A 72,089-nucleotide genomic window follows, 5' to 3' on the forward strand; every position below is an offset into this window, starting at 1 on the left:
GAAAATGATGCAAACTTTGGAAGAAAACAAGAAATTAATTGGGATGTGAAGATCTTCAAGAATGTTTTGAAGATGAGACAAGTGGCTTTTAGAGACGGTTCAAAGGTCCTTGGGCCATTGTTTAAAGATGGTGATCTGAGAGAGGGTTCAAAGGTCCTTGAGTTATTGTTGAAAGATGGTGATGCCAGCATGAAACACACAAGGAAAATGGGACCCTTTGTCCCTCTCTCTCTCTCTCTCTCTAAAGGATTTGCTATTGAAGGTGCAAAATTTATAATCATAAATATATTTAATTATGCTAAGAGCAATAAAGCAAATGTTGTGGAGAGGTTGTGGGTGAGGTTCATGGTGGTGGTAATGATGATGAACTATCTTGCATAATGGGTGATGATGACAATGTAATTCTTGTGGAAATGAGAGATGCATACATGACTGTGCATTAGGCCATTACATTTTTGTATTACTAATGTAGTGGATTTTATAGAGATAAAGTAATGGGCTAATGCACATGCACAATTTTGATTAGGGCAGCTTGTGAAGTACTTATAATGTGGCGCCCTTTATAAGGATTAAATAATTGCCTAATCATGATGATGAGAGATGTAAGCATACATGGCCATGGCATGGCCTGATGCATGCATTAATGGCCATGCCATGGCCCAATGCATGAAGGGTGATGATCATGTATGGTACCTACATACATACATGGCCACAATGGATGCATGCATGTATGAATGATTGTGGCCATGTATGAATGATGCAAACATCCTGTTCCGCCTGCTCTGCCTCTTCTTTAGATAGAGTAGCAGCTACCTGCAGTGGAGCTTGCCGGCTGTGCGATCTCTCTCTGTCTCTGTCTCTGTCTCTCTCTCTCTCTTTTTCCAGGAAAAGCTGCAAGCCCACTCATCCATCTTTCTGCCTTTCTCAAATTCCCTCTCTCTCTCTCTCTCTCTCGCTCTGTTTTGTGCTTTATTATCCACCAATTCAGTGAATTGGTCCCCTCACATCATCATCCTCTTTCGTTTTCTTCTCTTTCCCCCTTTTCTTTTTTCCCCTCATCTCCTCTCCTCATCATTTCGAATAACTACATTGTCGTTCCTCCTATCAGAAGAGGAGGAGGAGGGGGAGGACACATTTTAACCGCAGGCTTTACTGATGAGGTACAGGAAACACACTCCATAGCTTGATAGCTCGACTGTCCTCAACTTCTAGCATGTTTTTTCCTTGTCCATCTTGGTCTGTGGAAGTGTGTCATCTCTCTGCAAGTGTGCCATGTGTGCTGTCAAGCCTGGGGGGCAAATGGGGATGTTAGATTTGAGAGAGAGAGAGAGAGAGAGACGAAGTACAGAGGAGGATAAGGGGGAGAGAGAGAGAGAGAGAGAGAGACAGAGAGAGAGAGACAGAGAGTGTGTGTGTGTCGTCCTTTCCTTCTTTTTTCCCCTCAAAATTTGTCTTTTTATTTACTTCAAAAGCGTGTAAAACTGAAGCCTGCATGCACTTTGTGTGTTGTGGGTGTGTGGCAGGTTTGAGCTGTTAGAACGAGGATGATGATGACGACGATGACTGTACTGGCCGCAAGAAGAAGGAGGCACTCTCTCTCGTCCCTCTCATTCCCTTGATCTCTCCTACACACACACACCCACACACTGCCCAACCTCTGTTCAAGGAACTCCGCCAGTTGGAACCGCCTGCCCATCAGCAACTCGGTGGCTCGCCTGAGTCCACGAAGCTGCGCCGCAAACCTCTTCTCTTCGTCCTGTGCTGGGTCAGCAGAGCGTGGTTCTAAGCACTGACAGAATGGGGGACAAACAAGCCAGTCTCGATGCCATCAACAAGGAAACTGTTGATCTAGTAAGCAAATTCTGTTCTCTTTATGAAATCTTTGTGGGATGTCTAGCGGGATTTAAGAGGGTTGCATCGATCTTCATCCAAAATTGTGTAATCTCTTGCTTTTTGCTGCTTTATGATACACACGAAGTAGCACTATTTTTGCAGCTCTGGTTCATTGTTCTCATTGAGCCTGCTGATCTACGATACACATGAATTAGCACTTTGCAGATTTCTGCGCTTGCATATTTGTTGTACATATAGTGATTGTTCTGTAGCTTAGCTGTCTGATCCTTGATCACATTCACCCCACAACTTGAGCTTGCAGAAAAGATGTCCTAATTCCTTCTTGAGTTGTTTCATCTCCAGTTTTGGAATTGTATTGATTGTTACTTTTTTCTGTTTTCTACATGATCTCTCTCACGAAGAGTGTTTGCCAATAATGCTGCATAAGTCCATAGGATTGTACTTGATTCATTGTAACGCATGAATTGAATCATTGGTGGATACATGCCAAACACCGAGTTCATGAAGATTGGTCATGTTTTTGTAAGTGACAAAGTTTATCTTAATAGTGCTCTGATGGTTTGGTGTCCTCCTCTCACTCTCTTGCTGTCTCTCACTCATATTCTCCTCTTTTGCCTGCTGCCCCTTAGTCTAGCGTTCAATTACAGTATCATAGATTGCTACATAATCAAAACTTTCTTGGTATGAATGTTTAGGAGCAAAAGTCATTTTGCTCCACATTAGCAATACTGAGAAGTGATGAGACTGATGCGCATATATATATAGAAAAAGCCTTAAAAAATTGTTGTACTAGAAGCTTGGGCAGGTGGTTATCATAAATTGTGAATTAAGCTGCTGTAAAGTTTCATTCAGGGAATTGAAGGCAAGTAGAGGCGTTCTTAGCTCACCAAATATCCTTTGTACTTTCAGGAGAACATTCCAGTAGAAGAAGTCTTCGACCAACTTCGATGTACCAGGGGGGGGCTTATGGCTAGCGAAGTACAAGAACGGCTAACCATTTTTGGGTACAATAAACTGGAGGAGAAAAAGGTAAGCTCAATTCCTGTAAAGTGGAAGTGTGTAGTCTTACACTGAATGATACAACTTTTGAGTTTTATGTACAGTGATGTCAGCCAAGTGTGTAGCTGATTCACAGATGGTTGCTTGCTTTGCAGGAAAGCAAGCTTCTGAAGTTTTTAGGATTTATGTGGAATCCCTTGTCATGGGTCATGGAAGCTGCTGCCATCATGGCCATTGCTTTAGCAAATGGTGATGTGAGTATATCGTTTTCTTTGCTTTTCTTAAAGAAGTTCTTGGTTGGGAAACTGTTAGTAGCTCTACACAAATGAATGGTTAGCTGATGTAGCAACTTTTGGTTCAAACTCTGCAGAATCGTCCACCAGATTGGCAGGACTTTGTAGGAATTCTCACACTACTTGTGATCAACTCTACCATCAGTTTTATAGAAGAAAACAATGCTGGAAATGCTGCAGCTGCTCTTATGGCAAGATTGGCTCCAAGGGCAAAGGTAAAAGGCCTGCCAAAATTTCTTACTTTCCAATGCGTGTTTCAAGTTTACTAGTGCGCATACTTTTACTTTGGGTATGTTGGGTATTGATTTTTGCATTTATATATGATGTTGATCCTACAATAAACTGACTGTTGTCAGAGGTAGTAGGTTTGAAATCATTTATCTTTATGATACACTGTTTTAAAGCTCATGTTAGTTTAGTACTTAGGAGAGGTCTCAAGATTCTGTGAACCGTTTGTGTCTTGATGGCTTTCATGTCTTAGGTGCTTCGTGATGGACAATGGACAGAAGAAGATGCATCAAATCTGGTTCCAGGTGACATCATTAGCATCAAACTTGGTGACATTGTTCCTGCAGATGCACGTCTTCTGGAAGGAGATCCTTTGAAAATTGATCAGGTGCAAGCCCTTTTGGAGTGAATCCCATTGGGAGCATGTTTAAATTTAGGAACAAGATTTAAAGAAGACACTGTCTGAATCTTGTGCAGTCAGCTCTTACTGGGGAATCATTGCCAGTCACCAAAAACCCGGGTGATGGTGTCTACTCAGGCTCTACTTGCAAACAGGGTGAGATTGAAGCAGTTGTTATTGCAACTGGAGTTCACACTTTCTTTGGGAAAGCTGCTCACCTTGTGGATACCACAAATCAAGTTGGTCATTTTCAAAAGGTATTAAGAACCTACAAACAATATTTCTGGTTTTGTACTCCATAGTAACTCACTACATATGGTCCTTATTGTTTTCTTTTTAACTTGACCACAGGTTCTCACAGCCATTGGAAATTTCTGTATCTGTTCCATTGCTATTGGGATGGTTGTGGAGATTATAGTTATGTATCCTATACAAGACCGGACCTACAGGCAAGGTATAGATAATCTGCTGGTGCTTTTGATTGGAGGGATCCCAATTGCTATGCCCACCGTCTTGTCTGTTACGATGGCTATTGGCTCTCACAGGCTCTCACAACAGGTAGGGTGATATAATAAATACATGTATAAAATATCCTTTGTGTTTTTACTTAAACTGATGCTTGGGAACAATGCTAAATTCACTATCTTGCTTACTACGTGAGGAATGAAATTACTTTCTTACCTGACTTGCAAGCTCTATCCTGTTTTAGGCCAGTAGTTTTTTGCCAGTTGGGTCCATCTTTTGTTAATGTTCAGAAGGATCAGCTAAATTTGCTGTACATTATGTTTCCTGTGGTTGGTAGAATCTTGACTGTCAGGCTTCAGCCATTTGCAGGGATGTTTCATGCAGCACAATGGCATTTGTTTATAGAAAACAATGTGACTGCAACTTCGGTGGCTCAAAATTTAGCTTCTCATTCCTTTATATATAGTCTATGTTTTGTAAAGGTTCTCCCTGTGTGGAACATGACAGGGTGCTATCACAAAGCGAATGACTGCCATTGAGGAAATGGCTGGAATGGATGTACTATGCAGTGACAAAACTGGAACTTTGACCTTGAACAAGCTTACTGTTGACAAGAATCTAATTGAGGTAAGAGTGATCAGCAGTATACTATTGTGACTGGATCTTCAACTCCAGTTTTTCTAATATACATGCAAATGGTCTCTGGCAGGTGTTTGCTAAAGGTATTGAGAAAGATACTGTAGTCTTAATGGCTGCTAGGGCTTCTCGTACAGAAAATCAAGATGCCATTGATGCTGCAATAGTTGGGATGTTGGCTGATCCTAAAGAGGTAATTTTGTGTGGCTTTAATTTAATAGGATGCTTTTTTTTAATACCTTTGATAACAGAATGCTCAATCTGACTGCTTGATGCTGCTGCCTTTACACTTCAGGCTCGTGCAGGAATACGAGAAATTCATTTTCTTCCTTTCAATCCTACTGATAAGCGAACGGCTCTTACCTATTTTGATGCGGAGGGGAAAATGCACAGGGTCAGCAAGGGTGCTCCAGAACAGGTATTTGTGCTAAAAACCACTGTATCTTACACTTATTTGCCAGGCATGTGGGCCTTCTTACAAGAAAAAGGCTGCTGTAATTTTTCCTGCTAGGAGGAGCTCATGTGAATGTTCTGTGTACATCTGTGTCTCTCTAACAGGAATAACTTGCTACAGGTTCTTATGCTAGCATTTACTGACTGTTTTTTTGTGGCATATGGGTCTCTCTAACACAAATAACTTGCTGCAGATTCTCGCGTTAGCACATAACAAAGTGGAAATTGAGTCTAGAGTTCATGCAATCATAGACAAATTTGCTGAACGGGGCCTCCGTTCATTGGCAGTTGCACGGCAGGCAAGCCCATTTCTTATTTCTTACTAGCCTTTGTTCTGAGCTGTTTAGGAGAAGCTTACACAGTTGCCTTGCTCAGGAAGTTCCGGAGGGCACCAAGGAGAGTGCTGGAGGACCATGGCAATTTGTTGGCCTGATGCCACTGTTTGATCCACCCCGACATGACAGTGCAGAGACCATCCGGCGAGCATTAAACCTTGGTGTAAACGTTAAGATGATTACAGGTCCTCATAATAGGCCTTTGTGGTGACTTATTAGTACATGTGCAGATCAATCAAGCTCATTAGGTGGTGCAATTTTGCAGGTGATCAATTAGCCATTGCTAAAGAAACAGGTCGACGCCTTGGAATGGGGACTAACATGTACCCTTCATCTTCTTTACTTGGCCAAAACAAGGATGAATCTATTGCAGCTTTGCCTGTAGATGAACTTATTGAGAAAGCTGATGGGTTTGCTGGGGTCTTCCCAGGTAGGAGTTTGAATGCAAACATCCTGTGTAGCTGGACCCAGTATCGTACATTGTTTTCTCATTGGGCCATCTATTTTCTCCTCAGAGCACAAGTATGAAATTGTGAAGCGTCTTCAAGCCAAGAAGCACATCTGCGGAATGACTGGTGATGGTGTTAATGATGCACCTGCTTTGAAGAAGGCAGATATTGGGATTGCAGTTGCTGATGCCACTGATGCTGCCAGAAGTGCATCAGACATAGTCTTGACTGAGCCTGGACTGAGTGTTATCATAAGTGCTGTCCTCACTAGTCGGTCAATATTTCAAAGAATGAAGAATTATACAGTTGGGTTTCTCTTATCATCTTTTATGAAAGTGACCAGCTCTTCTGGCCTGTACAATTGCTCTAGAAACTGAATTTAAAGTTTGCTTACTGTGCAGATTTATGCTGTCTCCATCACCATTCGTATTGTGGTATGCAGTTGAATACAGCCCATTTGCCGGTTTAGTTTACCTACATGGTTTTGATATATTGACCTTAGTTTCTTAAGTGGTAGATGTAAGCAAATCTTTCACACAAGGATTTCATGTATGTAAGGAAAGGCTTAAATAGAGATAATGGATACTTGTGACGCGTGAATCCACATTCATGAACTTAACAGAGATAATGCTATGCATCTTCCCCTAATGATGTCCTCCTCTTTTCACTGTTACCCTGTGCTGAAGTAGTTTGATGAATAGTAATCTTAATGCCTTTGAAAAGATAGCTTACACTGGTGATATGACAGCTGGGATTCATGCTTCTTGCACTTATTTGGAGGTTCGATTTTCCACCCTTCATGGTGCTTATCATTGCTATCTTGAATGATGGTAAGCTCTTGCTTTTGATTCTACTTTGGCTGACAACCACTGGGTTCTTTTAGAGCCATGAATTCACCTGAGATTTCCCCGAATTTGAAGGTACTATCATGACCATCTCAAAAGACAGAGTCAAACCATCACCATCTCCAGATAGTTGGAAGCTTTCTGAGATCTTTGCCACTGGTGTTGTCATTGGAAGCTACCTGGCTTTGATGACTGTTATATTCTACTGGTTAGCTGACAAGACGGACTTTTTCCCGGTTTGCTTACCTAACCTTTTTCATCTTACATAAACCTTCTGAAGGATCCATATTAATATTCGTGTCTGATATGTGGCATTTCTTCAAAATGTAGAACACATTTGGTGTCAGGCACCTCAATGGTAACCATGATGAGATGGCTGCCGCAATCTATTTGCAAGTGAGCACAATAAGTCAAGCTCTCATCTTTGTGACTCGTTCAAGGGGTTGGTCATTTTTGGAGCGACCGGGTCTTCTGCTTGTTACGGCCTTCATAATTGCACAACTGGTATTTAGAGCCTCCTCTTTCCAGGTTTCTTTATTCAACTCAAATAACTCGTTTTTGAAACTTGAACTTACCAATGGATACTTGCAGATCGCAACATTTATCGCAGTATATGCGAACTGGGGTTTTGCAATGATCAAAGGAATGGGGTGGGGCTGGGCTGGTGTAGTTTGGCTCTACAATCTAATCTTCTACTTCCCTCTTGACATCATTAAATTCATCATTAGATACACCCTCAGTGGAAGAGCTTGGGATCTTATTATTGAACAGAGGGTCTCTCTCTCTCTCTCTCTCTCTCTCTCTCTCTCTGTGTCTCTGTGTGCATGGATGCACACACGCTTGCATGCTTCAGTTACTGGTGGGGAACTACCCCCCCCCCCCCCCCCCCCCCCAACAAACACAACAAAACACACGCGCATATACACAGTTTGTATGGTTAACATCACGCTTTGTTCGTGTGTATGCAACATTCATGCATATGCAGATACACAATTTGCTTGGTTAAGTCATCTTTTGTTAACGTGTCTGGGACTGCTAAGACTGCTGTAGTATTTTTGTTTGTGCTTATTGGTGTCTGTCTATTCAGATTGCTTTCACAAGGCAGAAAGATTTTGGTAAGGAAGCTCGAGAGGTCAAATGGGCCCATGCACAACGAACATTGCATGGTTTACACCCCAAAGATACAAAGCTTTTTGCAGAAAGGAGCAGCTATAATGAACTGAGTGAGATGGCAGAGCAAGCCAAAAGACGTGCTGAGATTGCTCGGTGAGTTGGTTATAACTTGCCATGTTGAAGTTAGTTAACACAGACTGGATGTAAGATCTGTAGTGCTGCTATTATCTTATTGGGATTTTGGATTAACCTACTAATCGGCTTTTCCATGAAAACAGGCTAAGGGAATTACACACCTTAAAGGGACATGTTGAGTCTGTTGTGAGGCTGAAGGGTCTGGATATTGACACCATACAGCAAGCATACACTGTTTGAGGGCATGGCAGGCTTTGAATTAGCAAATCAGTTGGTCCTTTCAGCTCATGCTGTGCTGAATGCTTACTAAAAGGCATATGCTCTGCTGCGCTGGACTTGGAAGAGGTGAAAGAGACTCAATGAATGGTTCAGTCACATCTAAGATGTTCAAATCCTAATAATATCCTGACCCTTCTTTTTGGAAACTAGAGACAAGGGTCTCTCCTTTTTCTTCCCTGTAATTTAGCCACAGCTTGAATTGATTGGCAAGCTATTTTGTCGTTGCCAATCTACACCAACCGATCATGAATTGCCGGAGCAGTTGCCTCTTTGCCCCCCCCCGTCTGGGGGACAAGAATACGGAGGGCTGTCTCCACCTTGATATTTTTTTGCCATTGTATTGAGTGGGCTTTAAATTGTCAGTAAACTTGTTCTCTACAGATCGTAAATAAGTTAGGCAGGGTTTAAACACTCTCCTCATCAAAGGACCATATAAGGCTTGATGGGTGGATAAAATGCATTAAGCTTTTGGTTCAAACATCATCCCTCATCCATGGACCATACAAGGCCGATAGGTGGATGAAATGCATTAAGCTTTCTTATCTTGCATGCTGGGCTTTGCTTTTGGTTTGGAGAACACCCACTATGGGGTTAGGTTGTATGTGCTGCCTTTAGCTTACCAATGGGTTAGCCTAGCCTTCATGGCAATGCATGTTAAGTAATCGGTTTAAACATGAGTAGACTTGGGTTTAGTGTTCCTTGTGTACTGGCTGTGATTGTAACACCCAGCTTGTTAAAAAGCTTGTGCTAGATGTGGCTGGTCTAGGATGCCTTTGATGAGGCCTCATCTAAGCACATGTAGAGAAACTGAGCATGTGTCCATTAATGATATCCATAAAAGCTCACAAACTGAACTTATGGCACTATGTGCATCTAGCAGGTTGTAGTAAGGGTTTCCTCTCCACAGATCCGGATGACACATCAAGATTACCCAACAAAGGGATGCGAGGCCTACCATGTTGGCCAACAACCTACAAGACTTCAGACATTTTAGTCATGCGTTAGAGATAAACCATGATCTCATTCTAATAGCATTTGATGCACACATGCATTGTACATTACAACAAAATGACCTTCATCCTAGAGCATTTATCCCAGCAATGTGCTCTTGCAATTTGATGAAAGAATGATAGGTGAACGTTGATATAGTTGATTGGGTTTTGTTCTACAAGCTGGCTATAATGTTTACACTTAATCCTTCGTTTCAAAGAAGGAAACCTACTCAAATAAAATTCACTGCCTTAGGTATTTTAGAAAGTTAATGCAACACCTCTGTGGCATGTCTTGTAAGCATATTAATGTAGTTCAAGTAAAATTTGCTACCTTAATTATTTTAGATAGTTAATGCAACATCTTTGTGACATGTTAATTAACAACTTTGATGCATCTTCTGTGCCTTATGCAACTTTTGCTCCACTTTATGTTAATTCATTGTTTGGAAAGTGTGCCATAAAATTTCAACAAAAATCATTTGACTCTATTTGCTTTTCTTTTAGTGATTTTTGATGTGACATACCATTGGCAAATTATAATAAGCACCTTGTCTCTTAGGCAATTTTTCGTATTTAATAGGATTTTTTTTAAAAAAGTGTTGATTTTAATATTAAGATTACATCTTTTTTGTGTCTTTATTTGAATCAAGAGGGCAAGTGTAATCTTACTTGTTTATATAAGGGGCACATGAATTGTCTTTCTTTACATAAGAAGAAATACAACCATGGCTAGTTGGACAAGAACATGGCCCTTCGAAGTAGACCTTTACGCCAAACTAGTAATGCAAAGATGAGTATGATTAGGAATTCAAAAATGATTTCTTTCATGCTTTGGGTGGAGATTTGCTTCACCATTGTTTTCTAATGTTCCATCTTATGTCTCATTGGCCAAGTTACAAGAGAATTCTAGAGTGGTTGAATCATTTTCATTCTATTGTCCATAAAACTTTGGGACAAGTTATTTAACCTACAATGGATGGTTATAATTTCTTTTAACCAATCAATTTGAGTCTATGCTTCAAGTAGCCATAGTTGCATAATAGCAATGGGTAAGGGATGCCATAGAGATTTGGTTTGATGACTTCATGAGAGACCCAATGAACCTTTCTAGCTAGTATGGTTTTCAAAGTGGGAGAATGCTGATATTTTTCATTGAAGAATTGGCCATCATGTTATGAAAAACATCAATGCCCAAAATAACATCCTAAATTGATCATGACATCTTTGCACCTCACCTTTATAGTCTTGTTGATATTCATACCCATGATATATATTGGGGCCTATGAAAGAGAGACACTAGCTTAGATTTATTTTATTCCTATATTTATTTTTGTATCCATCAATAAAGAGAGAGCCTCCCTACACATGCTTGCACATAGTAACACATCTTAGCACATACTAAAAGCATACATTTAGGAGAGTTACCAAAATACCACTTAAAGTGAATTTACACCTACCAAATTCACTTGCATGAACCATTATTGTAATGCCATTATAAAGGCTTAGTCTTTTTTAATAAACAAGGAATTGTGCTCTCTTTTGATTCTTTTTTGATGTGTGATGCTCTTCTCTCGCACTTGGACATGATATCATTGAGCATGTGAAGGTATGGATCCTTGGGGAGCCAAGTTGGGTTGCCTTAACTATTGGCATGGATGCTCTTGTGCTACCCTACCTTACCATTCTCAGTTCTTAAGAATGATCCACACTTCAATGCTCATGTTGATAAGTCCATTTATTAGCTGAAATAGACAACAATTCCTTGGAGTGCAATGCTCATTATCACTCTCTCTAAAGCCATCTATGGTTGCTATATTTTTGAGATGGAAAAAGTAATCTCTACTATTCACAATTTCTTTACCATTCTTGTGCTATTGAAATGTAAAAAAGAAGCCACATTTCCGTTTGTTATAACAATGCATCGTCTATCCCATGTGCCACTTACATTGTTGATGGTAAGTAATGAGATCCTTGCTAAAGTATAGTGCCGTTGTTGTTAGTTTCAAATCACATTGAGGTCTTTTGCATTGTTGAAAATATACCCCATTTGTGTTGCTAGTAATCCATGCTATCATTGCTAAAAATGTAGTGACTATGAGAGGACTTCTTTTAAGTATCTTTGTGCTATTTACTACATCACTATTATTGAAACAAGCTACCATGTCTTTATTAATGTTTGAGCATCATATTCTTCCACATCCTACTCTATATTGTAGCTATAATTCAACTTCAAATCAAGAATTAATCTCAACAATACTACTCATGTACTAGTCAAGTGTACTCGGACAACCTTACTAGTTGTTGAGCACCACTAATAACTCTCAAGAGCTTTTGTCTTAAAGTAGCTTTTGAACAAGTTTCTTATTCCAAATGCATCCACTAGTCAACAAACCAAGACAAGCTTAAGGCTAAAGAAGACAAAGAGGTAACTTCCAATAAGCTTATTGTCAAGAAGACTACCTCAAGAGAAAAACGCCCTAACTAGTTAAGAAGGTTCCTAGTTATATATATAAGGTGACCCATATTTTAGTAAATGTACCTAGATCATTGATTGATATTTCTTCAAAACAAGTAGTCCTTTTAAATCAACAAGCTATTCATCAAGTAAAGAGTGAAGGGGAAACAATCAATTGTAAGGGTCATGCATTCCATACTTTGCAAACTACTACTCATGAGGAAAGGAACGTAGAACATTGCAAATGGAAAAGAGACGAGCCATGGTATGTAATGCAAGTAGCTACATGGGAGGTTAGAGATGGTAAGGCCCAAGATATCATTAAGCTTGGTCTAGTTGAAGGTTATATCCATCATGTAGATAGGTGTAAAACAACAAAGAATATGTGGGATAAGTTGAATGAACTACTTGTGGCTTAATGCGAAAGCTCCAATTTTGGATTGTATATTGAGTTTCTTGAATTGGAAAGACATTATTCCACTAGCATCTCATGTAGACCTCATGAAAGGTTTGCCAAAACTTGCATGTATAAATCTCAAGGTAAAAGAAGAAATAGGTACGGGTGTCTATCTTACTCAACTCTTTTCTTGAAGATTGTAACCATGTGGTTGTTACTCTTATCAACATGCCTTCTCCCTAGTTGGTAGAAGTGTGCCAACTAGGGAATGTCTCATAGTAATGTAACTTGTTTGTTTGTAGAGCCTACATAGTAATGTAACCTATTTATACATTGCTATAATGTAATGTCTCATTAGTAGGCTCTTGATAAAATGGGATTTATATAAAGCAAGCATTAATTAGTCTTTTTATCTCAAGCACAAACATGAAGGAATAGTTGTGGTGATGATCTATGTCGACATTAAGATTTGGGACAACTAAGGTCCTTTTTGGATGTTGACAATCTTATTGACATTAGATCTATCTCAAACACCTAAGGTCCTTTTTGGACATTGAAGTGATTGATAATCCTAGTGATATATTATAGCTTTTGCAAAGACAATATGCATTGGAGATTTTGGAGAACTATGGCATGATAGCTTATAAGAAAGTTGATATTGTTGGAATATCAGAGCGAGAGTAAGAGAAAGTGTGCACAAGAGTGAGAGAGAGCTCAAGTACAAGAAGAAGATCTTGATTAATGAGTCGCTTAGAAGTACAATTGATACACTCTCCTCAACTTTGAGAGTGACCTCTAGGATGTTTCAATAGCCTCTAGATGGCTAGGGTTAGTTCCCCCTGCCATCCAGTTCATTCACACCTAGCTACCCTTATTCACCCTTCCATACATAGGATTCACATGCCTATCTCTCAACACCCCCCCTCAATGCCAGTGGCATTGGACTACAAGACATGTTAACGCCCCCCCTCCCCAAAACAAAATGGGATGCCTTTATAAATCAAGCTACAAGAGTGCTTATAAGTAGAGGATTTATAGATTTAGAAAAGTCGATCATTAGGTGGTTTGGAAACAAAGTTGGCCTCCAATTCTTTTGGTACTTTAGCGATGGTAGGACATTTACTAGTAATATGCCTTGTCTTCTTACATTTGTTGCACTTCATTTTGTCAGGATATTTTTTTCAACAGTTGCTGATAAGATGTTCCTTCTTATTGCGGAATGAGCATTTAGATCTTAAGGATAATGTTAGAGTTCTTTTCTTTAGCCCCATAAAGCTTTTCAAGCTCATCCCATTTCTCCTTGGCAATGGACAGTTGGCCAATGTGATAAATCAAGGATTCATCTAGATGAAGTATGATTACAACTTGGGCTCTTTCATCATCTTCTACATCAAGTGGTTTTGATGGATTAATAACCTTGGTTCCTTTGATGAAGGGCCAATAGCCCCGTTCCATCATTCTATATTTCACATGGATGAAATTCTTTTCCATCAAACTTACAGATTTGAGGTCTAACATTGGCATAAGCCATGGCCATAATAGGAAGGTCTTACCAATTGCTTTAGGCAATGGCAATGTCTAGTCTTTTACATAGTGGCTAATAAGTACAGAAGCAAAATAGATTATTAATACATAGTATGCTCAAATGTGATGTGTTACAAGATGAGATGAGGGATGAGGACAATGGTCTATGTGTTTATAACCTACAGATGGCGTCACAATGATAGCTAAGCACTCAATACATATTCTTAAGATAGAGACTAATCTCCTCAAGACTGAGATTTAGTGTAAAGCATTTTCTACATACTAATTAGAAATAGGATCATGACTATGAGATGTAGCATTAGTGCTTACAAGCACTCATCTCATAGTATATGTCTACAAGTCGGCTTTCTTTCGAGCTTAATGATGTTCACCAAGTACCTTTGAACCTGAGATAGAGCTTCTAGATCTGTAAGAGACTCCACATGACTTAAATCAATGATTAGAATCACTATTAATGTCAACCAAGGTGATTAATGTTGAAAAAAGAAAGCTTGAAGCTTTCTGACTATGGTTGCCACAAAGATCCACAATTAGGGTTTTGTTTATTGTGAGCAATAGAGGGAATTTCTTTGAACCCTCTTAGGTATAGATAGCTTACTTATGAAGCTACAAATGCCCCACGGAGTCCTCCCACATTGTGCCTTCGACAGTGCATGGCAGCCTATGGAACATTACGCTGTCAGGAATGGCACCTTTTTTACGTTTGTTGCAATGCCAGCCTGCTGCGCCTCCAACGTCCAGGTTTGACATGCCAAGATGCTGCGCCACGAGTTAGGGAATAAATCTCCATAAGGAAGCTTGAGTTGAAATCCTCTCTTTTGATCTCCCCAGGCAGATAGCTATGGAGGTGAAGAGGTATGGTGAGAAAATAACATGCTCATGTGCACTTAGTGGGTAATGGAGTTGAAGGAAGCTTGTTGGATCAGAGACAGCTTTGATACCATGTTGGAATATTAGAGTGAGAGCAAGAGAAAGTGTGCACAAGGGGGAGAGAGAGCTTAAGTGCAGGAAGAAAATCTTGCTTAATGAGTTGTTTACAAGTACAACTGGTACACTCTCCTCAACTTTGAGAGTGACCTCTAGGTTGTTTAAATAGCCTCTGGATGGCTAGGGTTAGGGTTTCCCCTTGCCCTCCAGCTCATTCACACCCAACTACCCTTATTCACCCTTGCATGTATAGGGTTCACATGCCTATCTCTCAATAGATACATTGTCAATTCAAACATCAAGCCTATGGATGATGAGATCCATATTCAAGATGTTACTATATGAAGCGAAAGATGGTTGAAAGCTTGATCTAGTTGACAATCATAGACCTAACTTAAGCTATGTAGTTGGGATGATGAGTCAATTCATGCAATACATACGAGAAATTCATTAGGATGCAAGTAGAAGGATTATGTGTTGTGCAAATATTTCTACAAATTTGGTCTTCAATATGGAAACTGAAGTACACCTACTTGATATGTATATACAAATATAGGTTTGGCTAGCAACCTTATGTATAGAAGATCTATGTGGTTATGGTCTCTTTAGATACAACAACAATGATTTGGAGTAGGGAGTCTGTTGTAGCATTCTCAAGGATAGAGGGAAGATTTAGGACAACGTTGTCCCTATAGTTGGGTATCTCTCTGAGGGTAGGTATACATCAACAACCCAACCACACACCCAAAGCACTATTAGAAGCAGATGTGAGTCCAAGGCATATCTCAAGTACTTCCATCCTACCACCCCTAGTACATCAATGAACATTAAGTTGAGGAGCACCAAATCGATTTTTGAGGATCTATGAGCGTGAATACTCAATATGGGATATGATGGACCCAATTTTCATCATCTCATCAAAATAAATGTTTGGCTCTCCCTTTGCAACACACCTAATATGGGAATCTTCTACAAGAGGTACCAATGAATAGCAAGAGAAGAAAGAAACTTAGAAAGGACATTAGTGAACTCCACTACTCTCTCTCTCTCTCTCTCTCTCTCTCTCTCTCTCTCTCTCTCTCTCTCTCGTGTGCCTACAAATTAGAAAGTTTGACCTTCAATGCATTCAAATGGCTCATGATGCATGCACAATTGGTATGTTGCCCTTTCACATACTTGCATTTCTTATGTTACTTACCATGTTCACCATGCTCCTTAGTCCATATAATAGTCTCGTAAAGCCTCCCTCCATAACACAATAACACTCCCTTGGCCCAAACATAGGAACATCCAAAATGTTGGGCAAATAGTGCAACTCTTCCTCAAAGGCAATGGGGAAATTTGGCTCATCATACCCCAATTTCTTGCACTACCACATTTGACAAACCAGCATTCAGAGATTTCCCACAACCATTCCACCCACATCTAGAACATGCAACATCGAGGCATTGTTTGGTGGATTCATGCCCATCCTCATCACAAGGACGATAGTAGGGACACATCAATTACCTATGCCCATCATCTTTGCACTTGTCGTACACCCTCAACACCACAAGGAAATTCAAAGCCCATTACTACTATCTTAATGTGTCCACTACTGCTACATCATTGGACTATCATTACAACACCTTGTCAAATCATTTGCATGTTTATTGTTGAAGGAAACTCCTCTAAGATTAGCTCAATTGAAATTCTCAATGCCTTGTTGTTGCTCCTTGAAACCAAGTCCTTTTAATACAATCACATTATATTTCAGATTATTCTTTCTTACATAGGTCACACTAATATAGTTATAACTCTATATAGGTGAATGCACAAGAGTTTCTATCAATAGCTCACAACAACGATATAAGTATATGTTGATTACTACTTAGGATAAGTTGGATGGGACAAATACCCATTGTGAGCTTATTTGATGTGCCATTATTGGTCGAAGGATTGTTTGGAGTGCTACTAGAAGTATTAAGTTGCAACCTATGCATGCACCATTTCTAAGCCCCAATTTGGCCCCAATATGAATATCGACCAAGCACATTTTTGACTTGCCTCTCTCACTGGGACTAGCTGATACAATACCCCACATATCTGTCAAATAGAGTAAACAAATACATATATATACATTAATAACCCTTGTGCACCTGCCATAGCTTACTAGTATATCGAGAATCTAGAAGTCGTCTGATAGGGGATAGACTCTATCCCCAATGAAGAATAGTTTGATAAGCAAGGGTGTAGTTTTCGGTGAGAAGGTTAGAATCACAGAGCAATTAATGCACAGGCCTGTGGTCACAGTTTGTGTGCGAAACCCCTCTAAGTTGTTTCCCTCGTGTTGTGCACACCATTTCATTGAGGTGGTGTCGACCCATATCTAGAAGGCAACAGCAAGGAGCCCATTCTAAAGGCAATGGTCCAAAAACTCACATGGGTATTGCTATCCTACTTTGTCAGGTCCACAATATTGAACATGGCATCCACAGAGGTAAAATTCTTTCGAGAAATAAGGGACAGAGAGAGAAACGTATATGGAGCACTGGTGAAAACTTTGCATAAAGACCCATACTTGCTCATTAAACTAACACTGCTGTAAGCCACTTGATGCGTTAGATGTAGATGACTGGCTCACACACAAGTACGCACTTACACAGACTAACCAATCCAACCATTATGTCGCCTGTTCATAGTTCAATACCCAAAATAAAGAGCCAATAGGACCTTGCAAGGATTATCTCCCAAGCACATAGATTTATTCCAAGTGCATTGCATAGCCTTCCCAATTCATTCACATTTCTATTCTTAAAGAGTACCATCTGTATGTTACATTGTAGACCGACACGCGCAAGTTCACATGCGTTCAAGCTTTGAAAGGCTACCATACTTGGGTGACATCATGTGTATGCAAGTTCATGAATCAAAGATGGAATTTTGAACTTCAAATGTGAGTTATATCTAGCAGTGTATGCATGTATGGGTACTCTTCCATCAGTTCTAGACCTCAAATGTATGTGTGTGTGTGTGTGTGTGTGTGTGTGGGCATCAGATCATCTGAAAAGCTATACACATCCAATCCATGTTCCACCATACATGCACATACACACTTTGTACATTTGACATAAAGACGAAAGAAAAACACCATTTTAGAAATGATTTGCAACAGCCATGATTGACAATCGAAGGGTTTCCACATGAAACGCTTGTCGTCTTCCAAAAACTGGCTGCTATGATTTCACGCCTGTCAAGAAATTTGAATAGCCTAGGAATTACTGAAGGAAAGCTCAATCCCATGATGCCAATGAATTTGAACAACAATAGCATGCTTGAAGGAAAGCCCAAACCCTTTCTGATATATGTTGTATTTATATGACTGTTCTGACATTCCTCATACATAATCTTTATAATTTGGTCCCCAAGCAAAACATTGGCAGACTCAAATCCCAATGCCTTTGTTTAGCAACACTGGGGGTTGAGATGGAAATGAGTCATTAATCTGCCTGGATATACAATAGCACTTGATGCATTCCTCAAATAAATGGTCTATATTTGCATAGCCTTGAAGTGAGGTTCAAAGAATAGTGTTGAAATATGTACACAATAAAGCAAATCTACAAGGCCCATATTTAACCGAATACTCAACAAAAGTTATGCACAGATTCACTCTTTTAAACACTGTAAGGGCTTGATTTGCCCTCGAGACCTTTGAACTTGGCCACTGCCTCTGCATGCCCCTTCAGATTGTAAACACCTGCCAGCCTGAAATAAAAGAAGAGGGTTTGAAATTCTCAGTAATACTGCTTAATGAAATTCCATTGACAAGCAGAGCCGGCTCCTTTAGGTAGGGCCATTTGAACCACTAGGCTAAATATTCGAGCTTTTTATTTGATTTTAAGCCTGCCTTAGTTTTCAAGCATTGGATTGTGCGATGCTGCACAGCCCAGCAAGCAATGGCCCTTCAAACTGGCTATGACACACTTGGGTTCTAACAATACCAAATGCCAAAGATGCCACAGAAAAAGGAGGATTTTTCTTCTTTCACTAATGGTCATGTTTGAATCATAACCGACCTTTCCAAAGAAGTGGGAAGTCATGAACATATTCATTCTCTCCCTGTTCAGTACACACTAGGATTGCTCATTTTACTTAAATGAATGTTCTAAAAGGACCTCTGTTTTCAGGTCTCTACTTGGGAGGATGTGAGGAGTCAACTGAGATTGGCAAACAGTAACACGCACTTCACTTGATGCTTGATCATGAATGCATAAATGGCTAAACCAAGTCCAAAAACAGCATCTGATGCAATGTATCATACAACTGAAGCGGATGTATCTAAAGATATACAGTCATCAACCTCTGCTTTGATGTCTTCCCCCTTTGGCTGGTCATCAGAGCTGAGTTGTAAATTGCTCCCACAATGGCTGGTCACTAGAGCTGCATGACACCACCACCTGCTTCCTTCTAACTTAAAACAGACCTCTGCTAGGTAGCAAAAAGTTGCCTGTGTAAAGCATAGCTTCCACTCACAGAATCTATGTGAGTGGAAACCGAATGAGTCTGCTGCAACTGAGGCTTAAACAGGCCTCAGAGGACCACTGCTAGCCATAGAGGTGGACATACAAGTTCCAAGAAACAGTATTAGTGTGCACTGATGTAATGGGGGGTCTACATGGAAAGGGGTTTGTAGAGCTGCAGTGTGAAAGCATGTGCTGCTTTCAGTAGGTTCTCTTTTCGTTGAGCTTAAAAAATTTACTGATTGGAAGCACAATATTGGCACTTTCGACTCCTGCCTCACACATACTGACAAAGTGTACATGCTTTAGGCCCTTCATGCCTGCACATGCTGTTGTCCCTGTTCTGGTTCAGCTATGGGTGAGGGATGCTTGGATGTTTGCCTAATCTATCACTGTGGCCCTGTGACAGACTCTATACATATAAGCATGAGCATGAAGACTAGAATGTGTCTTCCAGCTTCCAGAGCTGTTTTTCTACTGAGGAGACATTTTGTCAACTGTAGCCTTTGGGCGCCAGAGGACAAAGGTGAATCACCAAGACGGGGTAACTAAACTGGTGTCTACAATTTTCAAAAACAGGAATCTTATAAGGTTAAGATCTAGCAGGAAAAACAAGTAATAAGAGGGATGAGATATTACCTGGCTATTTCAGCCCTTCTTTGAGCACCTTTAGCAGCCTCAGGTCTAGGACTCGATGCAAGCTGCGAGCTGGAAGAAAGTGAAGAAGCAGTACCTCCATCATCGGATCTGACTAGATATGCCCATTGTGCTTGCCTTGCCTCCCGGCCATAGTTCTTCTGACGTGTGAATGCAGTCTTCCTCTCCATGAAGAAGTCCCATGGTCTTCCACTTTGCATATGACGTGCAACGATTTTGAGTATGTCTAATGGTGGATATGTGACGACACTACAAGTCGTTGCAAACCCACATGTACAGTTAGTTTCAATCTTTTAAGCAACATCATTACATCTATTAAGTACAGCTTTTTTCTCAACACATACCAGAAACCATGTAAAATGTTGATTAGAAACAGGCAATAATGATTTGGGCGATGTTCTAGTAGACCTGTCATCACTTACTTGAATAACCATGTGACACCAGCCCATCCCCAACCACATCCCTTGATGTTTGCAAATCCCCAATTACCATACACTGCTATGATCGTAGCTGTAAGCTGAGCTATCACAAAAGCAAGCACCAGGAGTGCTCCGGGCCTCTCCATAAAGGAAAAGCTTTGTGATCTAGTGACAAAAATAAGTGCTTGGCTAATTATACTGATTTGAAGATAAACAACGGACGTCTCTCTGGCAGCATCCCCAGCTATTCGCTCCACATGGAAGTAATCCTCAAAAAAGTTGGTTTCATGGACAAGCCAATAAAAGAGAACAGTAGCCACAGCAAGGTAGATTCCAAAGCATATGCCCAAAGCAAAAAGTTCTGGCAACTTCCAGCTATCTGGACTCTCAGACGGCTTAACCATGTCCTGGAGAGAAAAGCATATGGCATATGTCACTTGGAAAGGGACTGCTAAATGAGCTTGTTCAATCAACACAACTGAAGAAAGCCTATAGAAATCTTCTGTATTTGGAATGATAAGATATCTTCTAGCATACACATCTAAGCATTGAACATTGGCAATAACTGAATTAAATGAGTATCGCAACGGCTTCATTCATAATGCTAGCCTCTTACCTTTGAGATGGTCATAATTGTTCCATCATTTAAAATGGCCATCACTAGCACCATGAATGGTGAAAAATTATATTTCCAGATGAAGAGCAGCATGAAAAAGCCTAAGACTATGCGAACTGTTATAGAAAGGGCATATATCGTGTAATTCTTCATACGTTGAAATATCTCCCGGCTTGTAATTATTGCAAGAATTATTACACTCAAGCCTGTCAAAAAAGAAAAATCACAAGGACACATATGCATAGACTTAATTGTTGAAGGAGTCCTTCGCTTTAAAATATTATCTCTGCATGTTTAGTTCCTAGCTTGAGCGCATGAGTGTGTTGGTGTAAAGTTGTATAGAAATTTATCCAGATTTTGGCATGCAACTTCTAAATAACAGCGCTCAACTGGAACACATCTAGGTAGCACTGTAACAATCTTTCAATGTCATGCCTATAAATTTAGTTGCATTCACTAACACACAGGTGCACACCTTACAAATATGAAAACACATTCATATGTACAATAATTTGGAAGCAATGCCTGAGAAGCCAATAAGTGGAAGCTGACATACTGCACAATAGGCCATGTTATTAAAAATATAAAGAGAATAGTGTAAATGCTCATTAAAATTTAATGTACCTGCAGCATTCAGTACAATGTCTGCTGCACTTCGAGCAGCTTCAGTGCTGTTATGAACTGCAATGCCAATGTCTGCTTTTTTCAGAGCAGGTGCATCATTTACACCATCCCCAGTCATGCCACAGATATGCTTTCTCTCTTGAAGTTTACTAACGATTGCATGCTTGTGTTCAGGTAGTACTCCAGCAAAGCCATCTGCTTGTTCAACCAGCTCACCCTCATCTACACCCATTAATTGTTTTGGGTTACCGTGGCTACCAAAGAGCACTGATGCAGGATAAATGTTTGTGCCCATCCCAAGACGACGTGCAGTTTCCTTTGCAATAGCTAACTGGTCACCAGTTATCATTTTCACAGCCACACCCAACTCCAAAGCTCGTTTTACTGTCTCGCCTGTGTCAAGCCGAGGTGGATCGAATAAAGACAGCAAACCGTAGAACTCCCATGGTCCTCCTTCGCTTTCCTTGGTACCCTCAGGAACTTCCTAAAGAAAAGGTTACAATACAGCTTCCCACAAAAGAAGTTCAAGGCAAAGGATGAATCTCAATTACCAAGAAGCATGATTTACCTGATATGCTACTGCCAGGGCACGCAAACCTCTTTCAGCATATTGGTTGATGATTGCGTGCACCTTGTCCTTTATCTCATTTTTGTTATGTGCTAGCGCCAAAATGTGTTCTGGGGCTCCCTTTGAGGCACGGTGCATTTTACCATCAGGAGTTAAATAAGTGATGGCAGTACGCTTGTCTGTGGGATTGAAAGGAAGGAAATGGACTTCTTGTATGCCTTCCCTTGCGTCTTTTGGGTCCGCAAGCATGCTCACAATGGCTTTATCTATAGCATCCTGTAGTTTAGAGCAAAGAATCCAGTTAGTCCCACAGTCTTGTATCAGGGGGCAATGCACGTATATCCTTAACATTTAATGTTGCATTCAGAACGAACTTTGATGTTATGAGCTGAGGTACCTGATTCTCAAGGCGGGAAGCTTGAGCTGCAGTAAGAAGGATAAGATCTTTGTCAGCTTTGGGTGAGACCACTTCAATGAGGGATTTGTCTACTGTCAATTCATTCAAAGTAAGAGTGCCAGTCTTGTCTGAACACAGTATGTCCATGCCAGCAAGCTCCTCTATTGCAGTCATCCGCTTTACAACAGCCTGTTCGTGATAAAGAGAGATTAGTTTGAACCCTGCAAATCTTAGCGTTTCCCAAGCTTTGGGCTCAAAACAGGTAAACACAATATTAGTGAGTTTGGGAATCTCCCAATTCCCATTTTTTGAATACTAAAAAGGTGGCACCCGGATAACATGCCCATAAATTTCTCAAAACCATATGATGTGACCTATCATTGGAAAGAGCTTGAAAAATGAAATCTATTGAGCTATAGAGTGCTAGATTTGAACTTATAGTATTCAAGTTATGACAAATCCAAAGATTTGACCACATGTCCCAAGCTTATGGGAAATTCCCATATTCCCTAATATGGTGTTGGTAGATCAAACTGAATATGGTGTTGGTAGATCAAACTGTAACTTGCGCATCCAAGAATATCAATCAAGGTTGTAGTAGATTTAAGGATCTACACTACAAGCACTTAAGACTTTTTCATTACAAACTCTAGCATCAAGTGAGTGATTTGGGCTGTCTAGAGTAGAATCAAAATAGTTCACCTCATCTGTGATATGGTCATGGGCAGATTGTTAATGCGAAACATGGACTCCAGCGAACAAAAATCAGGTGGCTGACTTAATGGGGCCTATGCAGATGGTGTGTGTATACACCTGCAACATAAACAATGTGCTGCTCTCAATAGGTTTGTTTTTAGCTTAATTGAGTTTACTAGTTGGAAGGACATTATTTGTGCTGGTGTAAATGACTGCTGCACAATCTTCATGCCACAAATTGGCTATAGGACAAATGCCCAAAAATACCTACATAAGGACATGTGATCCATCCTCTCTCTCTCTCTCTCTCTCTCTCTCTCTCATAATATCAATCATTCCACTCCTTTGAATGTTCTCTCCCCTTTCACATTCTCCAGCTCACACACATCCATTCCACAATTCACTACACCAAGGGGTACTTACCCATGATTAGGCATGCATCCCATATGTTTCAATTGTATCCGTCCACCATGTGGTGGACGTGCACCAACCTCATATGGTTCAATTGTATCCTTCCACCATGTGGTGGACGTGCACCTACCTCATATGTATATACGAATACATATGAGGTACACACCTCTCTCTCTCTCTCTCTCTCACACACACACACACACACACACATCCATTCCACAAGGCACGTATCCCATATGTTTCAATTGTATCCGTCCACCATGTGGTGGACGTGCACCTACCTCGTATGGTTCAATTGTATCCTTCCACCATGTGGTGGAGGTGCACCTACCTCATATGTATATACGAATACATATGAGGTACACCTCTCTCTCTCTCTCTCTCTCTCTCTCTGCTCACACACATCCATTCCACAATTCATTACACCGAGGGGTGCTTATCCATTAGGCACGTATCCCATGTGTTTCAATTGTATCCGTCCACCAAGTGGTGGAGGTGCACCTACCTCATGTATATACGAGTACATATGAGGTACACCTCTCTCTCTCTCTCTCTCTCTCTCTCTCTTGCCTACAAATTAGAAGGTTTGACCTTCAATGCATTCAAGTGGCTCGTGATATATGCTCGATTGGCATGCTTCCATTTCACATACTTGCATTTCTAATGTTCCTCATCATGGCTTCCAAAAAGCACTGATGCGGAATAAATGTTTGTACCCATCCCATGACAATAAATGTGTCTTCAAGCCACAAAATATTGGCTTGCCACATAACTGTTTTGTATGGGGGATCCTACTATCTAATTTTTTTCTTGGTGTCTTTGGGATGGGACCTTGTGGGTGAAGGAGGGTGGAGTTAGAATCTCTCCCCCATTGGGATCCATTTTGGGCTTGCGAGAAAATCCCTACATAAGGACATGTGGGCATGCATCCTCTCTCTCTCTCTATGATCGTATCAATTGTTCCACTCCTCTTTCAAGTGTTCTCTCCCCTTTCACATTCTCCAGCTCCCTACACCCCCTGGAGTTGCTGCCGTACTACCTGCTGGTAGCGCCAACCCATTGAGCCACCAAAATTAAGGCATGAGCTGACACAAAATTATCATGCATTCATGTTTAATTTTACTCTCTTAAATGAATCTTTTTGGTCAGTAGCACAAATCCCCAAAAATTCACTACGAAAGGACATGTTGCATGCATCCAAATTCATCCTTCATTCTTGCTTTTCTGCCATCAGCACTCTCCACCCCCCACTCCCCAACCTGCCCATGTTGTGGAGAAACCTGCCACCAGCTTGTGGAGGTGCTGCCCTAATCTTCTGCTGCTGCCATCATGGGTAGAGTGTAGCCCTGTTGGAGTGCCACCAACTGCTGTCGCCATCATTGTCACCTGTGTTCTCACCTGGGAAGCCGGTGTTTTCAACTTCTATAGGACAGTCATCATCATCATCATCACATTTTCCTGCCAATGGAGCTGCCTTTCCAGCAAGCATACCTTGCATTTTGCTATGCAGAGTCATCCCACGACATCCTGCTGACAGAAGGACTGCATTTTGCTCCTTCCTTTGCTGCCCATGTCATCACCAACCCCTGGTATTTATCATGAGTACAACACACTTTTGGAGCTATTCTCAGCTGCCCTGGTCCTTGAGGCATGGAGGTTTGAGGCCCCATCGTATCGCTTACAATTCTCTACACCCTTCCTCATTGAGCATTCATCACATTGTGCTCGAATATGCTGTCATATTTTTTGTGTTTCTCTATGTTTGCCCTAGCATTGCTTTACACAGTATCAAAGCCGGGTGCTCTTGATTGACACTTGAGCCTTGATCAAGAAAGCTTGCATTCTAAAGCATGCAAGAACATCCTCCAAGATCTCTCAGCCATCTTCACCATAGTCGCTCCCCTGAGAGTCTTTCTTCAGTGCCGGTATCCTCCTCGCTGTAGGCTCTAAGAGAGTAGTACCTTGACACCTTCCACAAACACGAGAGAATATCTCGAAGAGAAGGATTATTATTCTATCTCTCAAGAAAAATACCATGAAATCTTGAGATGGAGGAAACAAAGATAGTTGGAAGAAGTGGGACCAACTAATCCTTTGCCTTAAAAACCCTCTTGTATCACTTCTCAGATTCCTATGATAAGTGCACAACCCAAAGGGAGGTGCACAACAATCAGAGTAAGAATCTGACAAGGATCTAAAACTCCCAATCTAAAGGAGACACAATGACTAAGTGCACAATCCAAAAGGAGGTGCACAGCAATCAGAGCAAGACTAAGTGCACAAACCAAAGGGAGGTGCACAACAATCAAAGTAAGAAGCTGACAAGGTTCTAAAACTCCCAACCTAAAGGGGACACACCAACATGGGTACAATGGCATTTGCTTCCATCAGAGTCAATGCAAGGCACATAGGTTATCATTCTACTAGCCCTTGATACTTATGCATTCGGCACATATACAATAGGTTTCAATTGTATCCCTCAGCTAGGTGGTGGAGGTGGAATGATAGTGGAAGTTCCACTCCCAAATCAAGCACTAATGCCTAGTAGGACATCCTTACCCTTTTCAGCAAATGCATTTCAGACTGGCCAAACACCCTTTACAAGTAAACCATCTAGAGCCACTGTTAGATATGCTCAATGCCCCACCCTCATAAGGTGCCACCAATGATCCATGGCGCCTGACGGTAAAGGAAATATTCCCTAGCTGACTAGTGGACACTCATATGGTAAGTTGGTCATGCCGACCTCCGCTTTCACGGGCTATAAAAGCTAAATCCCTTCACAGTCATCGATCATCTATCTTTCACCCAATCAAAGTTGTTCTAGCTAGCCTTAAGCTCTTCGCCTATCTTCTGTCTAGATCGCCATCTAAGCTTCACTGTGGAAGCGCATGGGTGGACAGAGCCATCTCTGTATCAATTATTTGGAGCTAAAGAAATTTTCTAATTCTCCTCTTATCTTTTGTGTACTCTCTATCTCTATCTCTTTCTCAAATTCTGTTCGCTGCACCGTGTAATTTTTACAGCCACCACATCGGGCACTTCAATGTTGCATATAGTATCTAGACAACCACCTGCCAACCCAATGTCACCCATTTATTTGGCACTTCATTCCTTTTTCCACTCTTTTGCTATGGCAAAAAATGCATCCAATGGTAAGACCTATTTTAACTGATCAAACCTCACAAAATGGTCTAATCTAATGCAATATGTACTGGATTCCCACGATTTATGGGACCCTTGTGCAATGGAAGGAACTTCAACCTAATCCATGTCATGTGAAGTTATTTACTCTTAGAAAATCAGAAATTTCCAACTTCAACACTTTGACCTTGCATTTGATTGATGGTCGCATTTGACTAGTCACTATGTGGTTCATAAAAGGACTCATCAAATCAATCTTGACCAGGAGCTCCAAGATTTGAAAATCACTAAAAGGAACAACTCAGTAGTTGAGTTGGCCAAGTGCTGGCAATCATCCACCAAATTTGCTACCATTGGCCCACCAAAGTTTGCCGACATCCAGGTCACTGTTAAGCCACTAACATTAAGGTTTGCACTAATACATGATAAATGTGCATTATCCCTGATTCATTCTCCTTAAGACAGCCCCAAAAAGAAATTAATGCTGAATTACCAAAAATAAATTACTTTTTTTTAGCAGTAGGATAAATGCAGCAAACTCCTCTATCAATAGAGTTTGTACTTGTGCATCCCTTATCCCTCATCGTTAACACTTTCAGCCATCAGCAATCAGGCCTCTCTCCCTAACCACCACTGCCCACACACCATCCAAAGGACATTGCCAATCACACGAGTATCTTCAGGCTGCTGTCCACCTGTCTACAAGCTGTCCAACTGCTGCCATAGAGTCAGACAACCTTTCTATCAGCTGGCAACCTAATTCCAGCTGTTTCTACTGCTGCATTTCAGTAATCGGCAGGCTGCTCTGCAGTCCACAACCTCCAAACACTTGCTGCCATCTGTTTTTGACTTCTATTGAGGTCCCAGCCACCTGCTGCCTTCATCAACATCTATGTTTTCTGCCATAGCAGGTCACTCGGCAGCCGTCCAGCCTTCAGACTCATCTGGACTGCTGATGTCATCATCCCCTGCATCAAACATTGCATTTACTGCTACCAGAACTGCATTTTGCTGCCATCATCAGTCGTCATCATCTTCAAACATTGGTGGACTGTTGCTTCTGCATTTTGGGATCCATCCTGAGTACAATAGACTCTCAGAGCTCATACCGGGGTCTTCAACTCCTCAGGTTTTAGGCCCCTTTGTAGTATATTCATTATACAACATTCATGTCCAGCCTTCAGAATCATCTGGAGTGCTGATGCCATCATCCCCTGCATCAAACATTGCATTTACTGCTACCAGAACTGCATTTTACTGCCATCATCAGTTGTCATCATCTTCAAACATTGGTGGACTGTTGCTGCTGCATTTTGGGATCCATCTTGAGTACAATACACTCTCAGAGCTCATAACGGTGTCTTCAACTCTTCAGGAACACAGAGGTTTTAGGCCCCTTTGTAGCATATTCAATATACAACATTCATTCATTCATTTTTCTTCTCAGTTTGCTCCATCTTGGTTCTACATTACACTGTGTTTGTTGTATGGTTTGCGTTTCTCTATCACTGCTCCAGTATTTCTTCATGGTCATTTTTTCAAAAATTAAGCTTCCATCCAAATGCCATTTTGACAACAAGTGCCATTCAAATGAAAAGGGTAGCCCACCCAAATCTTGGCTCTCTACACCTAGGATCTCAATCCCACTAAGAGAGGGCAATGTTGCATCTCCTTGGTAGCCTAGAGGGAGTCAGCTGCAAGGCCTGTAGCTCACCCTCCATTATCTGCAAGGTGTTCTGAATGATTGGTGGAGATCCATTAGTCACATAGACAACCCCTCAACCATGTGTTAGCAGTCCAGTCAGCTCATGTATGAGTCTAGCTTGTGTTCTAGTGGGGTAGACACTTTAGGGATATTTAGGTTTTTTTTATTGGTCATAGTGATGGTGATTCATGCATTTTTGCAGATCCAATGCATGCCCTATGGATAGAGGGAGCCGGTGCTAGTGCCCAGGCAGCCAGTGACTTGCTGTTGTATGCGACTATCTCGTGTTTGGTATATGGATTCCATTTCCCGAGTGCTTCTCTGAGTTCTCCTTTGCAGTGTTCTTGTGTTTTCTCTTTCCTCTCTCTTTTGTCTTGTGTTCAGCAGTTTATTTCAGCATTATTTCATGCTTCTATTGCTACATCCACTTCTGACATGGTATCAAATTTCAGGATCTATGCTCATGCTGTTGTTTTCTGCTGATTATAGGCCCTCCACTGCTGATTGCTGATCTTCTCTAGCCCTCTGTTGATCAAGCGACCTGTATATGCTAAAAATTGTCTTGTTTTCAACCTCTGCAGTCTACATTCACTATATTATTTGCTCCTACTACTTGTGTTTTGTCTCGACCAGCAGTCTCTATTTTCATTTTCTGCATTATTTTTATTGTGTGCTATGGTATTTAATGCCTTTTTTTTGTGTGTTTTGACTACAGTCTCAGTGAACTCCTATCAGTTTGTGGTGTGCTTTGGTTGTAGTCTCTTTCTCCTCCTTTCCTTTATTTTCTCTTTCTATCCTCTCTAGATGGCTCCTCCTTGCTGTTCTACCAATGACAAATTACATGATCCTCATTACCTAACATGGAGTACTATTATGAAAGCATGCTTTGTGTAGAAGCGGTTATGATACATTGTTTCTAGAACTTTTGAGCATCATAAGCGTCCCATTCCACTTTCAGCTGATTTTGAAAAGGACAACTATGAAGAAGTTGTGCTCACATGGGATAACAATGATGCCCATGTATATTCTACCACTTTTCTTCACTATATCTCTAAAGTTCTACCAATGGTCACCTCCTGTAGAATAGCTTCACTGATATGGGCGAAGCTTCAAATGTTGTACAAGGCTCCCTCCACCATGCGTGCACTTACCCTTTATGGTCAGCTCTAGTAGATGAAGTTTGAGCTGAAGAATGCTATCCAATGATTCTTGCTTCCTGTTACACAGGTACAAGAACATCTTCGACACATGCAGTCCACTCTTCCAAAGGCTCATCTCGTGGGGGTTGCGCTCTACAAGCTCCCACTCCATAGAGTGGCCAATGCTTTGTGGGCCCAAACGTCATCGACGCTGGTGAGGTTTACCCATATGTCCTTGATGCTGCTTGAGCGTGTTGAGAAACCCTTCACCTGTAATTTTGTGTTCTACATTTTGGTGTGTTTTGCATTTAGGGTCTCACAGTGGACAGCCCCAAAAAGGGGCTTTGCGCCCACAGTGGGGCACCACCCTATACAGCCGGCACCCTTCCTCCGGGCGCCACCCTAAACAGTCTCTTGCCTATTTATAGGTTGCCTCTGTCACTCATTCTTTACGGCTGATTCATTCAGCCCATCACCTCTTCTCTCCAGCCTCTCCACTGCCCTCACACCCCTTCAGGAGGACATTGCGGTTCATGGTTCCTAGCTATCTTCATCAACTTCCTTGTGCTACGACATCTTTGTTCCCTTGTATCACATTCACTCCATGATTCGGATCTTCATTGTTCCATTCATCATCAGAGTTTCTTCTCTCTTCTCTTCTCTTCTCAGTGTTTACCGAGTCCACTCTGAGTTCCTCCCCACAAACCCTATCGTCTCATTGGTGCGTTGTCTATTGTCTTTTGACAATGAGATGGAGCAAATGAGCCTCATCTATACAGGTGACCGAAGTCTGGCAAGTTTTGAAAACCTAGCACTGGGATTGACTTCTTGGTTCACGATGGGCTATTACTTCACAAAGACTACGATTGGCTCCTAATCCACATGAGGGGACACTTTGGTGGTCTTGGCCATGTATGCTACTATGAAGCATTGATGACAAACACAAAGAGGTGCTATGATTCTTCTCTATTTTTAGGAGCTCGTACAATCAGTATCAACATCAGGTTCTCTCCAAGGGACATTGGTAGTGGCTTGATCATCCATTGCTTGGATATCCATGGTCCTATTCTAGTGGTCTTTGTTGTATGGACTATGACGAGTCATTCTCATTGTATCATTGTATTGTATCAAATCACCCATGCTCTAAGAGAGCTGTTGCAGCCTGAAGCCTGTGTTTTGCTGTAGACACAAGCCAATTGCTGACATCACAGCCTCTTCATCATCTGCTCTCTGATTTGTTTGCATTTCAGCCAGCTGACTTGCATTTTGCTCCCCAAAGGTTAAACCAGCATCCTACTGCCTCGGGGACTACGTTTTGCATCCTCCATTGCTGGCCATAGGTTCCTGCCCTTCCTCTAAAGGCTGCCATCTTTGCCCTAGAGGACTCTACAGAGGTGCTGCTGGCCTTTATCAGTCAGGACAGAATAGCCATCTTCTGCTCTCCTCCTTTCACATGTCGCCACCCATCTCCACATCTTGAGCCACTCCAGCATCACCGAATCCTTGCTCTATGAGAGATGGCAGCAGAAGAGAGAGACTCCAGCAAGAAGAAAAGATGAAGGCAATGAAGACAGAATTCAGTTGAATACCAGCTATCGATGTATCTCGCTCATCAGTCCTTTATTCACGCTCTATGTTTCTAAGTTCATTCACCTCTAGTGCTTTTTATAAACATTCTGTTGTCTCCACTCCATACCCTACCATTTCTTTACACAACTGCTAACATAGCCCGCATCCAAGTATTCATTCACCTCGAGTGTTTGTTGTAAACATTCTGTTGTCTCCACTGCATACACCCTACCATTTCATTGCACATGACTGCGAGCATAGCCCACATCCATTTACTCTTGGGAACTCACAAGTTTTGCCTGTTTCATAGCTTTGGGGTTGAACATCAGCCACCATGCCTCCAAGGTTTCGTCAACCCTATACTTTGGCTTCTAATCAGATGGTAGTAATTGGCATGATTGCAGCCCTAATTCCACATGGAAACAAAGACCTTACAATGGCTATTAATGTCATTGAGAGGTACTCATGCTGACTATTTGTCTCTTAAGGTACTTCAACTGGCACGGCCTCTGCTACAGCAGAATACACCCATTGATGAATGCCAACAGACTGCACAAGCATGTGCATCAGGGACTGATCTTTGTGTTTGTGCTACTGGATGCAATCTGTGTTCTAGTAGATTCTACTAGACAATAGCTACCAAGTACCACTATAACCCACTATAGCAAGAGAGCTAAATAGTAGGTAACTTAGCTCAAACCGAGTGCAATGACGAGAAGCTTTGTGTGGTTGGGCTATGCTTGTACAATTCAACTGCTCCAAACAACATCCCTATACATCTCTGGCATAAACTGCTTTTACGTCTACTTAAAATGTACAAATCCTGCTGAAGTCTCCCCCATTCAAACTGCAAAATGCTCGTCGCACCCACCACTCAGAAAATGCTCTGTGCTGACTTCTTAAAACTCACAAAGAGATACTGATGGATTGAAGCATAGAACTCAGGCCTTTAAAGCTCAACCTAAGAGGACAGTAAATTATCCAATAGTAGGCTCTACGAAACCCAAAATGATGGTCACATCCACTACTTACTTAAAGTTGGGATCTAAAACAGCATCCACACCAACTACAAAACTTCAACATTTGAAATCTTGAGAACATTAATCAGAAGTTTCCCAGGAAGGAGCCCAGTGAAAGCTGTTATGATTAAGACCTGTCACTGGCCAACTTTAACAGTCAACATGCCATCTTGTAGAGCAAATATAAAACAATTGTTTTGTGCAACGTCACCTGAGATTGATTCACAATAAGTTCATTAAAATTTTTTAAGAAAAGACAACAAAGATTCTAACCTGTTTGGAGCTAAGCGCATGGGAGCCAATTGCCATGGTTACTGAGAGCACTGTGGGCATGGCGATAGGAATTCCACCAATCAATAAAATGACTAGATTTTCAACACCTGTGCGGTAGGGTGTGCGTTGGGCAAACATGACAATTGACTCAGCCACAATGCCCACCAAGATTATCAAAAAGCAGAAGTTTCCAATCTTCCTGAGAACCTCTTGAAAATGGCCAGGATTTTGTGTGGTGTCTGTGAGGTGAACAGAATGCCCCATCAGAGTGTATTTTCCAGTAGCAATAACAAGCGCCTCTATTTCACCCTGCCTCCAGGATAAGCAAGGACAAAAAATTTAAGTTGGATTTTTCTTCAACTGAGAAGAAATTCTGAGACTGCATGAAAGAAGCAGTCAACCAGTTTCGACAAGAAAGCTCTTTTTGTTCAGCTTGTTCAAAGCATGGTTTACCTTCCTTGAGGGATAGCTTTACTGTAATCAACAATTCCATGAGCATTTTTTGAAGAACTTTGAAATTTCACTATCATTGCCTGAAGGAAACAAAAAAATTATCTTTGTTACTTTGCCATGCCTGTTTCACGGTTGATCCAGAAAAGGCTTCTTGACCGGGATATTTAGTTGCAGGCAAGCTTTCTCCAGTCATGGCTGATTCATCCAGTAACAGTGGATCCCCCTCAAGCAGCCGACAGTCAGCTGGAACAATGTCACCAAGTTTGATGGCAATAACGTCACCAGGAACTACAACAACTGCATCCACCTCCTACAGACATTTTAGAAAAGTCAAATGTGTCAGCTCTGTTGCAAAGCAGATGAGGAGTTTCAAACAAACAGCTGTTTTTCATTTTCTAAAAGACGATGAACATTATTTGGGTAAATCTGTGAACATTGCCTATCATACAGTTCACGAAATGACAATCCCTCAAAGCAGTCGTGCCTGCCTGCAACCCAGTCTGCATTGCGTCCCTCAAAGCAATAGTGCCTGACTACAACCCAGTCTGCAGACACAGTATAGGTTTTATCATAAGCAGGCACAGAGTGCCTTTCAGAGCTATAGCTTAACAATATCGGCACCCCACAAAGTGCAATTATCTTCATTGTCATATGCATATCTCAATCAAAATATGAAATTCAATGTTTCAAGAGAGCTGCCTGTCCATACAACCAACCCAACATGACGCTATAGCTCATCTGAAGATAACCCTGGCACCCTCCATCACATCTCAGGTTCTAGTGTACATCCTGGATATAACATAAAGCTGACTTATTGAAATTAAATGGTACAGAGTTGAACTTGACTGCAGCTGGATATAGCCAACTTGGCATTAAATGGTACGGACTTGAACTTGATTGCAGCTGACTTATATGAGCCTCAATCACTTCTGCAAGCCAGAGATTGGCATAACTGATTCAAGTTAAACGTGTCATGTACACGTCCTCTATCAGAGCTCTTATACTTCAAGAACCCACCTGAAACTGACCATCCCGAAGGACACGTGCACGCGCTGCAAGCTTCTTCATAATTTCATCGGCTGCCTTGCCAGCATGCCGTTCTTCAAGGTATGAGATGGTTGCATTGACGAAAAGAAGGAAGACGATGCCAACAAAGTCCTGCCAGTCAGGTGCCTTGTGGCCACCATTGTCGAGTGCTATCGCAACCACAGCTGCCATCTCCATGACCCAAGACAGTGGATTCCACATAAAGAGGAAGAACTTGCGGATCTCGCTTTCTTTAATCTCCTCCAGTTTATTGGGGCCCATGAGTTGCAGGCGGTGCTCTGCTTCGGCCGATGTGAGGCCAGATTTTGTGCAGTTGAGCACACGGAAGACTTCTTCGATGTCCACGCTTTTGAGGTCAATGTTCGGGTCAACGGTTGCCAGCAGGCTACCTTCTGCCGGGAAGGGCATATCTGTCTTAAGGGGGGGCGGCATTGTGTGGGGGGAAGGGGCTAAGCTAGTAACATGCAGGCCAGATTAACACGTTCGGATGACACCACGCAGATAAGCCATAAGAGCAAGTGTCTGCATTGGGAGGCGACTGGCAGCAGCAAGGTAGCGTGTTACACTTGACGCTAACCACAAGCAGGGTGGCAGAGGAGTTTTTTCTTCTTCTTTTTCATTTTCCGCATGGCAATGAGAGAGAGACGATGGACTTGAAACGTTGTTTACCCGTTCAATCAACCGACACGTTTCAGCTTCTTTTTTTTTCCCTTTGTGATGCGATTGCATTCAATTCCTGGGAGTTTATCATCGGAATCAAGAAAGGACACTACCCTCGGTGATCTGAAGAGGTGTCTCGGCCTTTCCTTGGAGAAGCCCTGCTCGTGAAGCTGAAACGGGTACTGTGACGACAGTATAGAAGGCCCATGTTGGAATGCGAATTTTCTTAACTGTCGCATGAGTGAGCGATGGTGTACGCTGCAATAACCAGGAAGGAAGACGGGGGAACAGGGCGCGATCACACCGGGAGCAGAGCATGATTGATTGGCATCAGAGCGCCATTAACAAGGACAGAGCATGGCTCAAAAGGAACAAAGCCAGTCTAATTGACCGGAAGCAGAGCATGACTGAACAGGCGGTCTGATGGATTAACCGGGAACAGGGCACCATCGACCGGGAACAGGACTTAACTGAAGGGGAACAGAGCATGACTGAAGGGATCTGATTAATTAACCGGAACAAAGAGTGCCATTAACCGAGAATAGGGCTTCACTGAGGGGAACAGAGCCTGTCTAATCAACCGGTAACAGAGAATATGATTGGAAAAGGAACGTGCAACATAAACCTGGTCTGATTAATGGAAGGGGGAAGCAGGGGCCCGATTAACAGCAATGACATGCATCTCCAAAGTGAACGATGAGAGGGGGAAATTTCTGAGTGTGGTTGGGACCTCAGGCACACGCGGGATGATGTTGTGGCTATGGTAGAGCATTTGAGGGACAGCGGGTTCGAGTACGGGCTGCTGGTGGCGGTGGCGGTGCTGATGGCGGTGTTCTTAGTGGTGTGCTGCGGGTACATGTGCTGGTGGTGCGCCGACTTCTGGGTGGACCCCATCTCCTTCTACCAGCGCACCTTCCGCCCCTCCTCACCTTTCCCCTCGGCCCGTCTCACCCCGCCTGCTGCCCTCTCCCGCTCCTCCTCCACCTCTTCCCGCTCCTCTCGCCGCGGCAGCAGTAGCAGCGAGCCCCCTCCTGCCCCCGTGCTCGTGGCCTGATCTCATTGGCTGCACCTTCGTGCCCTCAGCCTCATTACTTCCCAAGCTTGCACGTGTTTGTTTCTCATTGGTCCCAACTATTAGGATTCAGGGTTTTTCTCCGACCACAAAACCTCTCCCTCTCATTGGCCCGAGCTACAAGGCTTTTTCTCCTAGCACAAACCTCTCATTGGTCCCGACTCCCAACTACAAGGGTTTTTGTCCTACCAGAAAACCTCTTCCTCGCCTCTCCCTCTCATTGGCCCGAGCAACAAGGCTTTTTCTCCTAGCACAAACCTCTCCCTCTCTCATTCTCGCTGTTTATGATCGGTGATGAAGAAGGCCCCCACAACAAGGCTTTTTCTCCTAGCACAAACCTCTCCCTCTCTCATTCTCGCTGTTTATGATCGGTGATGAAGAAGGCACCCAGGTGACCTACCTACACCCCTCGAAAGTCCCACACAACAAGATCCCTTGTCAAGCATCTAGGATCACCTGACAACTCGCAACCTAATGAGGGATTTGCTAACTAAATTGATATCAGGCAAAGACGAATAGTTGCTTCATCAAATCCACCTCGAAATAGTTTCATAGTCACAAATTGAGAGAATGAGAGTTGCTTCTTCTAAGCATGTAATCCCTCTTTCAAACTACTCAAGTAATGCTTTTAAGCTTGAGCTCCAAACTTCTTTTCAAATTTTCTTCAAACTTTTTATCTTCTAATGTACTTGAATATTTCTTCTTTGTTTGAGAAATATCAACTATACACACACCCCAACAACCACATAAAATCAAAGTTACATCTATAAGAGCTCACAATGATGTGGCAATCATTAAGATGGAAGGTCATTATAAAGGGCTAGACCTTGTACAACATTTTAGCCTTGGCTTCTAAGTACTCTCTCTCTCTCTCTCTCTCTCTCTCTCTCTCTCTCTCAACAACAACACTTGTAGACTTGGCAACATGTTTAAATCTTGAAGCTTTATCATTTATGAACTAGTTGATGTTGGTTAAAGTTTTGTTATGAGATTATTTTTGTTTGCCTTACAAATGCAATGGACTCAACAAGTTATATAGGATTGCTTGGTACACAATGAGACTCTATGAATGCTATTGGTTTGTCATCCTTGCATGTAGGTTGTAAACTCATCCAGCAATGATCTAATATGAGCTTCTCCTAATAGGATAAGGCTTTACTTATTGAAGCCAAATATGTTTATATTTGCAAAATATTAGCATGTTTATGCGTTTGTTTTTATAGTGTTCTTCGAGGTTCACAATTTAGTCTTTTACCATGAATTAACATCTAATCTGCAAAATGTATGAGTATTGATTATGATAAACTAGTGACGGTATTGACAAATGCAAAGTCCAAAAGATGCAAGTGTTGATCCCAATTGAAGTGTAAGACATAATGAGAATTGGCAAAATGCAAAATGCAAAAGATGTTAACATGATCAAATTTAGTTGGGTTGGAAATAGTGTAAGGATTAATGAGCATCAACATCTATAATTTCTAGTGTGTAAATGTTAGTCTCAATTGATTGCTTGGACATAATGGAAGACTTAATGAGTGTTAGCATATGGAGATGGCAAGGCTACAAGTATTAAATCCCAATTAGCTAGTTTGGAAAGTGGAAATCAAGTGTAAGTCAGATTATCAATAGTTCTTTTACAAGTTACGAGTCGTGCCTATTGGTCCCAATTGGTTGCTTGGACTTAGTGAAATACTGAATGAGTGTTAGGATATGGAGATTGCAAAGATACAAGTGTTGAATCCCAAATAGCTAGCTTGGAAAGTGGAGATTGTGTAAATGAGGTTGTCAATAGTTCCTTTATAAGCTGTGAGCTATGCTTATTGAACTCTAGGAAGAAGAATTAATATCATAGCATTAGTCAAATGGGTTTCCAAGAATAAAATATGAAGATACATGTTTTTGAAGTCCATAACTATTAATAGCTAAATATAATAACTACTATCTAACTTGGACTAATGCTTCAAGCCAAACCTACAAAGCACACTTCACATGGTTTGTGTCATTGAGAAGCTCATGAGGCTATGCCTCCCCAAGCTTTGCTTTCTTTTGTGAGGAAAGGGAAGTAGTTGTGTGATTACTTTCTTTTTCACTCACAAAAAAAAAAGAGAGGGACTTAATCCCTCTCATCCACACATGCACACATGCATGCACATGTGCACATGTGCACACACACACACACACACACACACACACACACACACTCTCTCTCTCTCTCTCTCTCTCTCTCTCTCTCTCTCTCTCTCTCTCTCTCTCTCAAAATAACTATGGTGGAAGCAAGATGGTGAAAGAGAAACAAGGAGATTCTCTTTTTCAATCCCTCACTTTCTGTCTCTCAAACAAGTATGTAAGCTCCAAGAACACCACATGATGTGCAAATAGGGAAAACAAGGAGAGAAGAAGAATGGAAACAAGAGAAGCTCCATTCTCTTTGTCCCTTACACACACACACACACACACACACACACACACACACACACTCTCTCTCTCTCTCTCTCTCTCTCTCTCTCTCTCTCTCTCTCTCTCTCTCTCTCTCTCTCTCTCTCTCTCTCTCTCTCTCTCTTTGTGATGCTTAGCTTTGAATTTTCTAAAACCTAAAAATGAGGGAATGTCTTTACCACCAAGACATTTACCCAAAGCGAACTGATTCTAAGTGTTTACTTAAGGCATTAGCCTTTTCTTCTAACAACATATTATTGTTTTTAACTTGTTGGTCTTTTTCCATACCCATATGATAATATTCTTCAGGTGGCATGCTAATGATTTAACCACTTAATTATGGCATAATCTAATAATTTTTATTCACTTTGGGCTAGGTAGGTGTCTTGTTGCTGTTTTAATTTTTTGTACAATCAAAATCTCCCTTGCACTTTAAAATTATTTCAATTCAAAACCTTTTTACCTTGGTAATAATGGATTCATTAATTACCCTTCTTGACAGATTTTTTATGCCGGGTTATAATTTTTTTCTCTATACATACATGTTGTTGAGATATCGAGCTCCACTCGTGATACGCCAGGGTGACCGTTGTGTATTTATGTCACCGACTTGTCAGTTGCAGATGCGGTTGGTACACCGCCCCTGAATAATAGCTACATGATAGCTATCCTTATCTACTCTAGTTCGTGGCTCAGTTAGTATGCCACCTTAGTTAGTTGAGTTTGGTTTGAGACCCATATCTAGGGTTCTTCTATTTCTTTGTACTTGAGTTCTTTTGGCTTACACAACTAAGAAGAGGAAAACTGTTTTTCAGCCTCCACCCTTGTGTGTCTTCCCCCATTGTGCAAGCAAGAAAGCTTCAAGCGAGACTCCTTCCTTCTCTCCCACAATCTTGACATGGTATCAGAGCCTTGTTCGTGGTAAGGAGCTCAAGAAAGCAAGCCAAGCTCGCGGTGGTCTGGTAAGAGGAGCAGTGTTGCTTTCATTTCCTGTTTTGGGAGCAGATCTCTGCAGGTAGCACAGCCGGAAATTGCAGGAGTGCATTGTCTCAGGTTGAGACGCCCTTCGCGGTGAAGCAAGTGGGCAGTATATGCTGCGGGAAAGGGCTTTAGCCCTTGGCGACCTTGTTTTTTTTATTTGAGGCCATTTCGGGGCCTGTTTTGCAGACGGAAGTTTTCTGCACGCACTCACGAAAAGGCTCGGTTTTATGCTGTGCAGCCACTGTTCTACAAGTCGGTGAATAGTTACAGTAAAAATTGCATTGTATGCTTGTGCGCAGAGACATTGGGAGTTACAGAATCATCCCTGTTGCCTGTTGATGCAAAATCGTCACTAGGAAGTGACTGTGTGGTCAAATACCACTTTCGCCAGATTTGCAGATTCTCCCTTGTGAGGGTGAAGCTGTGGGTTTTGCAGTGACAGAATTTTTTGCAGTCTTTTGTAATGGCATCTGATTCTCTTTCACAGATTGTCACTGAAAAGCTTGACAAGAACAACTTCCAGGCATGGAAGTTTAGAATGACGAATTTCCTTATGGGAAAAGGATATTGGGAATTTGTTGCAGGAAATGAAGAAGAACCAGTTCTTCCTGATGTTCCCAATCAACAGCAAATGCAGGCATTCAAAGCATGGCATGAGAGAGCCAGGAAAGTTATGTATTGGTTGTCTATCAGCATTTCAGACTCCATGATTGTGCATATTCAGGATGCAAGTACGCCAAAGGAGGCATGGGATACTCTGTCAAAGATGTATAGCACAAATACGCAAGCCAGGAAAATGCAGCTCAAGCAAGAGTTGCACAATGTGCAAAGAGAAAATATGAGCATCAACGACTACCACATGAAGGTAAAGAAGATTGCAGATGCACTTGCTTCCATTGGGTCACCAGTGGAAGATGATGATTTAGTTTCTGTGACCTTGAATGGTCTAGGAAAGGATTATGCACAGTTTCGGACATCCATTTCAGTTCGTGAAAGATTTCCTGATTTTGAGGAGTTGATTGCTCTTCTAATTTCTGAGGAACAGAGAAATGGTGGTGCATCTTCTTCAGGAGGAACTTCAAAAGAAGCTGTCTTCTACTCAAATGCTGGAAGAGGTAGAGGCAGAGGTAGAGGAGGCCGATTTGGAGGCCGTGGTAGAAATCAGAATATGCAGCAAACTCAAGAAAACCAGTCCTATGGAGGAGGACGTGGTAACTCTAGAGGCAGGGGGAGCCAAAGAGGTCGTGGTGGATGGCAAAGAGGCCAAAATGCAAACAGTAATGTTGAATGCTACTATTGTGGTAAAATGGGTCATATGGCTAAAGACTGCTATAAAAAGCAGAATGACATCATGAATGGAAAACTGCAACAAGGGAATTATGCATCTTCTAACAGACAGGGTGATGACAGAAATGAACATTTGCTCATGGTGCAGCACATGAACAATTCTGTGACAAGTGCAGAAGAAAGCAATGATGTATGGTATGTTGACTCAGGTGCATCAAACCACATGACAGGTCATGCAGAATGGATGGAGGATGCAAGGAAAATGGAAAAACCAGGATTTGTGGAGACTGGTGATGATACTGCACATCCTATTGTGCAGATTGGAAAAATTCCCTTGTCTATGCAGGATGGGAAAAAGAAATACCTGTCCGATGTATTTCATGTCCCGAATATCACTAAGAATCTAGTTTCTGTCGGTCAAATGGTTGAACAGGGCTTGCAGGTCAGATTTAATCCTCATGGATGTTTTGTTGAGGATATGAAAAATAAAGGTCGCTTGGTAGCAAAAGGAAAGAAGAAGGGCAGAATGTTTACATTGGATGCAGACATGTCTGAATTGAGTGCAGCAATGTTTGCACATGGGACCGGTGTAGTTGCAGATATTGATATCTGGCATAAACGCATTGGTCATGTTAATGTACAGCGACTTAAATCAATGCAGGCCCAAAATATTGTTGCAGGATTGCCCAAATTCAAGGTTGCAGAAATGCATAAGGTATGTGAAGCCTGTCAGTTTGGAAAACAGGCAAGGAAACCATTTCCTAGACATGTTCAAGAGAGTAAGAAGCCATTGGAATTAATCCACTCTGATGTGTGGACTACTAAAGCTACATCTCTTGGAGGCTGTCATTATTTTGTCAGTTTTATTGATGACTATAGCAGAAAAATTTGGGTGTATTTTATGAAAAAGAAAAGTGAAGTTTTTGGGCATTTCAAAACTTTTAAAGCTATGGTTGAAAAAGAAACAGGTCTGCAAGTAAAATGCCTAAGGTCAGATGGAGGGGGAGAGTACCTCTCAAATGAGTTTGCAAGGTTCCTGCAGGAGCATGGCATAAAGCAGCAATATTCATGCAGTCATACCCCACAACAAAATGGAATTGCAGAAAGGAAAAACAGGCATATTGGAGAGGTATCTCGTGCCATGCTCAATGAAAAAGACTTGCCAGATTTTTATTGGGCTGAAGCAGTTTCTACAGCAGTCTACATAATGAACAGGACTCCCACTGCAGCAATACATGGAATGACTCCAGAGGAGAGGTATACTGGTAGGAAACCAGATATTTCTCATTTGAAAATTTTTGGTTGCATTGCCTATGTACATGTGCCAGATGAGCTGAGATCCAAGTTGGATCCAAAAGCTGAGAAGTGCATCTTTATTGGTTACTCTCTGCAGCAAAAAGGGTATAGATGCTATAACCCTTCTACTCGTAAGTTTACAGTGAGCAGAGATGTTGTTTTTGATGAGATGAGTAGCTGGTATAAACCAGTAAATGTGATTGATGATATAGATGCACAAAATGGTAATGCTGCACAGAATTCACAGCAGCAGTCACAAAATATTAGTGGACCTGGAGCATCCTCTAGCAGTGGTTCACATTTTTCGCCATGGACAGGCAGATTGAGATCAGGAGAATCTTCTCAAAGCAATGCAGATAGTGGTATGCAGGTATCACGAAAAGGAAAAGAGAAGGTTGATCAGCCCATGTTTGATGTGAATGCAGGTCACTCTTATGTGGATGGTGAATCCAGTGGCTCCGAACAGAGCATTGATGATGAGTTGGGTATTCCTTCTATTGTTACACCTGGAGTAAGGAAGACCAGGGATGTTTTGAGAGCACCTGGGAGTGAACCTACTTTGCGCAGGTCTACCAGAGCTAGGTATCCTGTGGATAGGCTGAAATATGATGGATTTACAGCCATTCATTATGCATATATGGTTAAAGTGATACAGGAATCAGAACCCACTTCTTTTGAGGAAGCCATGGGAAAAGAAAAATGGGAGAAAGCCATGGATGAAGAAATGGATGCCTTGGAAGCAAATGCTACATGGGAGTTAGTACCTTTGCCTAAAGGTAAAAATGCAATTGGCTGTAAATGGGTTTATAAGGTGAAGCACAATGCAGATGGTTCTGTGAACAGATACAAGGCAAGATTAGTAGTCAAGGGTTATGCACAAACATATGGCATTGACTATGAAGAAACATTCAGTTCGGTTGCAAGGATGGCAACCGTAAGAGCAGTCATTGCTATGGCTGCATCAAAGGGATGGTCTTTACATCAGATGGATGTAAAGAATGCCTTCTTGCATGGTGATTTGCAAGAAGAGGTCTATATGGAGCAGCCACCAGGTTATGTGCATGCTGTTCATCCTGAGTTTGTTTGCAGGTTGAAGAAAGCCTTGTATGGCTTGAAGCAAGCACCTAGAGCATGGTCTGACAAGATAGGACAGTATCTTGTCACTATTGGCTTTCAGATTTCCAAGGCAGATTTCTCACTTTATGTGAGAAAAACAGAGAAAGGTATTATGCTACTTGTCATTTATGTTGATGATTTGATTATGACAGGTGACAGTGATGAAGATATCCTTCATGTGAAAATGCTATTGAAGCAGAAGTTTGAGATGAAGGATTTGGGAGAGCTGCGTTATTTCTTGGGCATTGAGGTGATTAGATCACCAAGTGGGATACAGCTCTTGCAGAGGCAGTATGGATTGGACATGCTGTCCAAATATGGGATGACAGGCTGTAAGCCTATTTCAGTTCCTTTGGAGCAGAATGTGAAGCTGAGCACAGATGCAGGTGAGCTTCTGGAAGACCCTACTATGTACAGACGCATAGTAGGAAGTTTGATTTATATGACTATTACCAGGCCAGATTTGAGCTATGCTGTTGGATTGGTAAGTCAGTTTATGCAGGCTCCAAGGAAACCACATTTGGATGCGGCTAGACGCATACTCAGGTATGTGAAGTCCACATTGCAGTATGGACTATTTTATGAGACTGGGGTTCAGATACAGTTGCATGGATACACTGATGCTGATTGGGCTGGTAGTATTTCTGATAGACGATCTACCAGTGGATATGTGTTCTCTTTTGGGAGTGCTGCAGTCACTTGGAGCAGCAAGAAACAGCCTACAGTTGCCTTGTCGAGCACAGAGGCTGAGTACAGGGGTGCAGCAATGGCTGCATGTGAGGTAGCTTGGTTGCATAAGCTACTTTATGATATGCATCAGTCTACAGATGGGCCAGTTGTCATTTATTGTGACAACATGAGTAGTATACACTTGGCAAATAACCCAGTCTATCATGCTAGAACAAAGCACATTGAGGTGCATTATCACTATGTGCGAGAGAGGGTTTTACTAGGTCTTATTGATCTAGTTTATGTCAGCACAGAGGATCAGGTAGCTGACATATTCACGAAGGCATTGGGCGCAGAGAAGCTGCGCAAGTTCAGAGACCTGCTTGGTGTGCAGGAATTGGGATTGAGCTCGAGGGGGAGTGTTGAGATATCGAGCTCCACTCGTGATACGCCAGGGTGACCGTTGTGTATTTATGTCACCGACTTGTCAGTTGCAGATGCGGTTGGTACACCGCCCCTGAATAATAGCTACATGATAGCTATCCTTATCTACTCTAGTTCGTGGCTCAGTTAGTATGCCACCTTAGTTAGTTGAGTTTGGTTTGAGACCCATATCTAGGGTTCTTCTATTTCTTTGTACTTGAGTTCTTTTGGCTTACACAACTAAGAAGAGGAAAACTGTTTTTCAGCCTCCACCCTTGTGTGTCTTCCCCCATTGTGCAAGCAAGAAAGCTTCAAGCGAGACTCCTTCCTTCTCTCCCACAATCTTGACACATGTCTCTTATTTCAATATGGTAGTCGACTTTGTTTACCTTGATGCGTTATGGCACCATCTTCTTTATTGTGTTTGCCTAGCTTTTTCTAGTTTTGTAATTTATGACAAAATTCTTCTTGCTTTACACTTCTTTAGGTGTGTTGATATTACTAGTGTACTTTATTTGCATATTGATGTAGGCCTATTCCTTTTGTGATATGAATGTACAAGGCTTCAATGCATTGATTCTATGCTAGAACGGTTTACCTTAGTTATATTTAAGGACACCCATGGTTTGTACTGTTTTTCTCTTTTTATTTTTGAGCTCTTTACATTAATATTAAAGATTCCTATTTTTACCTAGGTTTACCTCCAAGGTTGGTTCCCTTTATGAGCTTATTCACAATGTTAAGGATTCTTGTAGATCGCATGATTGTTATTTTAAATGATTATCCAACCTTGTATACCTCGACTTTTGATTGAGAAAGTTGTTCTTTTGCTTTAGCCTTGGATTGTTATTATGTAATGCTGGTCATGTCTACTAATAATGTACCCAGCTTGCTTTGTAAGATCATTAGGTTTAACATTTGGCCGTATTAAGTTATTTCCTTAAATTCTTTGGATACTTCTCCCTAATCATAAGTATTGCTTTTAGCATTAACCTTCTTCAAAAGCTTTTTTAATTTTAGGTTTGGTACTGAAATAATTTATGGGGAGCTGAGTATTTTTTATACCATCTCCCATATCCTGAAAGAATACCAATTGCAAATGATTTATAACTATAAGAGAATCGGCAATTACATGTCATTTAGTTATATGCTAAGGTTTACCCAACCAAGCATGAACCTTCTTATGGGCCTATTTCTTGGTTTTTGGCCTACAAATTTGGTCCCCTATTCTCAAAAGAGTCACTGGCCTTTGGCCTATATATAGAGGCCATATCTTATACTCCTACCTAACCTAGAGAACTGCCCCTCCTACTTTGCAACTCAAAGCTCTAGCTACTACACTTCAAGGTTCCAAACCTATGGAGGCAAACAAGGTTCATGGTTTGTGGCCTACGAATTTGGTCGCCTACCCTTAGAAGGGTCACTAGCCTTTGGCCTATATATAGAGGCCGTATCTTACACTCCTACTTAACCTAGAGAATTGCCCCTCCTACCTTGCAACTCAAAGCTCTATCTGCTACACTTCAGGGTTCCAAACCCATGGAAGCAAACAAGGTAATTGCATGGCTAGGGGGCAATCAAGATAGCAACCATACGTTGCCATTGACACTTCCAATATAAGCTTGATTCTTTAGTCCTTGATTATGAAGCCTTTTCTTATGGCTCATTTCTATTGGAAATGGAGTGGGTCATTCTTGTACTCTATTGTATAAATCAATTCCAAAGTTTTATGCATTTACTCTTGTTCTTATTGTTTTAACACACACTCATGGAGATAGTGCAATTGTAGCTATCTTCTTTAACCTTTTCTATGGCTAATACTTGCCATTGAACTCTTTTGTAGAATAATTTCCAGCACTCTGACCTATTGGCCTTAGGGTATGTTGACTTGTTACCTTCACCCTCTATCTTCATGCAAGGCCTAATATCTTGCATCAGTACCAAGGAGTTCCATCAAACCTTAATTGATATTGAGCTAGGAGCTATCCATGAGAATCATGATGTAGAGAATTTGCTACTCTTGGAATTGGATTTCTCTTATTGGTTGAAGATATACCACATCTCTATTACTAATCCTAATAAGGCCATCTCCAAACTCAATACATTGATGGAGAACATGGATAGTTTGGTTCAAGAAGATGAAAATAACCTCAACAATTGGCTAGACTCTTCCAAAAGTATTATAAAAACTTATCTCAACATGTTGGCATCCCCTTTCAAGATAAGAATCCTAGGTCAAAGAAATGTTGGGGGTAAAGGCGCCTCCGCCTAGCTGCTCGTGTATTACTACACTGACAGTCACCGCCACTGCACATTGCAGGTGGCGGGCGCCCGTCACCATCACTTTATTCTTTATTCTTTTAGTGACAGTTTGAATAAAGGAAGGTCCGGTCACACATTGTGACTGTTGGAGTTCCCATTTCTTGTCTCTCTCTTTCTTGCTCTTGCTTTCCTGCTTCCCAACCTATTGAGGCACCATCAGGGCATTGTCATTGAGGTACTGCTTCATTATTTCTGAGTTTTATTTCAGTCCACAAGTCTAGGCAAACAGGGCAGCCACCATTGAAGCTTCCAACCTTCATATCTCTTTACCCCCGATTATGGGCTCCTAAAGGCTTGTTCCCAGGCCCCCTTGGCTCATGTTTGAGCCCTCCAACCACCCCAGAGTTGCCACGTGGACTAGCAGGACTAGCAGCTACTCCACGCAGATTTGCACCTGTTTTGTGGACATCAACACATCAATCACTCCAGCCCCAGCTCCAGCTTGGCATTAAGCACTTGTTTGGGGCTCTATTTTAGGCCTTTTGCACATGTATTGATGCTTGGAATTGATCCTTTGGGATTAGGTATTGGTTGGTGGATGGAAACAATTTTTTAGGACTGTTATAAATAGTCCACAGACATTTGATGCTAGTGCTACATTCACAGTTTATGCCTATGCTTGTTTGGGCATGACTACATAACTAGTTTGATGCTTATTGCATCCCGATTGATTGGGGGATTGAAGCTACATGTCATGCTATGATTTTGGCCTAATTGTAGGGCTAGAAATACACAGTTTATAACAGTAAATGCATGCTGAATACTCTTGGGTTGAAGCTATCTTTCATGCTTTGACCTATGCCTATTGCTTCTAGGTGTATGTCTTGGGCTATGCTATGATGTATTGATCATCAAGGGATGACTTCGAGCTTGTAATCGGATCCGGATGCTTTTGAAAGATTGAGCTTATTTTAGCACACACTTATTGACATCGGTCTATGCTTGGTAGTGGTCAGTGCCTTGACAGTTATATGCTCTTTGGGTACATGCTTACCCGACGCCTACGACTTGATGCATTTGTCTTGGCACAGTGTACCATGTACTTGTTGAGCTTTAGTGCTCTCTGAAGACTTGGCTTGGATTCTCATTTGCTATTCCAGAATCTTGTATTGCATGTCATTTTGGTTGTCAGAGTTTTTTATTGGGATGTATGTCTTGCTCATGGATGCTACCTACAGTTGCTTTGTAGCCGTCATGCTCTTGGGATGCTATTGAGGCATTGTCTTGGTTACCTATCTTTGGTACTTTGACTTGGTTTAATTGAGCTGTTGAGCTCGTTTATCTGCCTTTTGTGCCAGTGGGAGCATCTTGTATGCTTAACCAACATTGAGTAGGAGGTTTATGCTATTTTGAGCATTTTGCAGATACTTGAGACTTTGGGATCTCTTACACTGAAATGTTGCACGGTTCATGTACTGATATCTTGGAGTTACTTTTGACCTAAGCTTGGGCTTTGCACTCTTGTGAGCATACACCTACTAGTGTCAGATCTTGCCAGTGTTATGTATACTTTGCCCGATTGTCCAGGGGGTATGCCTACTCATCACTGACAGATGCTTTGGTGACATGTTTGGGTGTTTGCTCATGGTCTTGATGACTGTTTGGTGCTGATTTATGCCCGTTTATGGCTGGTCATGTCTTGGCTGTCATTTCTTGACTTGGTGCAGTGATTGGGTAAGCAATTGCCTCTCACAGTACCCTACTGTTATTTATTACACCAAGCATATAACTTCGGACTGACATGGATTTTTCATGCTGAAATATTTTGAAATGATGTACTTTCACTAGTACTTGGTGGACAACAACTTTGGTTACACTTTTCTCATCATTTTCTCTCGATTTTGGTGATTTTTTTGTCATTTTCTGTAGTAAATAGCAAGCAGTTTTGAACAGTCTACAGTCTTTCAGCCTGCATTATGGCGAGTTTGTCCACTGATCATGCTATTTTCAACATCACTAAGCTTGATGGTATGAATTACTCTTATTGGAAGAGCCAGATTTGGCAGGTGTTGGTGCAAAAATCGCGGATCAAATCATTGAGGTTGAGCGAACATCCACCTGCAACTATGCCAGATGAGGAATGGCTTAAGCTTGATGAGTTATGCAAGTCCACTATTGTATTATCTCTCACAAAATAGGTTCATTACAATGTATTTGAGGAAGAACAGAGTGCATGGCAGTTGTGGGATAAAATCAAGAATCTCTATGACAAGAAAGGTCTAGCGAGTCAGATGTATTCGCTGAAGCAACTTATGGATCTGCGAGCATGAAGGAGAATGTGAGTATGTCTGCTCACTTGAGCCAGTTCCATACTATACTCAAGAACTTGACTTTGCAAGGTATCACTTTTGCAAAGGATGTCACTCCTCTTTTCTTGCTTGGTACTCTTAATGAGTCATGGGATGTATTCCGCACTGCATTATGTGTCTCTACTGCTACCTTGAAATTATCTGATGTTGAGAGTGCTCTTTTGCAGGAAGATGTTAATCGTAAGAATTTGGATGCCTCTCATGTGTCGCATGCTATGACAATTAGAGGCAAGAATGATGGATATGGAAAGCATGGCAGTGGTAGTGGCTGTGACGGGATTCTTAGAAATCTCGGTCCAAGTCTCGTGGGAAGTCACGTAGCAAATCCCGTGGCAGGAATGCAGATGTTACTTGTCACCATTGTGGGAAAAAGAGGCATATTAGGCCACAATGCCATGAATTGCACAATGAAAGGCGTAAAGATAAGGGGAAAGACAAAGTGCAGGATAAGTCTTCTGATTGCAGCATAGTGCTTGCAAAGTCCAGTGTTAAAATTGAAGAGATCAATGTTATGCAGCCTGAGGATGTTGATGATGATGATTATATCCTTGCAGCTTCTTTTAGTGCTTCGTAGATGACAGAGATACACTCTATGTATGCACAATGTTGGCTCTTGGACTCAGGTGTGTCCTTTCATGTGACACCTTGCCGAGAGTGGTTTCATTCATACCGTACTGTTTCGGGTTCTATGCGCTTGGGTGATGACACATCTCTTGACATTGTGGGCATTGGTGATGTTAGGCTGTAGTTTTCTTTTGGCAGTAGTTTTGTTATGCAGGATGTACATCATGTACCTGCTTTGATACGCAGTCTCCTGTCAGTTGGATAGCTTGATGACGTAGGTTATCATGTATCTTTTGGAGACTCTACATGGAAGATCACTCATGGCAGACTTGTGATTGCGAGAGGTGCCAAGGCTGGCAGTCTCTATCCCTTGATTGTATCCGCTTCTTCCCTTGATCATGTTTTGTCTGTGGGTTCTATCCCACATGTATCTCTTTGGCATGCCCGTTTGGGCCATATGTCTTTGAAGGGAATGAAAATGCATTCTGGCTTGCAGTACTTACCGCCCCTTGATTATGCATGTTTTGATTCATGCGAGCATTGTCTTTATGGCAGGCAGACTAGGTTTTTCACATAAGAAGTCTAGTAGGCCACGCATGAGTGAGCCCTTGGCATTGGTACATTCGGATGTCTAGGGACCCATGCCTTGTCAGTCTATGGGTGGTGCAAAGTATTTTGTTACGTTCATAGATGATTTTTCACGAAAAGTTTGGGCTTATCCCATTAAGCTGAAATCCGATGTCTTGGCTATGTTTCAGAGGTGGCTTGCATTGGTTGAGAACCAGTCTGGGTATAGGCTAAAATGCCTAAGGATAGATAATGGGGGTGAGTATGTCTCTCGTGCTTTTGAGCAGTTATGTGATGAGAGGGGTATTAAGCGTTAGTTGACCACCCCCTACACGCCCCTCCCCTAGAATGGTTTGGTTGAGCGGATGAATAGAACCATCTAGGAGCATGTATGCAGTATGCTTAGCCATGCAGGCCTACCACAGAGCTTTTGCACTGAGGCAATTAGTACAGTTGTGCATGTCATAAACAGATCACCCTCTAGTGGTTTGGATTTCCAGGTTACAGAGGAGGTATGGACTGGAAAACCTCCCTCTTATGCGCATCTCTGTGTCTTTGGATGTGAGGCATTTTGCCATGTGCCCAGGGACAAGAGAAGTAAGCTGGATCCTAAGAGTGTCAAATGCATTTTCCCTGGTTATGGGGATGCAAATGAGATGGGTTATCGTCTCTGGGATCCACAAGCACGGAAAGTCATCCGCAGTCATGATGTAGTCTTCCATGAAGACAAGATGCATAGGTAGCCTGAGAGAGTTGTTGAGATTCGCAGGGTCATATTTCAGGAGGAGCCGAGGGCTCCCGCACAGCCAATTGGATAGCCTACAGCTGCAGCAGCAGATGCTCATGGTCAGGGTGTTGGACAGGCAGCTGGGGAGGTAGCAAAGCCTGCCTTGAGACGGTCTAATAGAGACAGACGTCCACTTGATAGATTTCAGCCCTTCGATGTATTATGTCTTGGTTACAGATGTAGGAGAGCTTTTCACTTATGATAAGGCTATGCGCAGGGGTGATAGTCACTCCTGGGAGAGGGCTATGCAGTCTGAGATAGACTCCTTGCATAAGAATGAGACTTAAGATTTGGTTTCCTTGCCTAAGGGCAAGAAGGCTTTGCCATGCAAGTGGGTGTACAAGCTAAAAAGTACCCCTGGACACCCTAAGCTAGCATACAAGGCTAGATTGGTAGCAAAGGATTTTAAGCAGGAGCATGGTGTGGACTTTGATGAGGTCTTTCTCCTGTGGTTAAGATAACCACCTTGCACTTAGTCTTGGCTTTGGTTGCTCAACTTTACTTGGATTTATACTAGATGGATGTTAAGACGGCTTTTTTACATGGGGACTTGCATGATGAGATTTATATGGAGCAGCCTAAGGGCTTTGCAGAACCTGGCAGTGAGCACCTAGTGTGCAAATTGAAGAAAAGTCTTTATGGCTTGAAGCAGGCACCTAGGGAGTGGTATCATAAGTTTGATGCCTTTATGCAGTCACAGGGCTACAGCAAGAGTACTATGAATCCGTGTCTTTACAAGAAGAAAGCCCATGGTGGTTCTTTATTGATTTTGGTACTCTATGTGGATGATATGATGATTGCAAGGAAAGCTCATGATGAGCTAGATGCTCTTAAGGCTCAACTCAAGAAGAGCTTTGAGATGAAAGATCTGGGACAGGCCGCTCACATACTTGGTATACACATTAGACGCGACAAGCATCAGGGACTCCTCTACTTGTCACAGAGGAAGTACATTCATAAAGTCCTTGAGCATTCCACATGCAGGACGTAAAGCCTATTGGCTGTCCATTGCCTTCTTATGTGAAGGTATCACAGGCTGATTGTCCATAGACAGATGAGCAGAGGGTCGAGATGGCTAAGATTCCCTATGCATCCGTAGTGGGCAGTCTTATGTATGCCATGATAGCCACTCGTCCGGATATTGCCTTTGCAATTGGTGTTGTGGCATGCTATATGGCTACACCTGGCAAGAAGCATTGGGATGCCGTGAAGGGTATCATGAGGTACCTGAAGGGCACTGCAGATATGTGCATATGCTATGGTGGCCAGGATATAGGAGTCATAGGGTACACTGACTCTGATTATGCAGGACATGCAGATAGTAGGAAGTCCACTTTCGGCTATGTATTCACCTATGTTCAAGGTGTTGTTTCTTGGATGTCCAGGGTGCAGAAATGCATGGCCCTTTCTACTACAGAGGCCAAGTATATTGCAGCCACTGAGGCTTGCAAAGAGGCCACTTGGTTGGGTCGTTTGGTTGCTGACCTTGGTATTGATGCTATCCCTACACTGCATTCGGATTCTATGAGTGCTATTCAATTAGCCAAGAATCCGGTCTTCCATGCGAAGACGAAACACATTGAGGTGAGGTATCACTTCATACGTGGGGTCGTTGAGGACAAGTCTATTGACCTTGTCAAGATCTCGAGTGACCAGAATCCTGCAGATTTGGTCACGAAAAGCCTCTCTATAGAGCGCTTTGCCTTCCTCAGGAGGTTGATGGGCGTGGGATGAGATGACGTCTTTCCTCATCCTGTTGTACATGTGTACATGTTGTAATGTCTTTTTCTTTTTCTTTTCACTCCTCACTAGGGCAGATTCGCCTTTAAGTGGGAGGTTATTGGGGGTAAAGCCGCACCCACCTAGCCGCCCGTGTATTACTACACTGACAATCATCGCCACTGCACACTACAGGTGGCAGGCACCCGTCACCATCACTTTATTCTTTATTCTTTTAGTGACAGTTTGAATAAAGGAAGGTCCGGTCACACATTGTGACTGTTGGAGTTCCCATTTCTTGCCTCTCTCTTTCTTGCTCTTGCTCTTCCTCCATAGCTCTCAAGTGCAAGCTTCGATCCTTCTCACCTTTCAAGAAAATTGTGGATTTTGATACTCCTACTCCACCAACCAACATGGTTTGCAAGGCATTTGTTCCTTCGAAATTTTCAGAGGAAGAGGGTGAGATTCTTAATAAAACCTAGGAGACTCCTAAATGGAATAAAAAGCAAGATCAAGCTCGTATGTTGATGCCTTTATCCCAACCAAATTATTAGAAATTTATTTATAGGCTTGAAACCACCAACCATGGTCATATGGTGTATTTACTTTAGTGACCCCTATCCCTCCTGAAATTTGGCTTTTGTTTCTAGGGGAAAATGTCTCGACTATTGAAAATGAGTTTTTTGCAATGTCTTTAGAAGTATCTCTTCACTTTTGAAAACTATAATTCTCAATGAACCTATCAGTATGTCTCTATTTGAGACAAATAGGTGCCCTTTGCTCCATGGTGTATGTGTGGCTACAAAGTCCACTAAACCATTTGATGGGAAGCAAGATGCCAAGGCACTCTATGGATTTTTCAACTTCCTTTGTCCCTTTCTTAAATGTAGATATGAGATTGTTGGACATCACTCTAAATGCAAAAAGAAATACAATCCTTTGGTTTGACCATGCTTTTTGGCATATAATGCACAATGTGGATTTTTTCTTTCGGGAGGTCAAGACCCTACATGGCTCTATGTTACTATTCTTCAATTGAATCACAAAGGAGGCCTATGAACCTATTAAGGATCCTTACTATTCTCTTATTATCAAGAGTTGGTGCTCACTACTACTACCCTGCTAAGAATCTCAGGATCTCTAGGAATGGATTTAATCTCCTTGGTAATAGAAAAGGGGATGGTGTTAAACTCGTTGAAAGATGTTTTAACTAGTCCAAATTTCAATCTTCTAGTACCTTTAGCTCATTAGTTTGGAGTGTTAATTCATCTTCCAAGGGTAGTTGTCACCTTTCTGGACATTATAAGCCAATGAACTTTGATAATCTGCTACTTTCTCTACTCATGCTTCTAATCGAATAACCTCACAAAGTCTAAAAAGAAAAGGTGTTCACCTTGATGATTGTAGCTCAACTCTCAAGCAGCTTCTTTTTTATTAATGTTTGTAGGTCCCAATTACTCAAAGGCATGGATGCCTATTATTAGTGGAAGAATAGCCTTCTCCTACAATCATTCATCTTACTATTTGTACTGGGCTATTGAACAAAGTTTTGCCAAGGAAACATTTTAAGGAATTCTTCTATCTTATTGGTCAACCTCTTTCTCACAATGTGCTCTCAAGGATTGTATTTGGATGGAGGTTTTTACTATCTCTAAAATCTATCCTATATAAACCACGAGACACTTTCCCTTCTTTTGTAAGCTCATGTAACTTCCAAAATTACCAGAGTAATTTTTACTTCATGGGTTTTAATCATGTGGAAACTACCAACCCTGATATTTGTGACTAATACCTACCTAAGGTCACTATTGGAAAATGGTCTTAATCATATTCCTTCAAGAGCTATGGATGAGGTCAAGCTTTCATTATTGAACTTCTCATTCTCTTGGGTCTTAAGGAACAAGGCTTTAGTTCTAAATTCGAATGTTATATTGATAGAAAACTATGCAACATACTCATAAAGAATCATCAACATTATATTCTTGAGAATTATTGGCATGATCTAAACCAACTGGTTAAAGACTTTTTCATTGCTATAATGGATAAAGCCAGTAACAACCCTACCTTCTTTTGCAAATCACTTTTTCTAATGATTGCTAAAGAAAGATTTCACGGTGAGGATTTTGAACATGTAATTGTTGATCTTGACAATATCAAGCAAGGAGTCATGCAATTTGGAAAATTTGAGAATCCTCGCTCTGTGGATAATTTACCTTTCCTTATGGGAATCTATAAAGCCTGTAAGAATGACTTTAGATGGCTTATGAATGTTGCAAATTCGTTATACTCCAAGTATACACAAACATTGACATTAACATGTATGTCTATAAATATTTCCTAATCAAACATTCAACCAACTCAACAAACAAGTTTTTCTTGTCATGGTTTTCCGAATCCAATCTTTTTGGATGTTTAATTCTACATAGGAAGCATTTATTAATCTCCAACACAACATCTCTAGCTGTTGTTTGGCAATGATATTACTAAATGTTATGAACACATGCCTCACCATAGTACATTTGGGTTGTGTTCTATCATTGAGGAATTGATACATTCAGCCTTTAGATTTTATAAGGTAGATTTTATTTTCTTAAATCCATACAAAAGCACTACTTCTTGATCCAATTCAACCAATGATAATAATTTGGCCTTCTCTTTGGAGGAATGCCTATGTATGAATAGGTGGATCATTAACAATACGTTTATTATGCTTGGCCAAGATATTAGAAGACAATGCAAAGGTATCCTAATGGGGTTTAGCTATTCCCTACTATGGTGCAACCTATGCCTTGCATCCTTGGAGTAATGTTTGTAAGAGGTTAGCTTCCTCATGGGGTACGATATCCTTAAGCATTTCTCCCACACATTTTGATTCTATGATGATCTCCTTCTAATCAATGTTCTAAACCCCTCCATTTTCCTCTGCCAATATAGGACCTCTATATTGTCTATTTATGATGGTGCCCCTCTCCAGTTTGACCTCTCTAGCAACACTTTTCTTTTGATTGAGAGTGGTCACTTCATTCTATAGCTATTGACTTCCTCAATATGAACGTTCAATGTATACAAGATGGTCACTCAATCAAAACCTTTGACGAGAGAGAGAAACTCCCCTTCAACTGCATAAGATACGCCCATCAAAGTAGTAATTGACCTTTTGAATAATTTGGGATACTTTGGGTACCTGGGACCATGGTGGGTGGTGGGTGGTGGTCCCTTGGCATACCATCACCCACCATAGTACTCCCAAACTATGATGGATGTGGCTTGGTGTCATTTCTTGGGTTATGGACATATTTTGTTTGATCATTGTTGAAAGGAATCGGTGCTATGAAACCTACCTTTCTATGGTGTCATCCCTAATAAAGATACTTCATTTTGGATGTGTTCAAGTGACGTCACTCCTCCATTACTTGCTAATATGTTGAATGGAGAGCATAGGCACATATTACTTTTGCATTATATTCTTTAGAGGACCTCATTGTCTCTAAATATTTATTCTCATACCAATTCAGGGATTCAAATTTGGGGTAGGTTAGCATGTTGCTAATGTACCTAATCCACATTTTATTTACATGTAACATGGACTAAACTAATAAGGTATAAATTTGTTCCCGATACTTAATTTGTTGTTATCTTTAAAACCCTTTAATGCTCCTAATCCTAGTTTTGAATCCTTTTATGATGATTATAGAGATTAGCTTAAGACATTAGCTTCTTTTCATATATGTGTAGTTGACACATTGTCACTCTTCTCTTATTAATGAGTAAGAGTATTATTTCAATAGTTTGTTTTGTTAGCATCCATTAATTTATTTCAACTTACCCTAAGTATATTCCTAGTCACCCCTTAACTTATCTCATAATTGGATTGACTGGTCTTGTCCCATCTTACCCTAATTCTCCCTATTTATGCCTTGGTGTTTAGGGTTTACTTGCCTCTTGGTTTGCTCCCATCATGAAGCCACCCTGTTAATAGAATTGTTACACTACCAATCCATGATCTGTTCATGACAAGGTATCTGTACACATTCAACTACATGTTGCTTCCTTCTTTACATGATGACTATGTTGGCATGCACTCCCTTTCCTTATGTTTTTTTCAGGTTGGTCTTTAAGCCTCGGCGATTCAAGCTATTCTCAACAACATGACTGGTATTTTATCCCTAGTTCATCTAGGTTGTTCGATGGTCAATCTACTACCACACATGCTATGCCATTCGATTTGTTTTAGTCTTATATTCTACGCCAACACCTTTTCCTTCTTATGCCTTTTTGTAGGTTTCATGATGGATGTCAAGTTCTTGGTTTATGACTCATTAGTCATATCATTTGATAGGCCCATCTACTTGCATTGTGATGATCCCCTCTTCTTCTTATGGTTTTTTTTCATGGGACTGTACTTATGATTGGGTGATGCATGACCATTCCCTAGGCTATATCTGGTTTTCTTCAACTTGGACTCATCTCGTTCGGTTATAAATTGTCATGCTATCTTGCAAGTTTGAATTTTGGTTGGTTCTAACTCTTTTATGCTTGCTCTCATTGGTTTGTACCTAATGGTGTTTTACCCCTCCTATCCCTACTAGCATTGATAAGTGCTCTTGGGCCCCACATTTCTTCCAAATCTACAACCTATGTTGCATGTTTATGAACATAGATCTTTTTTCTTGTCTTGTAATCTGCATATGGATAGTTATTTTGCTAAAGGTATTTCTATTAGGTCCTCAACTTTGATATGTAAACCATAAAAATGTGTGGTTGTGTAAACATTGAATTAATGTATCACCATAGTTGATATTTGATTTGATTTGTGCTATGAACTTGCCATAAAGTGTTTATGATGATATTATAGTGTACATTTGCATCGTGATGCTTAGTTTAGAATTTTTTGAAACCTAAAAATGAGGGAATGTATAAATGCCCTTGGTCTTTACTAAGAGTTTTACCCAAAGCGGGCCAATTCTAAGTATTTACTTAAGATATCAACCTTTTCTTCTAATTGTGTGTTGTTGTTTTTGACTTATTGATATTTTTCCATACCCATAATGATAATATTATGTAGGTGGTATGCACTTGATTTAACCACTTAATTATGGTATAATCTAATAATTTGTGTTTACTCTGGACTAGGTATGTGTCGTGATGCAGTTGTAATTTATTGTACAATCACAATCTCTCTTGTACTTTCAAATTATTACAATTCAAAATCTTTTTACCTTGGTAATAACCAATTCGTTAATTACCTTTCTCGGCAGATTTTTTATGCAGAGTTATAAGTTTTTTCTATGCACATACATGTCTCGTATTTCAATATGGTAGTCAACTTTGTTTACCTTGATGTGTTATGGCACCATTTACTTTATTGTGTTGGCCTAGCTTTTGCTAGTTGTAATTTATGATAGACTTCTTCTTGCTTTACAACTCTTTAGATGTGTTGATATTATTGGTGTACTTTACTTGCATACTGAGATGTAGGCATATTCCTTTGGTGATATGAATGTATAATGCTTCTATCCATTCATTCTATGCTAGAATGATTTACCTTAGTTATATTTAATGGTACCCATGGGTTGTAGTGTTTTTCTCTTTTTATTTAAGGCTCTCTACATTTATATTAAAGATTCATGTTTTTACCTAGGTTTACCTCCAAAGTTGGTTCCCTTTACCGGATTATTCACAATGTAAAGGATTCTCTTAGATCACATGATTGTTATCTTATGAGGTTATCCAACCTTATATACCTCAAATTTTGACTAAGAAAGCTATTCTTTTGCTTTAGCCTTAGATTGTTATTGTGCAATGCTAGTCATGTCTATTAGTAGCTTTGTAACATCTTTAGGTTTTAACATTTGGTTGTATTAAGTTATTTTCTTAAAATTCTTTGGATACTTTTCCCTAACTATAAGTATTGCTTTTAGTATTAACCTTCTTCAAAAACTTTTTAAATATTAGTTTTGGTACTAAAATAATTTCTCGCGAGCTAAGTATTTTTTATACCCTCTCCCATATCGTGAAAGAACACTAATTGTAGATTATCTATTACTATAAGAGAATCGGCAATTACCTCTCATTTAGTTATATGCTAAGGTTTACCCAACCAAGCACGAAACTTCTTATGGGCATGTTTCTTGGTTTGTGGCCTATGAATCTGGTCCCCTACTCTCCAAAGTGTAATTGGCCTTTAGCCTATATATAGAGGCCATATCTTACACTACTACCTAACCTAGAGGATTGCCCCTCCTACTTTGCAACTCAAGGCTCTAGCTGCTATACTTCACATCTCCAAACCCTTGGAAGCAAACAAGGTAACTGCATGGCTAGGGGGCAAGATAGCAACTGGATGTTGCCATTAACACTTGCAACATAAGCTTGGTTCTTTAGTCCTTAACTGATTATTAGCTAAAATCATTTTGCAGGTAATAGATGATGTTCCTCCCTTTGGTCTTTATTTCCTTGTCTTTTGCTTTGTTCATATCCTTGATTATGAAGCCTTGCCTTATGGCTCATGGCTATTGGAAATGTAGGGGGTCATAACTCAATTCCAAAGCTCTATGCACACACACACACACACACACACACACACACACACACACACACACACACACACACACACACACACACACACACACACACACACACACACACACACACACACACACACACACACACACACACACACACACACACACACACACACACACACACACACACACACACACACACACAGTGTGTGTGTGTGTGTTGGGGGGGGGACACCCTTGGAACAACGCAAGGTGCAAAACGACACAAGGCACAAACAAGTCTTAAGAAGGAGCATAAAAAGATAGCCTGTTGGAAAAAGAAGACCAAGAAGTGTGGGAAAAGTTTTAAAAATCAATTACAAAGCATGCAAGAAATAAAGTGCATTTTAAGCCCTTTGTGAAAGAGCGCCATGTTCCCTCTTGTGCAAGTTGTAAATGAAAAGGCTCAAGTAAATAAGCCATGAGAATAGGAAAAAGAATAGGAAAGAGAGTGGAAAAGAGGACCAAGGCCGGATGGCCGCTCATGGAAATGGGTTGGGTGCCCAAGGGGAGAAGAACATGTATAAAAGTCAAAAAGTGAATGGATAAGCTCATTCTTGGTGTATGTGCAAACTAGCTCTCTTTTTGTTCTTGCTCTTGCTTCCTTCTTGTGCATGAGAGAGGGAGTGTGAGAGAGGGAGAGTGTGAGTGTGTGGAATATGGAGAAGCTCTTCTTATCCTCTCTTCTTCTTCTCCTTCTTCTCTTGTCTTTTCTTGTATGCGCGGCTATGGAGGTTGGAGGTTGGAGCATGAAGATGAAGCTTACTTGAGCTAGGGTCTTGAGTCATGGAGCCATCGAAGGATTCGAGGAAGAGGACTACAACGATTGGATTCAATGGTAAGCTCACTATGTGCTTGTGCAAGAGCATGCACAACTAAGTGAGAGGCATCCATTGCCACTCACTTGAGACACTTGACTTGATAAGCAGTTCGTAGGGTCTTGATGGTTGCTAGTGATAGTGATGACATTTTGGTTCCATTGTCAGGACCAATAGATTCATGCTTGAGTGCTTGCACGACCCAAATTGAGCGATGAAGTAGGAGTTTGTCTTCGAAACGATGCTTGGTTTAGGTAGGAAGCAAGGGGGTCAAAATGTGTTTAATCTCCTTTTTAGAATAGTTTAGGTGTTGGAAGATTTAGGAACATTAGTTAGATAAGTGGTAGCATGCTTTTCATTAGTAGGATGCATTAAGGTTTGGGAAATAAGGAAAAAGAAAGAAAAGATAAGGTTCTATAACAACTAAGAAATAGGGGAGTAGGGAAAGAAAAGAAAAAAGATTTTAAATATCTTGGAAGGAACTCAAAGAGTAAGGGAAGAAAGAGAGCATTAAAAGGAGAGAAAAGGGGGGGAAGAGCTCATTTGAGCTTGTGAGAGATTGAGAGAGAGAGCAATAGGTATGTCAGGAGAGAGCAGCAAGCTAAGAGAGCAATAGAAATCCATTGTGTCATCATTCTCGATGGTTCCAAGTATGCTTAGAACCCTCCTTGTGTTGACTAAAGAATAAGGACAAGATCATAACTAGAAGCGCATGTGATTAAGTGATTCATTTATCATTGATTTTTTGTCATTCAATGTGGTTTTTTACCACTCGGGAGGTGCTCCATGCCTTGGATGGTCAAGTCACCTAAGTCCACTCGGACAGCCCATCTCGGGCTCAGATGGTCCACATTTGGATGGTCGAGTCGGTCCACTCAAACACTTCAAAAGTCCAGTTTGATAGTCCTGCTCAGACACTTGAACGGCCAAATTGTCCACTCAAACAATCTCTCTCGGACTTGGATGGGCACCCCTATCTGAGTCGAACGCGACCATTTGGACAAGTCAAATCCACCAATCAGACGACTAAGTCTGGGACTCGAATGGTCAAAGAATTGCAATTTAGACATTTGAATAGGAAGATTACCTAAACCAAAACACATTCCTAGGGACCATCCAGACCCCCCAAACATACCAAAGGCTGTGAACTAAATACTGAGCGATCCTAGCTGGATCGCAAACCCATGAGTGTGACCATAAAGCTGACCAACAATGAAATTTACCTTGATGACAGGCCCAAGGATTGACCAAATCAATCAATCACTTGTATCTTACTACCCAGTAGAGACACTATTTGACTGCCTCGTGTGTGTAAATGAATGATTTCATCGAAGGTTGCACATTCCATTGTAGGCACTTAGGTACACGAGGAAAGTTGAAAGCTTGATTGTGAAAAACTTACCTTGGATTGCACCATCCAAGTGCGTAAGTAAGTGTAAAACTATAGAAGAAATTTCATTAACAAGGAATACACTAAAAGGGGAGTAAGCTAAGAAATGAACCCACTGGTAGGACTTGCAACACCTCTAGGATCATGAGGACAAACTAAGAAACCCAACATTGAGAAGTGAAGAACCTTAAACCACCTAACAACTGAGTGAAGAAAGGAATAGACCACAATTAGAGACGTGTTCTTAGCCAACCTAACCACCCTCATTGACACCTGAATGGTTCAAGAGACCGCCAATATGGTAGGTACTAGCACGGATGCAAGCAACGAACTAGGCAAATTTCTAGTCGACATACAACAACTCATATCATGATACAATCTTCAAACGAAAATAACACACCATGGAAGATTCACACATGGAATCATATCTAATCTTGAAGAGGAGAGGAGGCTAGGAAGAGTTGCGTTGCAACACTTAGCCACTTACATTCTAGGAACAACATGCTTAGAGGCTACGCCAGGAAATAGAGCTTAATGAGGTCCAACAAGTTGTAGCCATTGCAGGGAGGAACTGAGCTAAAGGAAATGCCAATAGGGAGAGAGCATTAGAGGCCGATTTTACATTGAGTAAGCTTCTCATGAAGCAACTGCTAGATAACATTGCCACAAACAAAGTGGAGTAGCACTAGCAACTTTGTTGCTAGTTCACCCCAAACGTTAGAAGCTAGAGCAAGATATCTATAGTTGTAAGCACTTGAGAAGTATCCTTGTAGTTTTGTTGAGTAGTTTGAGCAAGTGTGCAAGGCAGATAGCCTCATGGACCCACTTAGCATGCTCAAGCTTTTGGAGTTTGTCTAGGAGACAAGGGACGAACTTGGTTTACTAGCCTACACAATACTGTTGAGCGCAACAACTTTAATAACCTAAAGGATATTTTCATTGAAATATTTTTTGAGGATGGATACTTAGAAAACCTCATTGTTAGGCTGATGAATGTCAACCAAAAAGACAAGGAGGAGATCTAAGACTATGTCACTCACATGATAAGTCTCTACAAAGTGTTTGTCAATGGAATCCAAAACGAAGAGCTCTATAAGACCTTCACTAGTCACTTGAACATGCAAATGGATGTGTTAGCCAATGTATTTGAAGAGGCAATACATGTGGATGGCTTGCTGAGAGAGAGAAGCTCAAGAGTCACACTTCAAGAGAACATCACCTCCAGGAACATTGAGAGAACCACAATCCTTAGTGATCGATCAAGCCATGGAATGCACTAAAAAGGAAAAAAACATTGACCAAAACCAATAAATAGCTGACTTGAAGCTAGAGTTGGCCAAGCTACAAGGGATGCTAGGAAGGCCGGTGCGACCCCATGTACAGTGTGTACATTGTGGTGGGGAACCATCTCCCAACTAAATGTCTTGACCCAAGATCATGAGCTTTTGCTAACTGCGGTATGTTTGGACATGATGCATTGCATTGCTGGTTGCCAAGAAGGCTCCCATACCCACAACCTTATACTTAGCCCTACTGTCTAGGGAATAAGTAGCCCAAATTTGGAAGAGGAGCTCCATTAGCTCTACCAACACCCAATGACTCAAAGCTAGCTACCCCTAGGATTGACAAAAACCTCATGAGAATCCCAAGGCCACCTAGAACCATAGTGACCCATCCATTGAGCGATGCTCCGATACACTTTGTAGAGGAGCCATTGGACGACATGATTTGAGCTCAAATGAAGTAGGCTTGTATCTCATTACCTGGACCTAGAAACTTAGATGCAATATCTGAGGGAAAAAAGAGCTGAGAAGGAGAATGAAGAGGGTGGATGCCAAGATAACACTCAAAACTGATAGCGGCATCACATTGACCAAAGGGAAACAAGTTATTGTTAAAAACATGGATCTAGAGCATGGCACGAGCTATGGAGGATGAAAGATGAAGACAAGACTCATGTTAACATAGACAAAGAGAGACCAATTGTTGCACAAGTGAATTAGGTTCCAAGATAGATTAGCTTGGACTCATAAAGACAATCTTGTGTAGTGAATTGACACTAACAAGACACTAAGTGAAAGTACAAAGCATCATTATATTGTATTCATTCCATTGCCAAGTACAGTGCTTTATAGAATTGGGCTGTTCCACTCTCCTCACTATGCATATGGGATTTAGGACATCTCTTCTTGGAGCATACATCATTTGTCATTTCTCAACACCCCCCTCAAATGATGAGTTCCTACACTTGCTGGATTTTGCCCCCCTTCATGATGTCATGGACTAGGAGACTAGCTCATAGGCAGCTTAGTCAAGTTAAAGCTTGAAACTTTACATCTTTGGCAGGAGTTTTTACATAGCAAATCCACTAAGGGAAAAAACATATGAAAGATTCAATGAAAATTCTTTTGGAATAATCTATCAGAGTTGTTGATGGTAGCAGAAGCATCTTCTTCTTCTTCTTCATTCATGAATTGGTTCTGGTGCTGATCATTCTGCATCTACTGTGCTCTTTTCTTGTGGGAACATTCATTGGCTATATGGCTAGTCTTACCACAATAATGACATGTCATTTAATTTTTGTTGTCGGTGTTGAATCCTTGGCCTCTTCCTTTGGGTCGAGCAGCTCCTTTGGTGTATAAGAGATTTTCCCTAGATGATGGAATATCATCTTTTACATTCTTATTCTTCTGTTTGTTCTCTTCATCAAGAAGAGAGTGCTCAATATCTTTAAGTAAGAGACTAGGAACATTACTTGGTGTTGAAACAAGGTTCTTATATGGTTCATGATTAACACTAGCAAGTAGCACTATTATTGCCTCATCCTCATCAATGTTCTTTTTAAGAGTTGCTACTGAGTTTTAAGGCTCTTGAACTTATTGATGTGTACAATCACAGATGAACTATCTTTTACATCCAACTTATAAAATCGCATAATTAATTTTTCCTTCGAGTTCTTTGCTTGTGTACCAAAGATCTTGTCAAGTTCTTCCCATGCCTTCTTTGCATCCTTGATGCCAGAGATGTGGTGTAATACATTATTTGATAGATCCCAAGCAATAATACCTAGAGCTTTTTTGTTCATCTTCTTCCATGCCTTTGTTTTAGGCTGGTCTTCCACATCTTCTTTCTTGTCATCTGCATCATCTTCTTCAAAGAGATCCTAGAGGTCTTTCCTCATGAGATGGTACATGGTTTTCTCCTTCCAAGTGTGAAAACCTTCACCATTAAACTTTGCTATCTGCTCTTGTTCAAAGTCATCTTAGGAGGAGGTCTTAACACGAGAATTCTCGAGCAGTGTCTATCCTTTTACAAGAAGATTGATATTTACAAGGGATTTAATCAATGTGACTTTAAATCATTACATAAACTAAGAACAATCTTCGAAGTAGGAATTAGAAGGTGAGTTACTCTTGAGTGACCTAAAGACTCAAGTGCCAAGAAGCATTATTTGAGTATCAATAGATACTATGTCTTGAATGAAGACCTTGATGTTAAACTTGATGTTGATGTTTAAGCTTCTCAGACCTTCCTCTTGTTGAAGTCTTTGCTGGAGATTGAGTTTAGACTTAGATCAAGGTGGCAGACACTAGAGTGAGAAAATAAGGAGTTTTATGAATTCTAGTGAAAATGAGCTATGGCTTCCTTTAGGGTTTCACCAGGTTGACTGGTTTTTTCCTCATTGCAGCTCGTGGAAATGATAGTTTGATGAAATATTTGGTGAGGAGGAATCTTAGAGGGTAGGCTTCAAAAGCCCTGAGGTCGCAGGGTCAAATGCGACGCGTGTAGATGGCAGGAGCTGTATGATCAGCAGACAGTGTATTTTGGGTAGCGAGCTGCAATTCTTACAATGTCGGGTGTTGGGGTGCACGATGTCTTACTTGACATGCCAAGAAGGAGTGCAAGGGTCTGAGGGAAAGAACTCCAAAAGAAGGCGTGAAGAGATAATGCTTGTAGAGAGAGATACAAGTGCTCAAAGTGCTACAGGTCTTGTTCTGGCTATGGCTGCTAAGCAGGATAGTGAAAAGGAGTAGGAGATGGGGTTCTAGACTTGTCCTGGATTGAGTTCAAGTTGAGCTAGATAAGAGTGAAACGAAGTTGGAGGAGTAGTGCCATGCCTGTTTGAGCTCTGATACCATGTTGAAAACAAGGATCTAGAGCATGGTAGGAGCTATGGAGGATGAAAGACAAAGACAAGACTCATGTTAACATAGACAAAGAGAGACCAATTGTTGCACAAGTGAATTAGGTTCCAAGATAGATTAGCTTGGACTCATAAAGACAATCTTGTGTAATGAACTGACACTGACAAGACACTAAGTGAAAGTACAAAGCATCATGATATTGTATTCATTCCATTGTAGAAGTTGGGTTGTTCCACTCTCCTCGCTATGCATATGGGATTCAAGACATCTCTTCCTGAAGCATATATCATTTGTCATTTCTCAATGGTTATGAACGTAAATGTAGAAACATATGATCCTAAGATAATGGCAAAGGAAAGTGCCAAGGTTGGAGAATACCCCGACCCAAAATGCCAATTAGAAGTTGTAGACGAAGTTAAAGAGTGGGTGAGAGAAGCTCAAGCACACATGCAAGACGTAGAGCGTGCCATGGAGGATGAGATTAATGAGCTCTCTAGTGTGAGTCCACTAGTCTCTCCTATGCATTCAAGATCAAGAGGCACATCAATACCCCATGTAACACCACACAAATAGAACCTAGATGTTGGAAACAAATGAACTGTCCCAATAACATTAGCAGAACAGCCTTAAGTTAGAGAAAAAGAAAAAGATTGGCAATTTTCTCACAACATTGATATCAACTCTTGTAACCTTGTCATTAGGAGAATTGCTTATGAAAAACCCCATGCTATGGCAAATGTTGAAGGAGTGGTGGATAGAAAGACTCGAGGGACATAAAGCAATCGACTTGCCAGACCACGATGCAAAGATGCATATATCAAGCTTAACTTTGAACCCATTATCTAGATCCCTACAAGTAAGTGCCTTTTGGAGGGCATGGAAATGCATCCAATCTTACATGTCATTGCATTATGCGATGCTACATGGAAAGAAATTGTAGACACAGGAGTAGGAGTTAGTGTGCTTAGCCATGTAGTTTGCAAGCTTGGGAAAACCCACTAGTGAAAACTGCTCGATTTAATGTTACACAAGCGAATGAAATGAAAGTCAGACTATTCTTAGTGTTAAAATATTGGCTCTAAAAATAGCATGAATCCAATTCTTGGTTAACTTCATAGTCATGAAGGGAGTGGGCTACACTATTTTGATAGGTAGGCCATGGATGAGAAATGATCAAGTGATAGAGGATTGGAATAATGGCATGATATTCTTGGTCAATAGAACAGAAGCTATTCGAGTGGAGATGGACACTTGGAAAACCTCACTAGTTGACCTTGATGCTATCTCTACAATACTAGAGGGTGACTCACAAGGAAAGCGCAAACATGGACCCTTAACTAAGTATATTCCTTGCCCTAAGGATGAACATGATTGGATGCATGTATTGGTAATCACCGACTTTCCATTCTTAGATGATGAGGATGACTATAGGTAAGCTATAAAAGTAGCTAGTAAACCCAATGGAGTCATAGCTTTTGAGTTACCCAAGAATGATGCTACATCATCAATACCTCTCTGCATGATGGCCAGGAGTCCCATCAGTCGACCAATGCCTCTCATCTACCATGTGCCAACTAATAAACTTGGACTCCATAGAATTCTTGAATACTTGACGAGAGGCTAGCTCGTAACCTAGCTGCAATCTTTAAATCTCTTGAGGATCTCATGGAGAGTCCAAAGTGGTAATGGACTAAGGTGCATGACCTAAATCTATTGTACAACTGGACCCTCATTATTGCATATGAGAAAAGTCCTATGAACTGGGGAGTGATGAACAATCTGAGTATGAGGATATGGATGATGAGTATAAAGATTGCTGCTCCAGTGGTGGTAAGGAAAGTGAGAAAGAAGCCAAAACCATTGAATATGATACAAAGGAATGAGTGATTTAGCAGATAAGAGCAAACTCTAAACTTCGAGAGGCTAGTGTTTTTAGAGTGGAAAAATGAGTCATCAAGGTAAATTGTGATTGTTCTTGGTTAAAACACATGGACATAGTGGAATATGAGCAAGTTGGATTGGTGTAATCAGGTGTGCTATACTAGTGCTTAGAGTGGAATCAGTCTTGTGTTGGAGTAAAAGGCCCTTGGGCCTAGCCATGTACAATGACCACCCATATTCTTTATTCATATATATGAGATAGTGCAATAAGGTTGTCATATCATTCTTGATAGCACCTACATTGTGTGTGCTCTTCTCTCCCGCATCTTCCTCTTCTCCTTCTCCACTGTCATTGCATCCCCTTCAATTGGTATCAGAGCTTTGGATCAGAGCTTGATCGTGGAGCTTGGCCCGGCATTACTTCAGCACGGATTGAAGACCTAGAGCTTGGAGCTTCAATGCTAGCCATGGCTTCTTCCCCTCGAGGTAAGATTTCATCTCCCGCCTCTCCTCGATCCTCATAGGCTCTTTGCAGGTGTTCCTTGGCTTCATTGGGCACCTTGTATGTCCCCATTTGCCCTCTTATCCTCACGATAACTAGCAGGCCCCATAGTAGCAGCTCACTTTTTTTTGCGCATGTTTCAAAATTTGGCTCAAAAATCCCATTTTTTCTCATATCTCGAGAATTCGAAACCCGATTTAGGCAAGGTAAGAGTCTAACTTGGGATTTTGGCACACTCTGGACACAATGGCAATGTCAAATCTGCCAATTTATGATCATAGAATGTTCTGAAACAGATCTGAGTTGATTTACAGCAAGAAAATGTCATGCTCTTAGCTTATGTGATGCTCCCGAGGATTGGTATTTGATGCCCAGATGCTTTGGGGATGTTTGCCCAATGTTTTGAGATGCTTTGGGACTTGGTTTGAGCTTCGATAGCTCGATTTATGCAAGGATTTACTCCTTTACATTGTTTGGGTGTATCAAGGTTTTATCAGAGACGGCTTATGCATACTGCTCTTTGTTGACATTCGGGTGTCCTATTGGATGTATTGATGCTTGGTCATCATGGTTTATGCTCGGATATGCTATTTGAGAGCTATTGAGACTTGATTTAGATGCGGACACTTCGTTGTTGGTTGGGATTTATGCTACCTTGGTTGACAGGTTATTTTACCTCCAGTTTGGTTATGCCTATGGTCTACGGGTGCTCCTGACTGCTCGGGATGATACACTGATGTATTTGGATGATGTCACTTTGATGTTTATGATCCCGAATGCTTCTTGAGCAAAAACTAGAGCTCAATTCTTGGTTCACTGTCATTTTCTTTGCAGCTAGCATTTCACTTGACAAGGTTTATGCCCCATGCTACCCATTATGGAACTGATGTCTGATGTGGATGCTTTTGGGTTCATCTGTAGTATGGTAGATGTTTGGGCTTGAATCAAATTGCATTTGAGAATTTTGTGGAGCAGTTTGCATTTGGTTGGCTTATCACTTATGCAGCTTGGATGCTATTTGGCCCTTAATGCCCCAATTATGGATCTTGGATTTACTTGGATGTATATACATGTTTGAGCAGTGCTTGCTCCATTGTCTTGGCAGTTGGTTACTGAGCTTTCATTGCTCATTGATGCTTGGTTATTTGTGGGTTACTCCTTGATCAGTGGACTTCTTGACAGTGCTTGGGTTTAGCAGTTATGGCTTTGTTGCTTCTATGTTCCCTAGCTTCTATGCTAGTTGGGTTGCTTCTGCCCATACAAGTCAGAGAGCGGTTTCTCTTGATGCTTACCTAGCTATGCACTTTGTCTATTGTCATGTAATTTATAGAACCACATATTTGGATGTTGTTGTACAGATACTTGGGATTTTTCTAGAGCTTGACTCTTGCAGGATTTTTTGCCTCTTGCCGATCTTGGCTTCACTTGGCATTTCCCAGATGGCATTATGTAATGCAGAGTTATGCTTATGCCTATGGCTATGGGATGATTTTATGGCTGAAATATTTATGCTCTTATGATAGATGTCTTTTGCTTTATGCTACTGTGGTTGGCTATGTCATGTAGTTACCTATGAGGTTTGTTCATGTGGGAGCTTCTGCATCTTTGCTTGATACCTCTATGTTCCCTTTTCTGTTACAGATGGATGAGTCCTTGCGGTAACATGCTTCTACCACTCATGTACTTGTAGACGGTTGCCTTGATGAGTAGGTTCCCTCTATTGGGACAACCCTACACTCCTTGAGATCTTCAGATGTCTTGGATAGCCCTATTGATGAGGCTTCAGAGGCTTTGTCTTCTTCTTCTTCTACATATGTATGCTTCCATTGTGGGAAGATTGGGCATGCTAAAATAAAATGTTTCACTTGGATTAGAGAGTAGTAGAGACAAAGACGGACTCGACATGAGCAGAGAGTCAGAGATATAGGAGATGCAGCGGGTGTTACCACTATTACTAGTGGTGAGGTACATGTTGTTACCCATGATGATGTAGTTGAGCATGTGCTCCTCTCATCTAGTTTTCCTACAACTTTCTTGCTCAGTGATATAGCCTATGCCTGAGATTGGCTATTGGATTCTATGGCATCCTGCCATGTTACTCCACATAGAGCATGGTTCTCTACTTACAGGGAGTTTGATGGATGCATTTCTTTGGGCCTTGAGCAAACATATGCTATTCTTGGTACAGGGGATATACACCTAGCTTTGCCTGATGGCTTCTCTTATGCTCCATGATGTCTTACATGTTCCTATGCTCAGTAAGAGCTTGATGTCTATCAGTTAGTTGCATGATGTAGGTTTTAGTGTCTCTCTTGTAGATTGATCTTGGAAGATCTGTCGTGGTTGCTTGGTTTTGGCCAGAGGTTCGAGAGTTGGTTCTCATTACCTAGTGCATGCTCTCATGTGGGAGATTCTATGGTTTTAATTATCCGGATACCACATGCATTATTATGGCATTATCGCCTAGGACATATACACCACAGAGTGATGGAGATCTTGTCTTGTTTAGATTGCATGTTGTCTCCTATGTCACATGTAGATCTTGATGCGTATGGTTATGGGCTGATTTTATGGCTAAAATTTGTATGCTCTTATGATAGATGTATTTTGCTTTCTGCTACTATGGTCGGCTATATCATGTAGTTACCTACAAGGTTTGTTCATGTGGGAGCTTCTGCATCTTTGCTTGATACCTCTATGTTCCATTTTCCATTACGGATGGATGAGTCATTGTAGAAGCATGCTTCTACCACCGATATACTTGCAGACGGTTGTCTTGATGAGAAAGTTCCCTCTGTTGGGACAGCCCTACACTCCTTGAGATCTTGAGATGTCTTAGATAGCCCTATTGATGACGCTTCAGAGGCATCGTCTTCTTCTTCTTCAACATATGTATGCTTCCATTGTGGGAAGCTTGGGCATGCTAAAATAAAATGTTTGAGATGGATTAGAGAGTAGTAGAGATAGAGACGGACTCGACATGAGCAGAGAGTCAGAGATATAGGAAATGAGCGGGTGTTACCACTATTACTAGTGGTGAGGTACATGTTGTTACCCATGATGATGTAGTTGAGCATGTACTCCTGTCATCTAGTTTTCCTAAAACTATCTTGCTCAGTGATAGAGCCTACGCCTCAGTCTGGCTACTGGATTCTATGGCATCGTGTCCTGTTACTCCACATACAGCATGGTTCTCTACTTACAAGGAGTTTGATGGATGCATTTCTTTGGGCCTTGAGCAAATTTATGCTATTCTTGGTACAGGGGATATACAACTAGCTTTGGCTGATGGGACTTCCCTTATGCTCCATGATGTCTTACATGTTCCTATGCTCAATAAGAGCTTGATGTCTATTTGTAGGTTGCATGATGCAGGTTTTAGTTTCTCTCTTTTGCAGATCAATCTTGGAAGATTAGTCGTGGTTGCTTGGTTTTGGCCAGAGGTTCAAAAGTTGGTTCTCATTACCCAATGCATGCTCTCATGTGGGAGATTCTATGGTTGCAATTATCCGGATACCACATGCATTGTTATGGCATTATCGCCTAGGCCATATGCACCACAGAGTGATGGAGATCTTGTCTTGTTAAGATTGCATGTTGTCTCCTATGTCACATGCAAATCTTGATGTGTATGGTTATAGTCTGATTTTATGGCTGAAATCTGTATGCTCTTATGATAGATGTCTTTTGCTTTATGCTACTATGGTTGTGGGAGCTTTCACTCAACCACCAAGACCTTCGGACCACTTATTGTTTCAAGCGTTTCAAGGTGAGCACTAATGGTTACCTCTCACATAGCCGACCCAACATCTATATCTACGAGTGTAGTGAGCTTACCTCCATGCCGATCGAGTTACCTCCTCTCCCGCGCACTCTGGTAGCTCCACGATTTAAGTGCAAGCTTCAAGCAAGCTCCATCCTCAAGCTCCATGCTCCAAGCTCCATCACCGCGAGCAAGAGAAGAGAAGAGAAGAGAAGAGAAGAGAAGAGAAGAAGAGAGGAGAAGATGGAGAGCTTCTCCTCCTCGGTCCCTCAGCCTCACACACTCACTTCCTCACGCTCTCGCACTCCCTCTCTAAAGCACAAGCTCAATCAAGCAAGAAGAAGAAGAAGAGGAGAGCCACTTTTGTGAGAGCCCGGTGCTCCTTGAATTAAACCATGATGCGCTTGCACTCTTTTAGAAAAGTATTGACTTGCACTTTTCCTTGTGCGTCTTGTTCCCTTATTTAGGACTTTTTTGCGCTTCTTGTGTTTCTAGATTTTTCTTGGCGCACCTTCATCTTCAGTTTCACTTTGCCTTAGCCTTTGTCTTCTGCTTTAGCTTTTCCAGATTTTCCACCTTTGTTCATTTGAGGGTTAACATTACCCCCTCCTAGACGAGTGCCAGTCCCATGGCACTCACCATCGTAGGTAGCAGGCTTTGGCTTGCACTGAAGATGTGGGTGAAGGGAACATCGATGGTTGCCATGGAGGAGTGTTGGTGGTGGTGTGAAGGAAGGTTGTTTGGGGCACGTTGGTGGCCTAGGTGGCTGGTGGTAGGGTT

General features: G+C 41.3%; 2 protein-coding genes across 4 annotated transcripts; one reads left to right on the forward strand and one right to left on the reverse strand.

Annotated features, from left to right (window-relative positions):
- The first annotated feature begins 912 nt into the window (after positions 1 to 912).
- On the forward strand, positions 913 to 8,860 carry LOC148010410 (ATPase 11, plasma membrane-type). Its single transcript, XM_087671085.1, has 22 exons — positions 913 to 1,160; positions 1,524 to 1,851; positions 2,764 to 2,883; positions 3,009 to 3,107; positions 3,224 to 3,361; positions 3,628 to 3,762; positions 3,852 to 4,031; positions 4,126 to 4,332; positions 4,747 to 4,866; positions 4,949 to 5,068; positions 5,171 to 5,293; positions 5,523 to 5,627; positions 5,704 to 5,848; positions 5,929 to 6,093; positions 6,179 to 6,417; positions 6,514 to 6,546; positions 6,861 to 6,942; positions 7,033 to 7,193; positions 7,288 to 7,461; positions 7,549 to 7,731; positions 8,045 to 8,223; positions 8,349 to 8,860. Exons 2-22 carry the CDS (start codon positions 1,798 to 1,800, stop codon positions 8,443 to 8,445), a joined length of 2,859 nt encoding a protein of 952 aa, XP_087527211.1. The 5' UTR covers positions 913 to 1,160; positions 1,524 to 1,797; the 3' UTR covers positions 8,446 to 8,860.
- A 9,235-nt stretch (positions 8,861 to 18,095) lies between these two features.
- LOC148010411 (ATPase 11, plasma membrane-type-like) lies at positions 18,096 to 36,288 on the reverse strand. Of its 3 annotated transcripts, none has more exons than XM_087672073.1 (10): positions 34,010 to 36,257; positions 33,114 to 33,302; positions 32,540 to 32,848; positions 22,584 to 22,772; positions 22,187 to 22,462; positions 21,619 to 22,102; positions 20,995 to 21,200; positions 20,382 to 20,785; positions 19,942 to 20,208; positions 18,096 to 18,547 (listed from the first exon to the last, which is right to left on the reverse strand). In XM_087672073.1, exons 1-10 carry the CDS (start codon positions 34,469 to 34,471, stop codon positions 18,457 to 18,459), a joined length of 2,877 nt encoding a protein of 958 aa, XP_087528199.1. In that variant the 5' UTR covers positions 34,472 to 36,257; the 3' UTR covers positions 18,096 to 18,456. The 3 variants fall into 3 exon arrangements, 2 of the variants coding, with proteins under 2 accessions (XP_087528199.1, XP_087528200.1); XM_087672074.1 differs by lacking the exon at positions 34,010 to 36,257 and adding an exon at positions 33,441 to 33,914 and having other exon boundaries at positions 18,097 to 18,547; XR_015689571.1 differs by lacking the exon at positions 18,096 to 18,547 and having other exon boundaries at positions 20,079 to 20,208; positions 20,304 to 20,785; positions 34,010 to 36,288.
- Positions 36,289 to 72,089: the final 35,801 nt, after the last annotated feature.

The sequence above is a fragment of the Lygodium microphyllum genome, chromosome 29, assembly GCF_053477565.2.
Source record: "Lygodium microphyllum isolate KBCC chromosome 29, Lygodium_microphyllum_v1.1.10, whole genome shotgun sequence".
In the NCBI taxonomy this organism is placed as follows: Eukaryota; Viridiplantae; Streptophyta; class Polypodiopsida; order Schizaeales; family Lygodiaceae; genus Lygodium; species Lygodium microphyllum.

Bases quoted from the DNA above. Each gene is read 5' to 3' on its own strand.
- LOC148010411 (XM_087672073.1), bottom strand. From the start codon at position 34,471: ATGCCGCCCCCCCTTAAGACAGATATGCCCTTCCCGGCAGAAGGTAGC. The intron at 22,773-32,539 runs GTTAGAATCTTT...TATCACGAACAG, and splicing joins ATGCGCTTAGCTCCAAACAG to GCTGTTGTAAAGCGGATGAC. The intron at 22,463-22,583 runs GTACCTCAGCTC...TCTAAACTACAG, and splicing joins CTTCCCGCCTTGAGAATCAG to GATGCTATAGATAAAGCCAT.
- LOC148010410 (XM_087671085.1), top strand. From the start codon at position 1,798: ATGGGGGACAAACAAGCCAGTCTCGATGCCATCAACAAGGAAACTGTT. The intron at 5,294-5,522 runs GTATTTGTGCTA...AACTTGCTGCAG, and splicing joins GCAAGGGTGCTCCAGAACAG to ATTCTCGCGTTAGCACATAA. The intron at 7,732-8,044 runs GTCTCTCTCTCT...CTGTCTATTCAG, and splicing joins ATCTTATTATTGAACAGAGG to ATTGCTTTCACAAGGCAGAA.